Raw genomic sequence first — 66435 nt, 5'->3', positions numbered from 1 at the left:
AATCCATTAATTTCTCAAAGAGTAGGTTTAACATGTCCCACTTTTATTGTAGTTTGTCAGTTTCTCTCTTTAACTTAGTCTGATTTTGCTTTATGTTTGTTTTCAGTTTTTCGATTTTTGTTTAAGTGGCAGAGTCTCACCAAATTTCCCAGGCTGGAGTGCAGTAGTTATTCACAGGTGTGATCATAACTGTAGTCTCAAACTCCTGACCTCAAGCCGTCCTCCTGCCTTAGCCTCCTAGGTGGCTGGGATTACAGGCAAGCAGCACCTCACCTGGCCAGGCTTATAATTTTGAGAGCAAATTATTAGGCTCAAACAAGTTAATATTGTTTTATCCTTTTATCACTTACTCAGTTTTATTACTTTTTCTATTAGTATTGTTGTCCTGAGATAGCATTTGTCTAGTATATATTTTATTTCTCCTTTTTACTGTTTCTGTATTGTTATTTAGGTTAATCCCTTAGAAATGACATATTGTTCTTTACAACATTTTAAAAGTTCATCTGAGTTTCTATTTCTAATTGGTGGGTTTAACCAGTTCACATTGATAACAGAAATATTTGGGGTTATTTCTGCCATCTTTCGTGTTATACATAGATCCTTGAAATGGATATTCATCTAGAACACATCAGTAAAACCCTACAAATTATTACAAATTGGAATTCTTCCATGCTGCTTGGTAAATAGCTGCTCCCCTGAGACCCCACAGTGCCCCCACACCTAACCTTCTTCTGATCTGGCAAAAAAGGGACAATGCCTGTCACAGGGAGACCCTCTAGGACCTTTTCTGAGATTCTAATTAGTCTGCAAACAGGCCATATCAGTGGCTTAGTGTTTTGAACGCCATATACAATATGCTTTCTTGTTGTTTCTTTTTCTCTTTCCCTGCATTCCTTTGGGTTGTTTGAATTTTCTTTAATAGGTGGGTGGTACTAGAATTACAGATGTATCAATAAATACCTGCCTACTAGTACCTTCACCAGGATATCCCTCAAAAACTCAAATTTATCATGTCAAATAATGACCTTTTTTCTCCCTAAACCCGCTTTTTCTCCTGGGTTCTGTCTCCCCTTGGGGTACCACATTCTGCCAAGCCATTCCAGCTAGAGATCTGATAGCAACTGGATTTCCCTCTGCCGGAATCACTTTTCAAATTCTGCCAGTAGAGAAGGATTCACCAGGAAACCGCCCGGCCTCTTGTTTGCATGGGCTCCTGACAAGGTTGCGGTGGGAGAGGCTTTAGCAGTGTTCGACATGGTAATATGCTTTTACAGACTTTGCAAAAGCAAGCTATTTTAAGTGCAAATGCAGCTACGTTGCTTAATGACAGGGATGCTTTCTGAGAAATGCATCCTTAAGTGACTTGTTGTTGTGCCAACGTCATAAAGTGCAATTACACAAACCTAGATGGTAGAGCCTCCTATACGCCGAGGCTGCCTGGTTATAGCCTATTACTGTACAGAATATGCTAGGCAGTTGTAACACAATGGCAAGTACTTGTGTGTCTAAACATACCTCAACACAGAAAACGTACAGGGAAAACTTGATATAATAATCTGAAGGGACCACCGTGGTGTATATGGTCCGTCGTTGACTGAAATGTCCTCGTGCAGCCCTTGGCTGTAGCTAAGATGGCTGGCTCTTTCCGCTCTGATTCCCCTCCACCTCACTGCTTCTCATGCCCCTCATGTTGGAGGGCTCATAGGCATTTTTGGAATCTGGCTAGAGATGAGACAGCTATATGTAGTTTACGGTCACTTCTGTGTGTGGTTGCATTACTTCCGTGTAGGAATGACTTCCCGGAATATTGTTCTGATTCAGCCAGCAGGGTCAGAGAGGACATCTAAATAATAAACATTTCCCCAGCACCTGTTTTCAGAAATATGTCAGCAGTGGAGGAGAAACAAGTATACAGCCAGAAACTAGTCTATGGAAAACTCTCTCACCCATCATATGTATAGAATTGTAAGCATGTGAGGCTATTTACATCCATGCCTGTTTAAAATGGAAGCTCTCTCCTGCAGGGAATATACTCAATAGGGCAATATATACCCTTATAACACACAAATATAAATGCGTCTTTTTTGAGAGATTTCAGTAAATGTATTTTGTTAGAACTCCTGAGTAGTAAGGCCAGGCTTGCAAATTATTAAGCAAAGCCATGCAAATGGATGTTGCTTGCACAGGCTAGAACGGACGACTAGCTCATTCTGCTTTGCCAGGATACCTGAGGCTGGGGAATTTATGAAGAAAAGAGGTGAGGCCAGGAAAGTGCTTCTGGAGGAGGTGAGAGGAGATGGGGTTTTGGAGGCTGCCTTTGGCCTCCTGGGCAAGTTTGCTTACTCTTTGCCAGCTACTTGCACAAATCTCCGAAAGCCAGGGCCTGCCAGAGCCAAATATGACAGTCAGCACCACGGACAGCGCCCAGTATGCCTGCCAGCCCCATTCACTAGGTTTAGCCTGGGGAAGCTGGCAACAGCTTTTGCACTGGCATCCTCAGCTTGCTGGCCTCTCTTCGTTTCTAATCCTGCCATCAGAAGCATCTCAAGTGATTCCTTAATATCTCTGGGCTATTGGGAGCTCCTTGGTGACTGAAAAGCCTTTATTTTTAAAGACCCCAAAAACACTTCACATGTAAAGAGCACTTACTTGGTTTTCCATGCATTACTTCATTTATCCTTCATGCCAGCACTGTGGCTGCTGTTATTTGGGGTTGTGGATGAAGCAAGAAGGTCTCTCTCATCTGGAGTCAGCAGACGCGGGGGCCCGGCCCGGCCCGGCCCGGCCCGAGGGAGTCAGCCGAGGCGGCGGCCCAGCCCAGCTGGAGGAAGTCAGCAAACGTGGCGGCGGCCCGGCCCGGCGCGGCCGGAGGGAGTCAGCGGACGCGGTGACCCGGCCCGGCCCGGCCCAGCCCGGCCCGGCCCGAGGGAGTCAGCAGAGGCGGCGGCCTAGCCCGGCTGGAGGAAGTCAGCAAACGTGGCGGCCCGGCCCGGCGCGGCCGGAGGGAGTCAGTGGACGCGGTGGCTCGGCCCCGCCAGAGGGAGTTGTAAGCCTGCCTGTGTCGCGGAGAGTTCGGACACGCCCCCTCCCCTCGTGGGGCGTTCGGACACGCCTCCTTCCCTCACCAGGAGTTCGGACACACCCCCTTCCCTTGCCGGGAGTTCGGGCATGCCTCCTTCCCTTGCCGGGAGCTTGAACACACCTCCTCCCTCCCCCCGCCCCCGGGAGCCCAGGAAAAAAGCCCTATCAGGACCTACCTGAAACCATTTTGTCCCATCCAGGCCCCACTCCCTGCCAACTATTTTCTCCTATCTGCGCCACAATCCTCTCCATCCGGGTCCCACTCCCCTCCATTTTGTTTCATCCAGGCCCCAGTACCCACCATTTTGTCTCACTCACCTTGGGCACAGCCAATGAAACGCCTCCACTCCCTATAAAACCCCGTGCCTGAGAGGAGTCCGTGCAACTTCTCCGGCTCCTCCTGTTGGACGGTAGAACCTCACCCGGGAGCCGGAATGAATTCCCTTGCATTGGATTGTTTTCGTGCTGGCCTGTTTCTTCGTTTTATCCTCGGCGAGAACAGACTTTACAGGAGTCGTCAGAGGCGGCCGCCCGGCCCGACCGGAGGGAGTCAGCAGAGGCGGCTGCCCGGCCCAGCCCGGCCGGAGGGAGTAACTGGAGGCGGCAACCCAACCAGACCGGAAGGAGTCAGTGAAGGCGGCGGCCCGGCCCAGCCGGAGGGAGTCAGCAGAGCCGGCTGCCCGGCCCGGCCGGTAGGAGTCAGCGGAGGCGGCAGCCCGGCCCCGCCGGAGGAAGTGAGCGGAGGCGGCAGCCCGGCCCGGCCCTCCCTGAGTGAGTCAGCGCAGGCTGCGGGCCGACCCGGCCTGGCCGGAGGGGGTCAGCGGAGGCGGCGGCCCGGCCCAGCCCGGCCGGAGGGAGTAACTGGAGGCGGCAACCCGACCAGACCGGAAGGAGTCAGCAGAGCCGGCTGCCCGGCCCGGCCGGAGGGAGTCAGCAGAGCCGGCTGCCCGGCCCGGCCGGAAGGAGTCAGCGGAGGCGGCAGCCCGGCCCCGCCGGAGGAAGTGAGCGGAGGCGGCAGCCCGGCCCGGCCCTCCCTGAGTGAGTCAGCGCAGGCTGCGGGCCGACCCGGCCTGGCCGGAGGGGGTCAGCGGAGGCGGCGGCCCGGCCCAGCCCGGCCGGAGGGAGTAACTGGAGGCGGCAACCCGACCAGACCGGAAGGAGTCAGTGAAGGCGGCGGCCCGGCCCGGCCGGAGGGAGTCAGCAGAGCCGGCTGCCCGGCCCGGCCGGAAGGAGTCAGCGAAGGCGGCGGCCCGGCCCGGCCCGGCACGGATGGAAGGAGTCAGCGGAGGCGGCGGCCCGGCCTGGCCCGGCCCGGCCGGAGGGAGTCAGCGGAGGCGGCCGCCCGGCCTGACCGGAAGGAGTTAGCAGAGCCCGTGGCGGGGTGAGAGCGAAGAGTTGAAGGAGGAGTAGCTGCCCAGGCTGGAGGCTGGAGGCTGGAACCTGGAGTCTGCAGTATCCCCTTGCCTCGCTGTCGCAGTTGGTGGCGGTGACGGAGACTACAGCGCAGCTGGAAAGGTAAAAAGATGGTGGGATAGGTTCGCCATCCTGGCCCGCACAGCCTGAGGCATGGGGGATGGCTTGCGGGTGCCCTGCCATGGGCAGTGGGCACTATCCAGAGTGTCACTGCTGGTGTTGCGGGGGCTGGTTGGGGGGTTATTTGAGGCGTCACTGCCCACATAGGGGAGAGGGTTGGGGGCCCTTTCCTGGGATGTGCTGCCCATTGCCAGGGGATGGGGCCTGTCCCAAGCGGTACTGTCAGCAGCAATGGGGTATCTTGTGGGCACTGTCCAGGGATGTACTGCGCTAGGTGGGGGGTGAGTTGGAGGAGCTATCAGGTGCTGCAATGCCCTTGTCTGGGATGAGTTGGTGGCACTGTGGGGTGCAACACTGCCAGTGGTGAGGGATGGGTTGGGGGTTTGCCCCCAGTGGGTGGGGGGTATGGTATCCAGGACATCATTGCCTGTGTCTGGGAGCTGTTTGGGGGCACTATCCAAGGCTGCATTGCCCACATGGGGAGCAGGTTGGGGGCACTATCCGGGGCTGCAGTGCTGGCGGTGGAGGATGGGTTAGGGTTCTGGTGGGGTGGAGGAGTGGTGTTAAAGGCGCCAAGGGGACTACACTGAGACCGAGGTTGGGGGGCTTGTTGGGAGAGCTACACAGGGTTGGACTGCCTGTGGAGGGGGGTAGAGGGTTGGTGGGGGAACTGTGGGGGCCGGATACACAGCCTGAGTGGTGGAGAGGCGGCGGGTGGGTCAGGTGCTCCCAGGGATCTGCACTGCCTGGCAAAGAGTGGGTGAGTGTGCTATTTCAGGCTGCGTGGGTTGTGACAGGAGCAGGTTGGGTGCACTGTCGGGCTACCTGAGCTATCCATGGTGGTACTTCCCAAGGTGGAGAGGGAGTTTGGAGTGCTGTCTGTGGCTGCACTGCCCAAGGCAGGGGCTTGGTTGGGGGCTCTATCCAGGGCCGCACTGGTCCCGACGGGGAGTGAGTTAGGGCACCCACTATTGAGGGTTGCAGTGCCCGCAGTGGGGGGTGGTTTGGGTGCCATATGGGGGCATCACTGCCTGCGGTGGGGGTCTGCTTGGGGACCCTATCTGTGGCTACACTGCCCACCCCAGGGAGCCTGTTGGGGCGCTGTCCCGGGCTGTGCTGCCCGTGGCAGGGGGTTGGTTTGCGGGTGCCATCGAGTGCTGCAGTGTCTAAGGCAGGGGCAGGGGCAGGTTAGGGGCTGCCATCGTGTGCTACACTGCTGGTGGTGGGGGATGGGGTTTTGACACTATCCTGGGGCTACACTGCCGGTGGCAGCACCCCCACCACTTTCCGTGTCCCGTTGAGGTGGGTTGAGGTGGGTTTGTATCTCAGGTTCATACACTGTCCAGTAGTGTGATCTCGGAAAACTGAACTTCTTAAGCCTTTGTGTATCTGCCTACTCTCATTGGGGTAAGATGGCTTCCAGTAATGAACCACCCTGTGCTTTTCTTAGGACTAAAAAGCTCAGGAAACTGGTGATGAATGAAAACCTTAGTCCCACTGGCACGGCATGAGGAGCCAGGAGAGCAGCAGCATCATAAACCACAGGGTGGGGCAGCCCAGGCAGCGGGGGAGGGGCGGAATCCAGGGTGGGGCATTGTGAGGTATGGGGCGGGGCATTCTGAGGCCAGTGGGCCAGTGGGCTTCAGTCTGTAGGTGACTGCAGAAGGAGGAGGAGCTCCTTTTGTACTGTCTTCAGGCAGTTGTTGTGTCTCCCAGCACTCGTTGGGTTCACAACCTATTCTCCCAAGCAAGTCAACTCAAGGGAGGCAGCAGGGTGCGGGCCTTGGCCCGAGCCCCGGCTGGGGCTGGGGCTGGGGCTGAGCTGTGGGGTAGGCAGGCGAGCAGCGGCGATACCATCTCTGCCAAGTGCAGCATAACCTCGGCCTAGGGCAGCGGGAGTGCGTGGCCGACACTGTGAGCAGAGGCACAGGTGGCGGCAGACAGTCCAATGGGGTGCATACTGACCTGTTGCGTGTGCCCCAAGGCCAGCCCTGAGTTGGAACAGCATGAGGGGTCAGGGTGTCCCTCTCAATCTGAGGTCTGTGAGGCATCAGCTGAGGACACAATAGCAGCAGCGCCCATGGCTGCTGTTGAAGAGCCTGCTGAATTGATTGTTGAAGCTGATGAGGGCCTTCACGTCCACCACATCCGTGACCGAGAGATGCCTGAAGGTAAGGAGGTGACGGTGCCATCTGCCCTGGCCACACCGCTGGCTGCTGCTGTCCCCAAGGTTCCCTGGGGGACATCCCCAACCTCAGGCTCCTTTTTGCCTGTAACCAGCTTTTCCAGGGCTGGCCAGGAGCAAAGGCTGGCTCTGCCTTGCATTCCCATTCCCACCGCTCAGTCTTTCTCCACGGAGTCCAGTCAATTTCTTTTCTCCTCCCCTCCCAAACACCCAGTTCTTGCTCCCTCATCTCATTCTCTCAGGCTGGCATGGGACCTTTTATTTATGGCTCGTCTTGTCGGTAGCTCTATTTATTATTCTGTGGGACTTTGTTGAGGCTTCTTTGGAATATTCTCTTCCCTTTTTCAATACAAACTTAAATATTCCAACTTTCCAGTATCCATCCCATTCTTTCTTTGTACCTATCCAGATGGTACCTAAGTGAAGGAACCAGCTAAGTGCCTGATTGTTTCCCGTGTTAAAGTAGCTAAATCTCAAGACAATTCATACTGAAATATTTGGGGATTTCTTATTTAAAATCAGAACGAAGGTTGCCATGGGAGAGATGATAGGGTATTCTGAATGGGTTGCTTTAAGTCATCTTAATAGGCGCTGTTTCTTCTAACTGTAATTTGAACACAAAAGGAAAGAAAATGGAAGGTGCTTAAAATAATTGTGAAAGGTATGAAATGTCATGGCCAGGGTTACAAAAAAATGGATATTTTCCCCCCCAAAGCACTTTACCCATGAAGCTCTGATTACTTTAAAATTCTTACTTTAACACAAAATGTATCTCTAGATTTATTCTGGTGACCTAACAGACTTTATTTACCTTCTTGTTCTAAAAGAGAGGTAGGGGATGGTTCGTGGTCAAAACTTTCAAAAGACATGAAATGTAAAGGTAGACTTTTAATGTGTAAGATACTAAGATTGAAGGTTAAAATGCCAGACCTTGCCTGTGTAAGAGTGTCTGTTGCCATGGCTTCCCCTTTGTCCTTCCCTCTCCTGACAATAGCATGTTGTTCAAAGATAAGAAACTAAAGCTCAAGAAGCTGGAAGTCATCATCCTCAGCAAACTAACACAGGAACAAAAAGCAAACACCGCATGTTCTCTCTGATAAGTAGGAGTTGAACAGTGAGATCACATGGACACAGGGAGGGGAACATCACACACTGGGGCCCTTCAGGGGCCAGGGGGTAAGGGGACAGAGAGCATTAGGACAAATACCTAATGCATGTGGGATTTGAAATCTCGATGATGCGCTTATAGGTGCAGCAAGCCACCATGGCACATGTGTAGGTATGTAACAGACCTGCACGTTCTGCACATGTTTCTCAGAACTTAAAGTTCAAAAACAAAAAAACAAAGAAACTTTAGTTGGGCTCTTAGTTTTTTTCGGAGGGAGGATAATTAAGACTCATGATGAGTGTGTGACTTTGTAACTTGGAGTACTATACTCACGTTTCAAGATGTTTAAGAATTTAGAATAAACAGGCATGTGAGTTGATTATATTTTTATACACAAAATATGTCAGTACTTGTGTAAACTTATACTCTGGTTGCTGGTGTAAGGAAAGCCTGTGAGTGATTTTACACACCAGTTCATAGACTGGTAGTGTTGGATGAGAGCCCAAAAAAGGCTCTTTATTGTCATTCTTTAGGATTACAACACAGTTTATGTATGTCTCATTTGTCCCTTTCCAATCCAAAGGCCTGTGTATGTTCTCCCTATATATTGCTAATGAAGAAATGAAGACTTAGAGATCTTACACGACTTTGGAAGATAGCTACTCAATGGAACTAAGGTTCTGTGTCCTCAGAGTGACATGGAAGTGACAGATATGCTAAATTTACTTTTTTTTAAATGTTTGAGCTCCAGAATAAATAATATATTTTGCCTATAAAATAGACCTGTCTGTAAAATGTACGGCCATCTTGTTTTTTCTATGTAGTTGATTTTACACAACTCAAAGGAAACATTTACCTCTTTCTTTCTTTCTTTCTTTCGGAGGGTCTCACTATGTTACTCACGCTGGCCACAAATTCTTGACCTAGCCTTAAGGGATTTTCCCATCTCAGCCCTACAGACATGGGCCATCTTGCCTGGCTCCATCTTATGTCTACACATTCATTTCAGTGGATAAGAATAAAGGTAGAGGTAGTGAAATGGCCTACATACAGCAGTCGAAGAAATGAGTTGATAAACTGTTAAAAGTGATCACATCTTTTTTCTTTTCTCCCTCTATAGGTATGGATTTGGAGCCCAACCCTTCTGACGATCCAGAGACAAGCACAATATTCCTGAGAAAATCTCGAACAGATGGTGAGACACCATTGTTTTTTCCACCAAGAAAAAGAGTGAAAACTCTTCTTATTTGATCAAATGTATTGTAGAAAGTATTTAGAAAAACTCATATTGGTTTAAATTTTTCAATTTTTCACATATTCACTTGTCTTGTCTTATTTTACCATGTGATACACTTTAATTGTTATTGTGTTAGTGAAAACCTGTCAACTTTTTATTTGTACAGTTTACCATCTTTTTATCAACACAATTTGTCATGTGATGGAGGAGTTGTAGATTTATCTTTATTTAATAATTCTTTGTCCCTTTTCCCTTGCTCCAGAGAGTACATTTTAAAGTTGACTGATAGAACTTAGGCTTCACCTTGGTTTCCATTTAAACAAATTAAAAAAAAAGAAATAGTTGTTCATCAACAAGGATTGAATCTGTGATTTTGGCCTCCTCTTCCACAGTCCTCCGACCACATGCATTTATCACATCCAAGTTTATGCTAATCAAAACTTCTATTAACCTTTTAATTTGATGTAATGTAAATTTAAACATGCCCTACTCCTGCTTATTTTCCTCAGTGTTATGTTAAATCCTTGTTTGTTTGCTAAAAAGCCATACACAGCCAGGTTTTCCTGTTGATTTAAGCAGGAAGAATACAAGTGAGGATCTATAATCATATGTGAGGTGATGCAGCACAGTAAAATAATGGGAGTTTGTAACCTTTGTTTCTTGTAGTTTGAGTAGACTTTGCCTGTCTTGAGTCAGTTATTTCTGTCTAGAATTTGTGTTCATTTATGCATTGCTATAAAGAGATACCTAAGGCTGAGTCTTTTATAACAAAAAGAGGTTTAATTGGCTCATAGATCTTCAGGCTGTACAAGCATGGCTTCAGCATTTGCTTCTGGTAGGGTCCTCCGCAAGCTTACCATCATGATGGTAGGCAAAGGGGAAGCAGGTGGTTCCACACCGTGAGAGGGTGGGGCGGGGGTAGGGGGAAGGTGCCACGCTCTTTTAAACTACCAGAATGAGAATTCGCTTATTATCATGGAGATGGCACCAAGCCATTCATAAGGAATCCACCATGACCCAAATGCCTCGCACTAGGCCTTGTCTCCAACATTCAGGATCACGTTTTAACATGAGATTTGGAGGGGGAAATATCCAAACCATATCAGAATTGTTTTCCCAGTTCCTTCTAGAGCCATGGGCTTCTCACACGTAGAGAGCATGGAAGCAGTTAAAAAAAAAAAAAAAAAAAGCTACTGTGTGTCCCTCACTGTTCAGTGATAGCAATGTTTGCCTACAAGGCCCTTTTAGTTTTAAAGGCAGAAGCAGTGTAGGAAACAAAGCATGGCCTAGGTCACTCTTGGAGCTTTTGTTATTCTGGCCTATTTTTTTAGGAAAAAAAATGACTTTTTGTGCTGCAGACACCATGTTCAATGAGGTTTATATACTCATTTTAGAATCTAAACTTAAAAAGGTTACTTTCCTGTTATGTAAAGACTCTTTTTTGGTTTTGTTTTGTTTTTAGTGACATATTAGTAGGTGACCACTAAGTGTGGTTCAAAATGCTTACTGGGATTCTGGTGCATCTAGAGATAGGTGCCTGGCCAGGAAGTAGTTCTTAGAGCTGTTAGCTCTTAAATTCTGGTAAAAAAGTAAGCTATGTGTAAATACAGAATGAGAAAATGCTAATGGATCATGGCTCATATATGCAACAGTTAAACTTTTTTATTAGCTAATTTTTTCATCTGGCCTCATTTTTTTGCCCTTTCCTTTTGTATACAAGGTTTCTTTCATTTGTATATAATAGAAACAAAAAGTAAACTAGTCCAAAAAGTGAAACAAAGTTTTTATATTTTGCTTTATGAGATGTATCATGCCAGTTAATTTAAATATAAATTGTTGAAATAACTTTTTAAAATTGAATTTGTTCCCATGTTATTTAGGAGTAATCAATAAGACGTTAACAACTAGTTTTATTTTATGGTATTTGTATTAGAAGTGACCACTTTGTTTGTTCTTTTTTCTTTCTTAGTAGAAGAAATAACAAAAGGCAACTATACAAACCATGTAAGTAAACAGTCAAAAAGTTAAAAAATTGATAGTTTGACATAAAAGTATGTCTCTCTTAATTACTTTAAATTATAATGAGGACCCCATGCTGATAGCATGGACTTCTTTTTGTGGCTTTTCTAAATCTGTTACATTTTCCTAAGTATCAAATGTATTCAGAAAAGTCTTCAGCTTAGTGTGTCCACCTTTTAAGAATGTCTGACATTTAAGTTAAATTTCAATAGTCTGATTGTGGTATAAAGATCTGCCTTAAATATTGAGTCATATTTTTAATTTAGCTAAGTTAATTGTCAGCACTGTCTTTTAGTTAATTGTAAGCACTGTGTATTGACTTTCTGCCATAGCAGGTGCAAGCATAGCTTCCTCACTACACCATGACCTTATTTTTCTCCCTCTGTTTCTTCCAATTGTAGCACACTTTTCCATTAAATCTAATATTTACATGATTATGACTATGCAAATATTATTCAGTGCTAAGTCATACGGTGTTTTCATTGTGCCTCTGCATTACATATTCCTTCATTTTTTCTCTGAACCAGTTCTGAAATCTGAGCACTTCTGCACTTCCTCTGGATCATCTCTTTCTTCCTAGCCTGTGTTACTTTACCCAGCCAAATGCAGTAAGTAGCCCCTGGCTGGTCTGTTTGCTTTCAAAACCATTATTTTTAGCATGAAACTAATTTTCTGACTATTCGTTTGCCTGTTTTCTAACAGCCATTTTCCCCATCAAGTGTTGTAGCATCTATCATGTGCCTTTCCAACTATTTTCCATCTGCTAAAACGTATCTGTTCCATTTTTCTTTGTTGTGGGGGTGGGGTGACAACTTACTTTGGCCTTTTGTCATCGTAATTCAATATACAGTGACTTTCCCTAGATATGCTCGATGTTTGCTTTTCTGATTCTTTCTGTGCCATCTCCTTAAAGTCTTTTGGGATCCTCTCATAACTGCTGTCTTGTGTGGGATCACCTGTGTCCTAGATTCTGTGTTTCCTTCTGTCCTGTTATCCTGGGTGGAGATGTTGAGACATCTGCCCAGACTTAAAATCCCTCTTTTTTGATAGAGAGTAAACCTCTAGGTTGAATCTAAATTTTATGATTCTGAAGATATTCTACAATGTGCTCGCTTTACAATGTTGTTCTTACAATGTTGCCATCGTGTGATACATTGTTTGTAATTGGCTTTTATATATCTGTAGAAACTTTTTTAGGAGCTTCTGTCTCTCTGAGATTCTGAAACTTTGTAACAACAGCTTAGTGGGACTCTTTACATTTTATTGAGGCTACTAAGTCTACAGACTATCTGTGCTTGATAATTTGTTTTACTTTCTCTGTTACTTTATTTCTGATAGTCTTGTTATTCGTACACTAGGCTGCTTAGACCAGTATACCTGCATTGGTTTTTAATTTTTCCCCTTCTATTTTTCAGTTTACCTTATTATTATAGATGGAGTTTTTTTCATGAATGCCCAGAGTCTTAGAAATATTTAAGTTAGTTAAGATTTATTTATTTTTAGCCTGGTCAACATAGCGAGACCTCAGCTCTACAAAAAGGTGAAATAACAAATTAGCCAGGTATGGTGGCATGTGCCTTCAGTTTTGCCTACTCAGGAGGCTAAGGTAGAGGATTGCTTCAGCTCAGGAGATTGAGGCTGCAGTTAACGATCATTGCACCACTGCCCTCCAGCCTGGGCAACAAAGTGAGACCCTGACTCAGAAAAAGGAAAAATGTTATTCTTAAAAAACATACCTAAAATTTGTCCTGCCAAAAAGGAGAGAGAAAAACATAAACTTTAGTTTTCATTTTATTTTATGTTTGCTGGCAAAAATGCTGTCGTTGATTTATTTACATATTTTTATTCTATAGGTTTTGGGGGGAACAGGTGGTTATATGAGTAAATTCTTTAGTGGTGATTTGGGACATTTTGATGTACCCATCACTTGAGCAGCATCCACTGAAGCCAGTTTGTAGTCTTTTATCCCTCATTCCACTGCCATTCTTTCCACTGTGTCCCCAGAGTCCATTGTATCATTCTTATGCCTTTGCATCTTCATAGCTTAGCTCCCAGGTATGAATGAAAACATACAATGTTTAGTTTCCCATTCCTGAGTTGCTTCACTTAGAATAATGTCTCCAATTCCATCCAGGTTGCTGGGAATGCCCCTAATTTATTCCTTATCATGGCTGAGTGGTGTTCTATGATATATACATATGTATGTGTGTGTGTATATATATGTGTGTGTGTGTGTATATATATACACACACATTATACATAGACATATGACAGTTTCTTTATCCACTCATTGATTGATGGGCATTTGGGCTGCTTCCATATTTTTATAATTGCAAATTGTATTGCTGCAAACATACATGTGCAAGTATTGTTTTTGTATAATGCCTTGTTTTCCTCTGGGTAGATATCCAGTAGCAGGATTGCGGGATTGCATGGTGTTTCTACTTTTAATTGTTTAAGGAATCTCCACACTGCTTTCCATCGTGGTTGTACTAGTTTCCATTGTTACCAGCAGTGTAGAGAAGTGTTTTCTTTTCACTGCATCCACACCAACATCTATTATTTTTGTATTTTTTGATTATGGCCATTCTTGCAGGAGTAAGGTAGTATGACATTGTGGTTTTGATTTTCGTTTTCCTGATCATTCATGATATTGAGCATGTTTTCATATGTTGGTTGGCCATTGGTATATCTTCTTTTGAGAATTGTCTGTTTATGTCCTTCGCCTACTTTTTGATGGGATTTTTTTTTTCTCTTGTCCATTTGTTTTTTTTTTTTTTTTGTAGATTCTGTGTATTAGTCCTTCATCAGATGTAGAGATTGTGAAGGTTTTCTCCCATTCTTTGGTTGTCTGTTTGCTCTGCTGATTGTTCCTTTTCCTGTACAGAAGCTTTTTCGTTAAGTCTCACCTGCTTAATCTTTGTTTTTGTTGCATTTGCTTTTGAGTTCTTGGCTATGAAGTCTTTGCCTAAGCCAGTGTCTAGAAGGGTTTATCAAATGGTATCTTCTAGAATTTTTATGGTTTATGGTTGTAGATTTATATCCTTGATCCATCTTGAGTTGATCTTTGTATACGTGAGCGTTGAGGATCCAGTTTCATTTTCCTGCATGTAGCTTGCCAATGATTCCAGGCATTAAACCGTATATGGTTTAATTTCTTCACATTATGTTTTAGTTGGCTATAGGTATTTGGGTCTATTTCTGGGTTCTCTATTCTGTATCATTGGTGTATTTGCCTATTTTTATACCAGTACCATGCTGTTTTTGTGACTGTGGCCTTATAGTATAGTTTGAAGTCAGGTAAAGTGATGGCTCTAGATTTGTTGGCTTTGCTTAGTATTGTTTTGACTAAGTAGGGTCTTGGTTTGTTCCATATGAATTTTAGGATTATTATGACTATTTTTTTTAGTTCTGTGAAGAATGATAATGGCATTTTGTTAGGAATTACATTAAATTTGTAGATTGCTTTTGGCAGTGTGGTCATTTTTACAATATTTATTTAAGCCATTCATGAGTGTGGGATGTTTTTCTATTTGTTTGTGTTATCCATGATTTCATTCAGCCATGTTTTATAGTTCCCATTGGCATATCAAAAAGGCATTTCATACCAGGGATACAGGGATGGTTTAAAATATGGAAGTCAATAAATGTGATATATCACAGAAACAGAATTGAAAGCAAAAATCACATGATCATCTCAATAGATGCAGAAAAAGCATTTGACAAAATCCTTTTATGATTAAAAGGTTTAAAAAGCATTTAACAGCATCCTTTTATGATTAAAACCGTCAGCAAAACTGGCATACAAGGGACATACCTCAATGTAATAAAAGTCATTTATGACAGACCCAGAGCCAACATAATACTGAATGGCGAAAAGTTGAAATCATTACCCCTGAAAACTGGAACAAGGCAAGGATGCCCCAGTGTCACTACTTTTATTCAGCATAGTAGTGGAAGACCTAGCCAGAGTAATCACACAAGAGAAAGAAATAAAGGGCATCCAGATCAGTAAATAGGAAGTCAGACTGTCACTGTTTGCTGATAATATGAACATATACCTAGAAAACCCTAAAGACTCCTCCAGAAAACTCCTAGAACTGATAAATGAATTCAGCAAAGTTTCAAGATACAAAATTAATGTACACAGATCAGTAGGTCTGTTACACCCCAACAGCTACCAAGCTGAGAATCAAACTAAGAACTAAAGCTGAGAATGAAACTAAGATAACCTTACAATATTTTGAGTCACTGATTCTTTGCCACGGTAGGTTTGAACACTGTATCACCAGATCCGCGTGTGTTTTTTTGCCATTGCAGGGCCGTGTCAAGAGGAGAAGGAGGCCTAGACGACGGACTCGTGCGCCTAGGCGGCTGGCTGCCCAGGAGTCAAGCGAGGCTGAGGCCACGAGCGTCCCCGGGGGACCCGTTGCGCAGTGGGCTGATGGTACCATTTCCCCAGACGGCCGTCGGCCACAGCTCAGAGCAGCCAGTGGAGAAGACAGCACTGAGGAGGCCCTGGAAGCTGCAACTGCACCCTGGGAAGGTGGTCCTGTGCCTGGAGTGGACAGAAGCCCCTTTGCCAAGTCTCTGGGTCATTCCAGAGGGGAGGCTGACCTTTGCGTGTCCGGGGACATCTTTTCCGCGGGCACTGGATCTCAGTCCGTGGAGAGAACAAAACCCAAGGCAAAGACAGCAGAGAATCCTGCCAGCCCTCCAGGGGGAGGTAAAGAAAAGAGCCCCATGTTTCCTGCTCCGAGGGAGGCCGGCAGTGACGACCATCTCTTTCAGTCTGCTAAACCAAAACCGGCAAAGAAAACAAGTCCCTTTCCTCTCCCGGAAGAGGAGGAGGATCTCTTTACAGATCAGAAAGTCGGCAAGAATGAGTCAAAATCCGAGAGTCAGCCGGATGTCGTATCAACAACACAAGCTACTTTTGAGGTAACGGGACTTAACATGTTTTTGTGTTGAGGTTAAGGAAGGTATCTGATTGGCTCATTTGAGCCACAGATTATGTTTAGCTTTTTGCGTGCGTGTCCCATGGCTTAGTATTTATAATTAGGCTCTTTTACTGCTAAGTTTAACATTGACTCGGAAGTGTTTTTTTTGTTTTGCAAAGGGTATTTTGTAAAGGTTTTTTGTCCCGTGAAGGGTATTTCTCGGCTGACCGTAATCATTGATACAGCTCTGGTTTTTGTAGTTTTGGTTTTTTTTATAGAATTTTGTAATTTAGCTTCTCAGGCATGCCACACAGTGACATGCCTACAGCATACACAAGTTCGAGACCAGCCTGGTCAATGTGGTATAACCCCGTCTCTACTAAAAATACAAAAATTAGCTGGGTGTCGTGGTGCACGCCTGTAGTCCCAGCTACTTGGGAGGCTAAGGCAGGGCAATCGCTTGAATCTGGGAGGCGAACGCTAAAGGATTAAGAATGACTTAGTCTTAGAGTACTAGGAGCTGTTAAAAACGCATTCCTTGGGAATCGTTAAGAAATAACCTCTTGTGTATTCTTGGATAGTATCTTGATCGAAGTAGGCCAGATAACCTTACAATATTTTGAGTCACTGATTCTTTGCCACGGTAGGTTTGAACACTGTATCACCAGATCCGCGTGTGTTTTTTTGCCATTGCAGGGCCGTGTCAAGAGGAGAAGGAGGCCTAGACGACGGACTCGTGCGCCTAGGCGGCTGGCTGCCCAGGAGTCAAGCGAGGCTGAGGCCACGAGCGTCCCCGGGGGACCCGTTGCGCAGTGGGCTGATGGTACCATTTCCCCAGACGGCCGTCGGCCACAGCTCAGAGCAGCCAGTGGAGAAGACAGCACTGAGGAGGCCCTGGAAGCTGCAACTGCACCCTGGGAAGGTGGTCCTGTGCCTGGAGTGGACAGAAGCCCCTTTGCCAAGTCTCTGGGTCATTCCAGAGGGGAGGCTGACCTTTGCGTGTCCGGGGACATCTTTTCCGCGGGCACTGGATCTCAGTCCGTGGAGAGAACAAAACCCAAGGCAAAGACAGCAGAGAATCCTGCCAGCCCTCCAGGGGGAGGTAAAGAAAAGAGCCCCATGTTTCCTGCTCCGAGGGAGGCCGGCAGTGACGACCATCTCTTTCAGTCTGCTAAACCAAAACCGGCAAAGAAAACAAGTCCCTTTCCTCTCCCGGAAGAGGAGGAGGATCTCTTTACAGATCAGAAAGTCGGCAAGAATGAGTCAAAATCCGAGAGTCAGCCGGATGTCGTATCAACAACACAAGCTACTTTTGAGGTAACGGGACTTAACATGTTTTTGTGTTGAGGTTAAGGAAGGTATCTGATTGGCTCATTTGAGCCACAGATTATGTTTAGCTTTTTGCGTGCGTGTCCCATGGCTTAGTATTTATAATTAGGCTCTTTTACTGCTAAGTTTAACATTGACTCGGAAGTGTTTTTTTTGTTTTGCAAAGGGTATTTTGTAAAGGTTTTTTGTCCCGTGAAGGGTATTTCTCGGCTGACCGTAATCATTGATACAGCTCTGGTTTTTGTAGTTTTGGTTTTTTTTATAGAATTTTGTAATTTAGCTTCTCAGGCATGCCACACAGTGACATGCCTACAGCATACACAAGTTCGAGACCAGCCTGGTCAATGTGGTATAACCCCGTCTCTACTAAAAATACAAAAATTAGCTGGGTGTCGTGGTGCACGCCTGTAGTCCCAGCTACTTGGGAGGCTAAGGCAGGGCAATCGCTTGAATCTGGGAGGCGAACGCTAAAGGATTAAGAATGACTTAGTCTTAGAGTACTAGGAGCTGTTAAAAACGCATTCCTTGGGAATCGTTAAGAAATAACCTCTTGTGTATTCTTGGATAGTATCTTGATCGAAGTAGGCCAGATAACCTTACAATATTTTGAGTCACTGATTCTTTGCCACGGTAGGTTTGAACACTGTATCACCAGATCCGCGTGTGTTTTTTTGCCATTGCAGGGCCGTGTCAAGAGGAGAAGGAGGCCTAGACGACGGACTCGTGCGCCTAGGCGGCTGGCTGCCCAGGAGTCAAGCGAGGCTGAGGCCACGAGCGTCCCCGGGGGACCCGTTGCGCAGTGGGCTGATGGTACCATTTCCCCAGACGGCCGTCGGCCACAGCTCAGAGCAGCCAGTGGAGAAGACAGCACTGAGGAGGCCCTGGAAGCTGCAACTGCACCCTGGGAAGGTGGTCCTGTGCCTGGAGTGGACAGAAGCCCCTTTGCCAAGTCTCTGGGTCATTCCAGAGGGGAGGCTGACCTTTGCGTGTCCGGGGACATCTTTTCCGCGGGCACTGGATCTCAGTCCGTGGAGAGAACAAAACCCAAGGCAAAGACAGCAGAGAATCCTGCCAGCCCTCCAGGGGGAGGTAAAGAAAAGAGCCCCATGTTTCCTGCTCCGAGGGAGGCCGGCAGTGACGACCATCTCTTTCAGTCTGCTAAACCAAAACCGGCAAAGAAAACAAGTCCCTTTCCTCTCCCGGAAGAGGAGGAGGATCTCTTTACAGATCAGAAAGTCGGCAAGAATGAGTCAAAATCCGAGAGTCAGCCGGATGTCGTATCAACAACACAAGCTACTTTTGAGGTAACGGGACTTAACATGTTTTTGTGTTGAGGTTAAGGAAGGTATCTGATTGGCTCATTTGAGCCACAGATTATGTTTAGCTTTTTGCGTGCGTGTCCCATGGCTTAGTATTTATAATTAGGCTCTTTTACTGCTAAGTTTAACATTGACTCGGAAGTGTTTTTTTTGTTTTGCAAAGGGTATTTTGTAAAGGTTTTTTGTCCCGTGAAGGGTATTTCTCGGCTGACCGTAATCATTGATACAGCTCTGGTTTTTGTAGTTTTGGTTTTTTTTATAGAATTTTGTAATTTAGCTTCTCAGGCATGCCACACAGTGACATGCCTACAGCATACACAAGTTCGAGACCAGCCTGGTCAATGTGGTATAACCCCGTCTCTACTAAAAATACAAAAATTAGCTGGGTGTCGTGGTGCACGCCTGTAGTCCCAGCTACTTGGGAGGCTAAGGCAGGGCAATCGCTTGAATCTGGGAGGCGAACGCTAAAGGATTAAGAATGACTTAGTCTTAGAGTACTAGGAGCTGTTAAAAACGCATTCCTTGGGAATCGTTAAGAAATAACCTCTTGTGTATTCTTGGATAGTATCTTGATCGAAGTAGGCCAGATAACCTTACAATATTTTGAGTCACTGATTCTTTGCCACGGTAGGTTTGAACACTGTATCACCAGATCCGCGTGTGTTTTTTTGCCATTGCAGGGCCGTGTCAAGAGGAGAAGGAGGCCTAGACGACGGACTCGTGCGCCTAGGCGGCTGGCTGCCCAGGAGTCAAGCGAGGCTGAGGCCACGAGCGTCCCCGGGGGACCCGTTGCGCAGTGGGCTGATGGTACCATTTCCCCAGACGGCCGTCGGCCACAGCTCAGAGCAGCCAGTGGAGAAGACAGCACTGAGGAGGCCCTGGAAGCTGCAACTGCACCCTGGGAAGGTGGTCCTGTGCCTGGAGTGGACAGAAGCCCCTTTGCCAAGTCTCTGGGTCATTCCAGAGGGGAGGCTGACCTTTGCGTGTCCGGGGACATCTTTTCCGCGGGCACTGGATCTCAGTCCGTGGAGAGAACAAAACCCAAGGCAAAGACAGCAGAGAATCCTGCCAGCCCTCCAGGGGGAGGTAAAGAAAAGAGCCCCATGTTTCCTGCTCCGAGGGAGGCCGGCAGTGACGACCATCTCTTTCAGTCTGCTAAACCAAAACCGGCAAAGAAAACAAGTCCCTTTCCTCTCCCGGAAGAGGAGGAGGATCTCTTTACAGATCAGAAAGTCGGCAAGAATGAGTCAAAATCCGAGAGTCAGCCGGATGTCGTATCAACAACACAAGCTACTTTTGAGGTAACGGGACTTAACATGTTTTTGTGTTGAGGTTAAGGAAGGTATCTGATTGGCTCATTTGAGCCACAGATTATGTTTAGCTTTTTGCGTGCGTGTCCCATGGCTTAGTATTTATAATTAGGCTCTTTTACTGCTAAGTTTAACATTGACTCGGAAGTGTTTTTTTTGTTTTGCAAAGGGTATTTTGTAAAGGTTTTTTGTCCCGTGAAGGGTATTTCTCGGCTGACCGTAATCATTGATACAGCTCTGGTTTTTGTAGTTTTGGTTTTTTTTATAGAATTTTGTAATTTAGCTTCTCAGGCATGCCACACAGTGACATGCCTACAGCATACACAAGTTCGAGACCAGCCTGGTCAATGTGGTATAACCCCGTCTCTACTAAAAATACAAAAATTAGCTGGGTGTCGTGGTGCACGCCTGTAGTCCCAGCTACTTGGGAGGCTAAGGCAGGGCAATCGCTTGAATCTGGGAGGCGAACGCTAAAGGATTAAGAATGACTTAGTCTTAGAGTACTAGGAGCTGTTAAAAACGCATTCCTTGGGAATCGTTAAGAAATAACCTCTTGTGTATTCTTGGATAGTATCTTGATCGAAGTAGGCCAGATAACCTTACAATATTTTGAGTCACTGATTCTTTGCCACGGTAGGTTTGAACACTGTATCACCAGATCCGCGTGTGTTTTTTTGCCATTGCAGGGCCGTGTCAAGAGGAGAAGGAGGCCTAGACGACGGACTCGTGCGCCTAGGCGGCTGGCTGCCCAGGAGTCAAGCGAGGCTGAGGCCACGAGCGTCCCCGGGGGACCCGTTGCGCAGTGGGCTGATGGTACCATTTCCCCAGACGGCCGTCGGCCACAGCTCAGAGCAGCCAGTGGAGAAGACAGCACTGAGGAGGCCCTGGAAGCTGCAACTGCACCCTGGGAAGGTGGTCCTGTGCCTGGAGTGGACAGAAGCCCCTTTGCCAAGTCTCTGGGTCATTCCAGAGGGGAGGCTGACCTTTGCGTGTCCGGGGACATCTTTTCCGCGGGCACTGGATCTCAGTCCGTGGAGAGAACAAAACCCAAGGCAAAGACAGCAGAGAATCCTGCCAGCCCTCCAGGGGGAGGTAAAGAAAAGAGCCCCATGTTTCCTGCTCCGAGGGAGGCCGGCAGTGACGACCATCTCTTTCAGTCTGCTAAACCAAAACCGGCAAAGAAAACAAGTCCCTTTCCTCTCCCGGAAGAGGAGGAGGATCTCTTTACAGATCAGAAAGTCGGCAAGAATGAGTCAAAATCCGAGAGTCAGCCGGATGTCGTATCAACAACACAAGCTACTTTTGAGGTAACGGGACTTAACATGTTTTTGTGTTGAGGTTAAGGAAGGTATCTGATTGGCTCATTTGAGCCACAGATTATGTTTAGCTTTTTGCGTGCGTGTCCCATGGCTTAGTATTTATAATTAGGCTCTTTTACTGCTAAGTTTAACATTGACTCGGAAGTGTTTTTTTTGTTTTGCAAAGGGTATTTTGTAAAGGTTTTTTGTCCCGTGAAGGGTATTTCTCGGCTGACCGTAATCATTGATACAGCTCTGGTTTTTGTAGTTTTGGTTTTTTTTATAGAATTTTGTAATTTAGCTTCTCAGGCATGCCACACAGTGACATGCCTACAGCATACACAAGTTCGAGACCAGCCTGGTCAATGTGGTATAACCCCGTCTCTACTAAAAATACAAAAATTAGCTGGGTGTCGTGGTGCACGCCTGTAGTCCCAGCTACTTGGGAGGCTAAGGCAGGGCAATCGCTTGAATCTGGGAGGCGAACGCTAAAGGATTAAGAATGACTTAGTCTTAGAGTACTAGGAGCTGTTAAAAACGCATTCCTTGGGAATCGTTAAGAAATAACCTCTTGTGTATTCTTGGATAGTATCTTGATCGAAGTAGGCCAGATAACCTTACAATATTTTGAGTCACTGATTCTTTGCCACGGTAGGTTTGAACACTGTATCACCAGATCCGCGTGTGTTTTTTTGCCATTGCAGGGCCGTGTCAAGAGGAGAAGGAGGCCTAGACGACGGACTCGTGCGCCTAGGCGGCTGGCTGCCCAGGAGTCAAGCGAGGCTGAGGCCACGAGCGTCCCCGGGGGACCCGTTGCGCAGTGGGCTGATGGTACCATTTCCCCAGACGGCCGTCGGCCACAGCTCAGAGCAGCCAGTGGAGAAGACAGCACTGAGGAGGCCCTGGAAGCTGCAACTGCACCCTGGGAAGGTGGTCCTGTGCCTGGAGTGGACAGAAGCCCCTTTGCCAAGTCTCTGGGTCATTCCAGAGGGGAGGCTGACCTTTGCGTGTCCGGGGACATCTTTTCCGCGGGCACTGGATCTCAGTCCGTGGAGAGAACAAAACCCAAGGCAAAGACAGCAGAGAATCCTGCCAGCCCTCCAGGGGGAGGTAAAGAAAAGAGCCCCATGTTTCCTGCTCCGAGGGAGGCCGGCAGTGACGACCATCTCTTTCAGTCTGCTAAACCAAAACCGGCAAAGAAAACAAGTCCCTTTCCTCTCCCGGAAGAGGAGGAGGATCTCTTTACAGATCAGAAAGTCGGCAAGAATGAGTCAAAATCCGAGAGTCAGCCGGATGTCGTATCAACAACACAAGCTACTTTTGAGGTAACGGGACTTAACATGTTTTTGTGTTGAGGTTAAGGAAGGTATCTGATTGGCTCATTTGAGCCACAGATTATGTTTAGCTTTTTGCGTGCGTGTCCCATGGCTTAGTATTTATAATTAGGCTCTTTTACTGCTAAGTTTAACATTGACTCGGAAGTGTTTTTTTTGTTTTGCAAAGGGTATTTTGTAAAGGTTTTTTGTCCCGTGAAGGGTATTTCTCGGCTGACCGTAATCATTGATACAGCTCTGGTTTTTGTAGTTTTGGTTTTTTTTATAGAATTTTGTAATTTAGCTTCTCAGGCATGCCACACAGTGACATGCCTACAGCATACACAAGTTCGAGACCAGCCTGGTCAATGTGGTATAACCCCGTCTCTACTAAAAATACAAAAATTAGCTGGGTGTCGTGGTGCACGCCTGTAGTCCCAGCTACTTGGGAGGCTAAGGCAGGGCAATCGCTTGAATCTGGGAGGCGAACGCTAAAGGATTAAGAATGACTTAGTCTTAGAGTACTAGGAGCTGTTAAAAACGCATTCCTTGGGAATCGTTAAGAAATAACCTCTTGTGTATTCTTGGATAGTATCTTGATCGAAGTAGGCCAGATAACCTTACAATATTTTGAGTCACTGATTCTTTGCCACGGTAGGTTTGAACACTGTATCACCAGATCCGCGTGTGTTTTTTTGCCATTGCAGGGCCGTGTCAAGAGGAGAAGGAGGCCTAGACGACGGACTCGTGCGCCTAGGCGGCTGGCTGCCCAGGAGTCAAGCGAGGCTGAGGCCACGAGCGTCCCCGGGGGACCCGTTGCGCAGTGGGCTGATGGTACCATTTCCCCAGACGGCCGTCGGCCACAGCTCAGAGCAGCCAGTGGAGAAGACAGCACTGAGGAGGCCCTGGAAGCTGCAACTGCACCCTGGGAAGGTGGTCCTGTGCCTGGAGTGGACAGAAGCCCCTTTGCCAAGTCTCTGGGTCATTCCAGAGGGGAGGCTGACCTTTGCGTGTCCGGGGACATCTTTTCCGCGGGCACTGGATCTCAGTCCGTGGAGAGAACAAAACCCAAGGCAAAGACAGCAGAGAATCCTGCCAGCCCTCCAGGGGGAGGTAAAGAAAAGAGCCCCATGTTTCCTGCTCCGAGGGAGGCCGGCAGTGACGACCATCTCTTTCAGTCTGCTAAACCAAAACCGGCAAAGAAAACAAGTCCCTTTCCTCTCCCGGAAGAGGAGGAGGATCTCTTTACAGATCAGAAAGTCGGCAAGAATGAGTCAAAATCCGAGAGTCAGCCGGATGTCGTATCAACAACACAAGCTACTTTTGAGGTAACGGGACTTAACATGTTTTTGTGTTGAGGTTAAGGAAGGTATCTGATTGGCTCATTTGAGCCACAGATTATGTTTAGCTTTTTGCGTGCGTGTCCCATGGCTTAGTATTTATAATTAGGCTCTTTTACTGCTAAGTTTAACATTGACTCGGAAGTGTTTTTTTTGTTTTGCAAAGGGTATTTTGTAAAGGTTTTTTGTCCCGTGAAGGGTATTTCTCGGCTGACCGTAATCATTGATACAGCTCTGGTTTTTGTAGTTTTGGTTTTTTTTATAGAATTTTGTAATTTAGCTTCTCAGGCATGCCACACAGTGACATGCCTACAGCATACACAAGTTCGAGACCAGCCTGGTCAATGTGGTATAACCCCGTCTCTACTAAAAATACAAAAATTAGCTGGGTGTCGTGGTGCACGCCTGTAGTCCCAGCTACTTGGGAGGCTAAGGCAGGGCAATCGCTTGAATCTGGGAGGCGAACGCTAAAGGATTAAGAATGACTTAGTCTTAGAGTACTAGGAGCTGTTAAAAACGCATTCCTTGGGAATCGTTAAGAAATAACCTCTTGTGTATTCTTGGATAGTATCTTGATCGAAGTAGGCCAGATAACCTTACAATATTTTGAGTCACTGATTCTTTGCCACGGTAGGTTTGAACACTGTATCACCAGATCCGCGTGTGTTTTTTTGCCATTGCAGGGCCGTGTCAAGAGGAGAAGGAGGCCTAGACGACGGACTCGTGCGCCTAGGCGGCTGGCTGCCCAGGAGTCAAGCGAGGCTGAGGCCACGAGCGTCCCCGGGGGACCCGTTGCGCAGTGGGCTGATGGTACCATTTCCCCAGACGGCCGTCGGCCACAGCTCAGAGCAGCCAGTGGAGAAGACAGCACTGAGGAGGCCCTGGAAGCTGCAACTGCACCCTGGGAAGGTGGTCCTGTGCCTGGAGTGGACAGAAGCCCCTTTGCCAAGTCTCTGGGTCATTCCAGAGGGGAGGCTGACCTTTGCGTGTCCGGGGACATCTTTTCCGCGGGCACTGGATCTCAGTCCGTGGAGAGAACAAAACCCAAGGCAAAGACAGCAGAGAATCCTGCCAGCCCTCCAGGGGGAGGTAAAGAAAAGAGCCCCATGTTTCCTGCTCCGAGGGAGGCCGGCAGTGACGACCATCTCTTTCAGTCTGCTAAACCAAAACCGGCAAAGAAAACAAGTCCCTTTCCTCTCCCGGAAGAGGAGGAGGATCTCTTTACAGATCAGAAAGTCGGCAAGAATGAGTCAAAATCCGAGAGTCAGCCGGATGTCGTATCAACAACACAAGCTACTTTTGAGGTAACGGGACTTAACATGTTTTTGTGTTGAGGTTAAGGAAGGTATCTGATTGGCTCATTTGAGCCACAGATTATGTTTAGCTTTTTGCGTGCGTGTCCCATGGCTTAGTATTTATAATTAGGCTCTTTTACTGCTAAGTTTAACATTGACTCGGAAGTGTTTTTTTTGTTTTGCAAAGGGTATTTTGTAAAGGTTTTTTGTCCCGTGAAGGGTATTTCTCGGCTGACCGTAATCATTGATACAGCTCTGGTTTTTGTAGTTTTGGTTTTTTTTATAGAATTTTGTAATTTAGCTTCTCAGGCATGCCACACAGTGACATGCCTACAGCATACACAAGTTCGAGACCAGCCTGGTCAATGTGGTATAACCCCGTCTCTACTAAAAATACAAAAATTAGCTGGGTGTCGTGGTGCACGCCTGTAGTCCCAGCTACTTGGGAGGCTAAGGCAGGGCAATCGCTTGAATCTGGGAGGCGGAGTTTGCAGTAAACCAAGATTACGCTACTGAATTCCAGCCTGAGCAACAGAGTGAGACTCCTTCTGAAAAAAAAATATATGTTTTAATGAAGTTTAATTCATTCTCAATGGTTTGCTTTTGAACTTTTGCCCTTTCAGATAAGCATGCAGAAATAATTTCTTGCCATTGTATTCCTAATGATGTCTAGGAATAGACGTCATTATATAATGCATTTACCACTCTTGACTATTTTTTACTACTCAGTTTGGAAATTTATGTCATTTTCTACTGTGTATACTACAGTGCAGTCAGTCCCATGGGTGTGTTAGACAAACCATTTTTGCCTAAGCCGAGAGACCTGCACTTAGACTGTATTGGGTGTGCGTGTCTCAAGTATTGGATGCAGGAAGTACATGGGATTATACTGGAAATGATAACTTCTATAACTTTCATGGGACTAAGTAATATTTATGGTTTGTGACTTTTGATAATTACACCGTAAAATTACAGCTGACAAGGTTAAACATTTAAAATAGGCATGCTCTGTAGTACCCTGGAAGTATTTTAAAATAATACTTTTTTACCATAATTAATTTGCAAGTGAAGTAGAGCCTTTTGATGCTTTAGTCATTAGACTTCATTGACATTCCAATACAATCCAGCACATGCCTGCCTCATTAAAATTTGCTTTGAGTATATAATTACTACATATTGGGTAGAATTTGAATAGATTAATAAACTAACTTTTTGCAAAAGTGTGTGTTCATTACATTTAAGGAGTAAGTGCACAGGTAACAGATGATACTGCTGTTAGAAGCCTGTCACAATACTGTGACATCTTTGGGAACCTAATTTTTAAGTAACTTAATAAACAAGCCCCCCTTTGCTCCAGCAGTCTAATTCTAGCCCTCAGATTACCTTAGTGAGTTGACGGAAGTTGGCAGTGTAAACCTCAGCCTAAGTAGCTGTAACTGAACTACCTAAAGAAGTCTGCATGTGTGCCTTATTATCAGTGGTGACTGTTAAAAAGTTGGAACCCTTTTTAAAATTGTACCTCTTTTCTGTTTGACATTCTTAGGCTTTTTCAAGGATGGGAAAAGACGGAGACGTAGATAGTGCTGCCAAGAACAGGTGTTTGGGTGCTGATGATTTAACTAATCTTGAGTGCGCTAAAGCCGTCCCTCTCCTAAAGGAAGAAATGAGGGGTAATGTAACATCTGAACCCCTCATCAGAAAAGACAGGGAAAATACCACCTCTCCTGCTACAGAACTAGAAAACTTCATATTTTCAAAAGAAGAAACACCTCAATTCAAGTTAACTCAAGGACAACTAAGACCTTGTCAGGGCAACAACACACTCTTACACTCTTCTGTCTGTTTTAATGTAAACACAGTTACAGGTGCCACTCCAAAGTGATGGCTCCTTCTGCCTATGCACAGAGACTTCCTTAGTGTGTGGGCTGATAGCTGTGAATTATGTAAGGCTTTTAAAACAATAAAAGCTTTTTAAATGTTAAAGATAACTTTTCTGTTTCTTTCATATTTTTTTCTCCCAATATTGCTGCACTTGCATTTGGAATCAATGCAGTATTCCTATTAAAACATGGGACTCAGCTGGGCATCGTGGCTCAAGCCTGTAATCCCAGCACTTTGGGAGGCTGAGATGGGTAGATCACGAGGTCAAGAGATGAAGACTATCCTGGCCAGCATGGTAAAACCCTGTCTCTACTAAAAATACAAAAATTAGCTGGGTGTGGTGGCAGGTGCCTGTCGTCCTAACTACTCAGGAGGCTGAGGCAGGAGAATCGCTTAAATCAGGAAGGCAGAGGTTGCAGTGATTCAAGATCATGCCACTTCATTCCAGCCTGGACAGAGGGAGACTTTCTCTGAAAAAAAAAACAACATGGGACTCTAACAACTCCCAAAGCCAGTAGGAGCAAATGCAGCATTGTCAGGGATTGAAGGGCTCTTCCTTCCTACTCTCACTTGATATGTCTTAAAGCATTTTTGTAAGTTGCCTTAACCATTCACAAGTTGGTTTAATTCATGCCTGTGTTTAAGATATAATGCTTGTTTTTGTTTTTGCTTAAGCTCTTTTCAATTTTAAGATAATTTATTACACTTAAAATCACTCTCTGGCCACAATACTTAGTAACATAGTGCATTAGATGGCATCTTTGAATAGTTGATTATTGTGTCTGAGAGGAAAAACACATTAGAACATAAAATTATGCCAAAGAGAAAGATTTCCAGGAATACCGTAGAATTAGAATGAGGGTGTTGGAGGTTTTCAAACAGTTACACAGAAAAAAAAAGTAAGTACAGAAAGTAGAATTAAAGTTTCTATACAGAGGGTGACTTAAGCTTACATTTTAGTTAAAAATAAATCACTGGCTTTTTTTAGAACTAATCTAGCCACTCATTTTCAGTGATTCTCACGAAATCCTGGTAATATTGGTATACTTTTATCCATTTTAATTTTTCATTTTTAAAAATTTCCTTAGAATTTAAGGTAAAATCTTCAACTTAACATCTTATCTTGATAAACTGCAGACTAGAATCAATGATCTGATGTAACTTAGAAGAAAAAGTCAATGATGAATCCTTATTTATAAGATGGTTTGCACCTTATTAATATGACATTAACTAGAAGTTGTGACATATATGAGTGGTCAAATATTTAAAAACCAGTTTGGCAAAAGGACATTGGACATAAATGCTTGACTTCAAGAGTCAGAGTAAGACTTCAGAGGGCTGGGTGCAGTGGCTCATGCCTGTAATCCCAGCACTTTGTGAGGCTGAAGCGGACAGATCACTTGAACCCAGCGGTTCAAGACCAGCCTGGCCAACATGGCAAAACCTCTTCTCTACTAAAAACACAAAAATTAGCTGAGCATGGTGGCAGTTGCCTATGGTCCTAGCTCCTTGGGTGACTGAGGCACGAGAATCACTCCAGCCTGGGAAGCAGAGGTTGCAGTGAGGCATGATCATGCCTGCACTTCAGCCTAGGTGACAAAAATAGAGTAAATCAATAGACTAGGGACCAGTAACATCGTTCTTTCCTTTGGCTTGAATTCCAGAAGGCAATATAGTCATTTTGATAAATGAAAAATGAGGTCAAGTTAGAATAAGAATATAAATGTCACTGAAAGTGGGTAGGTTCTCTGACAACTGTTATGGGGCATGGAAACTAAGTTGGTAGTAGGTGGTAACTATGGCAGATTTCATAGAGTTTGATGCCTGGGAAAGATTAGTTCTCTGACATAAGACTATGAAAAAGATTGACTACCAAAACTCAAATTTACTTTCATTTTTAGGATTATTTTAACATTTGTAATACAGACACCAGTGAAATTTTAACTCTGGTATAGTGTGAACTAAAACGTTTACATCTTCATTACAAAGAAAAGACAAAGATCTGAAATAGGATTTGAAGCAAGTGAAATGGCCATTTTTGTAGCATAAAAGCGGTTGCCTGTTGGCGGTTCTATATAGTTTATTCTGAGGTGAACTATGTAATGTTAAAGTTCAACGTTTCTAGAGAAATTTTATCCTGGTATTTTATTCATATGTTCTCTTTATGTAACCTAGATGCCCATACATTACTGAAATCCAGCAACACTGTCTGATTTTATTGCAACTCAAAGTTTTCATTTTTTTGATATAGTTTTCCCACATTTCTAAATACACTATTCCTTGGTTTTAAAAAAACATGCCAAAGCCAATCTTAACCAAAAGCCAAATTATTCTTGATTCTGTATTTAGGTAATGCAGTGTTTCTGGAAACACTTTGCTGCGGTGTGCAGATTCACTAGAATCTTTCATCACCCAGCCCTTTTCCTAACACATTTAAGATTTCTGTGGCTTCATTTTTCCATCGCACAGCGTCCTTGAGTATGGAACTACTTGGAAAATCCTTTGACAGCTGGCAGAGAAATCTCCCAGGTAAGTGCTAGTTTCTATGCAGATTTGTAGAAAACACCCAGAATCTATCAAGTTAAGGATTAAATGACCTTAAGTTTAATGGCCAGACACTTATTTACCTGATTGGGCCCAACGTTGTGCCAGCGAGCAATGCAAAAGATCTAGGAGGCCTTGAGTAAAGGCCTTGAGTAAATTGCTAAGGCAATTTCCTTCTTTCTTTCTTGTTTTTCTTTCTTTCTTTCTTTTTCTTTCTTTCGTTTTCTTTTTTCTTTCCTTTCTTTTTCTTTCTTCTTTCTTTCTTGCTTTCTTTTTTCTTTCCTTCCTCTCTATTTTTTTTTTATTGTACTTTAAGTTCTGGGGTACATGTGCAGAACTTGCAGGATTGTTACATAGGTATACACATGCCACGGTGGTTTGCTGAATCCATCACCCCTGTCACCCACATTAGGTATTTCTCCTAATGTTATCCCTCCCCAAACTCCCCACCCCTTGCTATTCTTCCTCTAATTCCCGACCCCACAACAGACCCCAGTGTGTGATGTTCCCCTCCCTGTGTCCATGTGGTCTCATTGTTCAATACCCATTTACGAGTGGGAATATGTGGTGTTTGGTTTTCTGTTCTTGTGTCAGTTTGCTGAGAATGATGGTTTCCAGCTTCATCCATGTCCCTGCAAAGGACACAACTCCCCTTTTTTTGTGGCTCCATAGTATTCCATAGTGTATATGTGCCACATTTTCTTTATCCAGTCCATCACTGATGGGCATTTGGGTTGGTTCCAAGTCTTTGCTATTGTAAACAGTGCCACAATGAACATACATGTGCATGTGTGTTTATAACAGAATGATTTATAATCCTTTGGGTATATACCCAGTAATGGGATTGATGGATCAAATGGAATTTCTATTTCTAGATCCTTGAGAAATTGCCACACTGCCTTCCACAATGGTTGAACTAATTTACACTCCCACCAACAGTGTAACAGCATTCCTATTTCTCCACATCCTTTCCGGCAATTTCTGTTGAACTTTTTCAAATGCATTTGATAAGTGACAGAACATGTACTTAATGTGAAATTTAAAGACTATCAGCTTGTGGTTTAGGATTTCTAGGGTAAAGAACAACTTAGTGGGAAAGAAAAGTGGTATAGACATTAAAAGAATCTTGAGTCCAGTGAAAAATGGTTAACGTTCTTTGAGAAGGAACAGGTTAGGTGACTCTTACAACTGCTGTAAGGAAGCTGAGCAATTGGACTGTGATTAGGAAAACTCAGTGATAGGCCTAGAACCTAAGGTCTTTAGTAAAATACGGGTGGTATCTGCTTCAAAAAACCTCCATGGATTCCACAAAGAGGCTGCTGGCTTCTTAAAAATATATATTGCTTTATCCTCACCTTCTCAACTCTACGAACCTTTACCTGTCACCTGAGCTAGGGCCTCCTGTGTCTCCTCAGTGTGACAACTGATCACAGTCAGAGCTTCAAGTGCTTTATCCGCCTCCCCTTCCAGCCCCTGCTTCACCCAAGACCCTTAGAACTCTCCTTAAATAAAATCTTCCCAGCCTCACCCTTACCCGTTCTGCTACTTTCCACTGTGGCAGTGGTTGATGTTTTCCATTGTGACCCACTGCCGAAGCATTAGCACCAGGTTCCAGAACACGCAGGTTGCATGTATCTTGCAGGCTAATTGACCCCTTGTAATTCCCTTTATGTGAGTCCTCTGTGTGTGTTCTCTGAAACACCTGTTCCCAATTTGCTGCACTTGCTGATTCTGAGCTACTCACAGCCTTACTTATGTATTCTCAATCTAGCCTGAGGATGAGGTTGTACCCCTTCCTTCCAAAACCTCTTTTCCCCGGCATTAATGCCTTGTTCTGAAGGTAACTCCCTCTCATGTAGTGGAGAGGATCCCACCTTTAATTCTAAAATCAGTCTGCTATATTCATCTCCTCCACCAATTCTGCTCTTCAAAATTGCATTTCACCTCCCCAACTTGGGAATGCAGCAATTTTGGTTCGGGCCTCTAAATGTCCCAGTGTTTTTGAAGATGAGCTCCCGATCCACCTCCCTCTCAGCAGCTAGAAGAGCTTGTGAAAAATGCAGCTTCTCTAAATGCAGTGTGGTATCCTGGATTTGATCCTGGGACAGATAAAGAGCGTGAGTGGAAAATCTGATGAAGTCTGGAGTTAGGAGTAACGTGCCAACACTGACTTTTTAGTTTTTACAAATGTACGATGTCGATACAAGATGTTCACATCAGTGGGGAAATGGTAAGGGCATACAGAAACGCTGCATTATTTTTGTGACTTTTTGTAAGTTTCTTTTTATAAAACAGCATCTTGGGTCCCAGAACTAATGAATCTCCGTTCCTCGGGCCAAGGCGTAGGAATCTAAAGTTGTAGCAGACACCCTGAATGATTCAAATAGAAATTCTAGTCCTGTCAATTTCCTTTTATTCCTTGTCTGAACAGTTGCCTCTCCCTCGTTTCACTTACCTTAACGTGAGTTAATCCTTTAACACTTCTGAATCCTAAGATTTAAATCCTGGTATCTACTTTTCCCAGATGAGAAAACTGAATAGTAAGAGGTGGAGTGTCCAGGATCCCAGAGCTCATAAAAGGTGAAGTGGGGACTTAAATTCCCAATCAGGCTCGCTCCCAAGTCTATGCTTATAGCCACGAGCTCAAGAGCTCTGTAACTGAAGGAACAAAAAGCAGCATTCTCACCAATATTATCCTGGGCCCACCTATTTATCCACCTTTCTAAGTCCACCAGCCCCTCTGCATGTGGACTTTGCCCTTTCCCTCCTTTCCACTGGAGGAAAATGAGCAACGGGAAAGCATGGGGAAGATGTGCTGAGGAGAGCCCTGCACGTGGAAGGTAGAAGGTGCGGTTGCTCTTCTCTCAGGACTTAGCTTAACAGCTATATTTTCTAGTCTGCCTCTCCCAGCTGCCTTAACTTACATACTAATGTAACAAAGTTCATAGCGCCTGCTTTGACATGAAATGACATGCTCTCATATATTGCTAATTCACTTCTCACTAGATTTATATGGTCTCCCTGAAACACTTTAAGCTCCTAATTACAGAGTCATGTCTCCCACATACTCATGTCTCAGAGTACGATGGAGAATGCTGACATACCAGGCGTTTGGTAGACTGGTGGCTAACCTTTATTTTGCCCAAGCAGCAATCAGCAGAAGGTGGTGTGAAAATGCATCTGAGGCTCACTAAGCATCTGTTTAGGTTACTAGGGAGAAGCCAACTCTCGGTTTGTGCCTGAGCTTCCTGATGTGGATTTGGAGCTCAACAGCAAGTTGTGGGTCCAACGGGTGTATAGGAAAGTTTTGGGAGTTTCTGTCCTCCAACCAGACACATAAAAAAGCACTGTTTCTATTCAGATTGTTTCAGCATAAATCGAGCATTTATAAAATGGAAGGCTCTCTTGGGCAATGACTATTTTCCCATGTATCTTCATTTCTTCAAGTGGGTCATGAAACAATAACAGGTTTGCCAGGAGAAACCTAGGAAGCATATTCAATTAAAACATGCTTTAATTCATTCTGCTTCTGTGATTGGAATCTGCTTGAGTTTAATGATTAATAAAATTTTTGCTGCTTAAATTTTAGGTACATCCGAAAACTAAGATTTTAGAATTAAAATCCACATCTTTCCTTATAGATCCTTAGGAAGCAGTGTATCTCTACATGTAAACATGAAAAGAGACTTCTATGGCATTTCTTTATTTTCTTTGCTATTGCTTTAATGTATTTTAAAATTGATGTACATTAATTGGGAACAAAGAAACAAAAACACATTTCATTTTATCATTAATAATATGCATATTTAACAAAAATGTTATATCATTATCTTTCTATAAATAGAATACACACAAAACATTTTTGCAAATAATAAAATTAACAAAAATAGATAGGACTAACATAACCCAATACAACTGCCTTTCTACTGACTGTCAGGAACAAAATAGAAACAAGACTTAGCAAGATGACCTGGGTTTCTTTTTGTTAGTGTTAAAACTTCAGATTTATAATCTCATCAATATTACATAGATTTTAGTCAGGACATAGGCATGGGCAAAGTCTTCATGACTAATACACTGAAAGCAATGGCAACAAAAGCCAAAATTGACAAATGGAATCTAATTAAACTAAACTTCTGCACAGCAAAAGAAACATCATCAGAGTGAACAGGCAACCTACAGAATGGGAGAACACTTTTGCAATCTATCCATCTGACAAAGGGCTAATATCCAGAATCTACAAAGAACTTAAACAAGTTTACAAGAAAAAGACAAGCCCATCAAAATGTGGGCGAACGATATGAATGGACAATTCTCAAAAGAAAACATTTACGCAGCCAACTAACGTGAAAAGAAGCTCATCATCACTGGTCACTAGAGAAATGCAAATCAAAACCATAATGAGATACCACCTCACGCCAGTTAGCATGGCGATCATTAAAAAGTCATGAAACAACAGATCCTGGAGAGGATGTGGAGAAATAGGAATGCTTTTACACTGTTGGTGGGAGTGTAAATTAGTTCAACCTTTGTGGAAGACAGTGTGGTGATTCCTCAAGGATCTAGAACTGGAAATATCATTGGACCCAGGAATCCCATTGTTGGGTATATACCCAAAGGATTATAAATCATTCTACTATAAAGACACATGCACGTGTATGGTTATTGTGGTACTGTTCACAATAGTGAAGACTTGGAACCACCCCAAATGCCCATCAGTGACAGATTGGATAAAGAAAATGTGGCACATATACACCATATGCCATGGAATACTATGCAGCATAAAAAAGGATGAGTTCATGTCCTTTTCAGGGACGTGGATGAAGCTGGAAACCATCATTCTCAGCAAACTAACACAAGAACAGGAAACCAAACACCGTGTATTCTCACTCATAAGTGGGAGTTGAACAATGAGAATACATGGTCACAGGACACACTGGGACCTGTTGGGTGGTGGGGGACTAGGGGAGGGCTAGCATTAGGAGAAATACCTAATGTGGATGATAGGTTGATGGGTGCAGCAAACCACTATGGCATGTGCATACCCATGTACAAACCTGCATGTTCTGCACGTGTACCCCAGAACTTAAAGGGTAAAAAAAAAAAACAAAAAAACAAAACTACTCCAACTGCATATTAGGCATGAAGAACTAACCTTTAGGACCACCAAACCGTAAAAGTGCTGCCAATAGGAAGTTGTAAGATCCTATTGCTTGAATCATTGAAAACCAAATAAATTATAAGGAGTATGTGGGTGAGAAAGCAGGCCAAAGAATTATTAGCTCTGTTGTTCTGTATGTCATATGATGTCATGAACTTCAGTTACACAAACAAAACCGTTTACAAAGACTATGAAAAGTGTCCAAATTATTAGTCTCTTAAAATAGGAGCAGAGATGTCCTAGAAGTGTTAGGTAAGTCTTCCTCTTCAGTTGACACTCTCAGTAATTACCTATATAGTATACTACATTGAAGGAAAAGAGACTGATAATTTTTATTACTGATTTCATCATTTCTCTCTTGTTTTCTTCACTTGGAATTTGAAGCAAGGTCCATAAGTCACTTTGTGTCTGTGTTTATGGCTGGCACTACACAGGCCACGTGGGACAGGGCAGGGGGCCAGAGCTTCAGTGCGTAGTGCTCAACAATGATGCAGGAAGAAATGCTTCACTTTTGGTGTATAGAATGAGTTTGCTTTAGTCAATGCGGTGAGAGAAAAAGGATCCTCAGTTGTATGATGTACTTTTACTGCCGGTTGCATTGACACCATGATTGAGTCACGTCTCCCAAGAGACGTGAAAAGGTGGACCTACAAAAACTTGTATGCAAATATTTACAGCAACATTATTTGTAATAGCCAAAAGTGAAAACAACTCAAACGCCTATCAAATAAGAAACCAATGTTACTGTATGTATATTCATATTCAACGTAAAAATAAATTGCTTGCGTACTGATGCATGTTTCAACACTGATTCATCTAAGTGAAAGGAAAAATGCTAAGTGAATAATGCCCTAGCCCCTGGCAGACAGAGCTGCTTCAGTGCCCCCTTTCTCTCTGCTAGATGGATGGTGATGCACTGGAAGCCTTTGAGCTCGCGCTTGCGTGGCACCTGCTGGAGGAGGACACAGCTTTGCTGGCCTGAGCCACAGCTTCTTGACAGGAGGCCACCAACCCTCTTGGTTGGGACCTTGTTCTGACCGAGCTCTGACATGTGCTTGGGCACTGGTGGGCCTGGGCTTCTGAGGTGGCCTCCTGCCCTGATCAGGGACCCTCTCCCTTTCCTGGACCTCTCAGCTATACAAAGCAGCAAAACAAAGGCAGTTTTATCTGAAAGATTAGAAGCCCAGAATAATTAGGCTTTTTCAATAATGTAATTCCCACTGTAATAGCACAAGGATTCTGGAAGCAGCTGCTGGTGGCTCGGGACATCAGTGGGGCCAAGGGTTCTCTGTCCCTGGGTCAACCGTGATTTGGCTTTCCCGTGTCTTTCCTGGTGATGCCTTGCTCGGGGTTCTGTGAGTTTGGGTGGGAAGGGGGCCATCTGCCTGAATGTGACCTGCTAGCTCTCAGAAGGCCCCGTGGGCCTGGCTTGTGTGAGTGTGTGGACAGTGGTGGCTGCGTGTCCCTGGCTGCTGAGGGGCTGCTTCAGTCTGTACCCCACCTCCCGTCTCATAGATGCTCCTTTTGACCTTTCTTTTCAAATTAATGTGGGTGGCGAGCTCCTAGGCCTCTGGCTTCCTGGTGGAGGGCAGCATGCCAAGGGGTCTGCCGGGTGTGGGGTGGGTGCTGCCTTCAAGCCACTTGGGCACCCACGCTTCTGTCCACTTCTGGTTGCCAGGAGACAGCAAGCAAAACCAGTAGGACATGCAGTTGCTAGTAAACAGATTTTGTGATTTTTGTTTTGCACTAAAGTTTCTGTGATTTAATGATAAAATTCTGTTAACTAGATCTGGTCCTAAGTGTTTCTGTCACTCTTCAGCCAGAAGAGTTTGTTCAACTCTGATTAACTCTGAGCCCACGACACCTTTGGTGCCCAGTACTCCCGTGACCCCTCTTGACCAAAGAACAAAAGCAAAATGGATAAAGGAAAACCCCACCTGTTCCTCCCCAAGACTCAGGGCCAGCAGCAGGTCATGTGCACCTGAAGTTTGGCCCTGCCCTTCGCCTGCCCCTGTCCCCACTCCCCAGAGGCCAGAGTCAGGGAGCATTGCCAGTTCCTTGAGAGCTGCCTTGCTTTGTAAACAGACCATTCCAGAAACTCATAGTGAGTACCAGTTAAACAAAACCAAGGGGAAACTACTGAGGGAATAACTTAATTTTTAAAAAGGAATACACATGAACACTCCACATTCAAAACCCCAGGGAACATCAGTCATTTCTCTTGATAAGCTGGGCACATTTGGGAACCAGTGAAATGGAGAGAATGCTTGTTCACTGACATTGACCTTCTTGTCCTCGTCGGGATGCTGCCTCCACCTGGACCTCCAGCAGGGATATGGTGGAAATGCAGGAGGACTTGGACTGAAGTCGGGGGTGTCCAACCAGCAGGGGATGCCCATGCTGGGCCTCCCTTGTGCCTGGTCAGCTGGAGGGGATGATGCTTGCTGGGTGGAGCCGGGAGGGAGGAGGGCCTGCTCGGCCTCTTTCAGCACAGCCTCAGCCTAGCTGGTCCCCAGACTCCTGGGCCCCAGTGACCCTCCTTACCTTGTCCCTAAATACTTAGCATTTTTGTTTGTTTGTTTTTATAAAAGTAACAGATTGTATGAAGGTAGAGGTCAGATGCTGAGTGAGCGTCTGACAAAAGTGGGATCTGAGCAGCTGATGCAGGCCACCAGGGCCAAGCCAAGGTTGTCCCCCCTGACTGGCCTTGAGAGGCACCCCCTGACCGGCTCTGTCCCTGCCCTTGCCCCTACCCTGGGTGGGAGCAGTGGGCAGGCACCGCTCACACTTACGATGCTTCCCTGTCTAGTCACAGCTCCTTGATCTCCAGGGGGCTCTCCATGATCACCTCCCAAATGATCTGGCCCAGCTTGGCAACGTTGTCATACTCCTAGATGGCGGCCTACAGGTATCGGTCATCATCAGGCTTCACAGCTGCTGGCTCACGCCCAAAAGTTCCCAGGGGAGAGGGGACGTTAGCTGCAGCAGAGGCAGGCCCTACACACATGCACAAGGCAGGGGCTACCCCTGAAAGAACCCAGCTCCTGGGCCAGAGGTCACAAAGACCCAGCCCCTCCACCCCTGCCCCTTGTGATGACTGCCCACCCCTGGCCTGGGGGCTCACGTGGGTGTGCATGGGGCTGTTCCACAGGTCGGCGATCTCGCTGAGGTTCTCCGGCAGGTCATCTTCGTGCTCCGCCTGGTCGGGCAGCTCCAGGTTCTGACAGAAGGGATCCAGCCACACGGGATTGGCTCTGCAGTTGGGGAGGGAAAGGGGTAGGGAAAGAGGGAAGGCTCGAGTAGACAGGTGCCCTCCCAGCGTGACCCCACACCCTGCCAGTTTTCCTGGCCCAGGTAGTGCTTTTCACTGGCTAGGGTGTGAGGCCCTGGCACCTGTGGTGCGTGTTCCCACCCTAGCATCCCACTGGAACCAGGACCCCATGTCACTCTGGATCACCTTTGGTGCGGAGGCTTCACCCTGTACCCACTGCCCAAAGTCTGCACCCCTCTGCTGACTCCCTCTGGCCGGGCCGGGCCACCACCTCTGCTGACTCCCCCCGGCCAGGCCGGGCCGCCACCTCTGCTTTTATTTTTTTTAACTTTGGATGGAAACAAAATGGCTTACTTTTCTGTTGTCTTCTGATAAGGTGATCCTGAAGATGCTGGAAAAATGACAGCTGAAAAGAAAATTGTTGTAGACCAAAGTGACCTAATCCCAAAAGTGTTAACTTTGAATATAGGTGATGAGTTTTGTGGTGTGGTGGCCCACATGCAAACACCAGAAGACTTCTTTTGTCAACAACTGCAAAGTGGCCGTAAGTCAGTTTTGATTTGCTGTCAAGCTAAAATACTTCAAGAGACTCAACATGTAGAAATAATGTATATATACATATTTCTTTAAGATGTGATCTTTATCTGCAGGTAGGCTTGCTGAACTTCAGGCGTCCCTTAGTGAATACTGCGGTCAGTCATCTCCACGCTCTGATTTTTATCCAGCCGTTTGTGATACATGTTGTGCTCAGTTCTCAGGTAAGGAAAGAGTATTACTGATTTTTAAATTTTATTATTATTTTTTAACTTACAATTGAGTAAAAACTGTTGAAACATAGTCTTTGGTTTGCACTGATGGCTGGATTTGAAGCTTGAGTATGAGTGTCAACCAATCATGTTTTTTAATAGATCAAATTAAACTTGTTGGATGGAGTGTGGTCTGAACTGGGTAAGGGCAGAGGGCCTGTGTGTGTCAAGGAGATGGAGGTATAACGGAGGTATTCTGGGTTATTTTGTCAGCCTTTTGGTTTTTGGAGACTGGTAAAGATAATTCTGTTTAAGCTAATAGGTGGATATGCAAACTCCCAGGATCATATCTTCACTGGTTTTATTGAAACAGCAAGAGGACCTGGAAGTGTCGAGCTGTCATGGTGCAGCCTTTGTACGGCACAAGTCCTGCCTTATGATAACCAGGTTATGTTATTCTCTGCCAAAGAGAGGTCCAGGGGCCTCGTGGAAGGGGAGATTCAGTAATCCTTCAGTAAATTGATCAGTTGGGTGGTGTAGTCTAGTTGACTCATGCTTGCCAGGTGTTTTATAACTAGTCTTGCTAGTAAATGCTTCATGTACTGATTGAGACCTTGTGATTCACATGATCAGTATATGTTCTCTGTCCTCATGAGCAACTCTACTGGAGAGATAAGGCATGTAAACTAATAATGACAGCATATGGCATAATTAATGTAGTACACTACTAATAAAGGTTACATTTTAGGAGTTGAAGGCTTCTGATAAGCAAAATTAGTAAACATATTGTTGTATAAACTTGATATCTACTAAAGAAAAATATATAAATGACCATCTCTAATTTGAGGAGGAAAGGTTTTTGTTTATTTCTACGGTGGAAAAATCATTTGAGATTGAGTCTCTCCCCTTTTCAGAGGATGATCTGTGGTACCGTGCCTCCGTTTTGGCTTATGCTTCTGAAGAATCCGTACTGGTCGGATATGTAGATTATGGAAACTTTGAAATCCTTAGCTTGATGAGACTTTGCCCCATAATCCCAAAGTTGTTGGAATTGCCAATGCAAGCTATAAAGTGTGTGCTAGCAGGTATGGAATTTTCATAGCCTCCATATTCTTTAAAAATTCTAAAGATGAAGAAGGAAACATGAAAACATGAAAAGATACATGAAATAGGGAAAAGCTGTTCTCAAAACAACATGATCAGATGCTTAAAAGTTTCTATACATGTCATTTATCCCACTAGGATCAGAGATTTCTTTCCACATCCATCAGTTGTCTTCATTAAAGTGTACCATAATTTCTAAGGAGTTTCCTATCTCAGAGGGTATTTCGAAGTATTTGCTCGAAGCAGCATTCTTATAATTACATTTGCAGCTTATCCCAGATCTTTTCCTTAGGCAATGTTACAAAATGTAGTTATATCCCAAAATACCTCCTTAGGCTACATTCCCACGGGTGGAATGGGTCAGTAAGCCTCCTTCTTTTCATGTTTGTGATACATATTGTGCATTGTCTTCCAGAAAGCATTGACCTAGTTTACATGCCCACCAAAAAAGTATGAGAGAGTCCATTCTTGTACACATTGGTGCATCAGAAGGATGCTTCTATGTTATTTCATCCTGGCCAATTTTGGTAGGGTAAAAATGAAATCACTTTAATTTGCCTAATTACCAGTGAGGCTAAACAGTTTTTAATGTTAATTGGCCCTTGCATTTAATGAACTGACTGAAGCATAACTTGGGATTGCTGATTTTAAGTGCCCTGTCACTATTGAGTTGGAAGTGCCACCAATGTTTCATATGTTAATCTAAGGGACCACTATTTCTTCAGGGATTGTTTTATACCTTTTGTATATGGCTTTCTTAATTTTATTGGGCTATAATTTACTTGCCGTAATGTTCGCTTTAGGTGTTAGCTATACAATTCAGTAATTCTCAGTAAATTTACTAAGTTGTACAAACATCACCATAGTGTGATTTAGAACATTTCCATCACCCAGTATGGTCTCTTGTGCCTATTTATGGTTAGTCTTTACTGCCCAGGTAGTAACCAACCTACTTTCTGGCTCTGCAGATTTGTACTTCTGGATGTTTTATGTCAGTGAAATTATGCGGGTTTTGTTTTACATATTATAGAAGCTTTTTACAAGCTTTTTCTTTTGTTGTTGGTAGAGCTGTGAGTCTGGCCATGTTGCCCTGGCTGGTCTCAAACGTCCTGCCTCAGCCTCCCAGAGTGCTGGAACGAGCCATTGCGCCCAACAGGAGTGAGCCACTGCACCCAACCAGCAGGCTTTTTCTTTGTTAATGATGCATTCATCCTTATGTTCTTAAGTGACATGTTTTTGTTTCAGTGTTTGCCATATGTAGTGTACACTGCTCAGGTGGTGGGTGCACCGAAATCTCAAAAATCACCACTGAAGAACAAGAAAGCAGAAACCGTTTTCTACATACGCTCCAAATAATATTAAATGCTCAATCAATCTTTCTTCAAAAACAAGCCAGCACTAGTACCAAGTGTTAGAAATAAAAACATTAAAATTATTTCAATTATTCATTTTGAAATAAAATGTAAAGAACTATCTTTTTTTTTGTGGGGGTGATTTTGTTGTGGCGTAACCAAACACCTGTTACCCCAAAAACTATTAAAATTTTAAAAATATGAAAAAATTTAAAAGTCTACGATAGAGAAAGAAAAGAGGTCTCATGAATCTGTAAGTCATATTTCTGAGCATGCCAAATAGATTTATGTATTTATGTGTTGTGTACACAATATTTGTCTACCATAGAGCTCTAATTCATTGGCTTAAATAAAAATACAAGTACGTAAGTCAACCATTTTATCAATAAAAAGACTAGTCAAAGGCTTTTTCACATTTATGTGACTTAAGTAAAATCTTTTATAAATAAGCTGGCTTTCAAATTATTGAGAAAGTATTAGAAATGCTGTGAAAATTTCCAGCATTGTTGTCTGCATTTGTTGATCACGTGATTTCATGCTTATTCCTGCAGAACACTGTGAAGATTTGTTATAAGGGTTATAAAACTATACAACCCCACCCGAGACAGAATGATCTTTGCTTGTGTAATTTTTGATAAAAAAGACATGGAATAATTTGGTTTAATGAAAACACCTACATTCTGAGTTATTGGTAAAATACCCTTATATTTAACCTTAAGAAAATTACTGAAATAGGCTGGGCACGGTGGCTCATGCCTCTAATTTGGGAGTACTTCGGGAGGCCAAGGGGGTGCTGATTACCAGACGGCAGAAGTATGAGACCAGCCTGGCCAACATGGTGAAACCCTGTCTCTACTAAAAATACAAAAAAATTAGCCTGTGTGGTGGCCATCACCTCTAGTCCCAGCTACTTGGGAGGCTGAGGCAAGAGAATCACTTGAACCCAGTCGGCGGAGGTGGCAGTGAGCACAGATTGCACCACTGCACTGCACTCCAGCCTGGGCAATAAAAGCAAAACTGTCTCAACAAACAAACAAAAAAAAAGAAAGAAAAGGAAAGAAAATTACTTAAACACCTGAAATTCACAGCTATAAAAATGGTTAACAGGGAATTTACTTTAAATAATGACTAGCACAGTTTTCATCACCTAGATAAAATATTAAATAACCTTGTAAAAGTAATGGAATAAATGGTTGCAAACAGACTTGTCATATGATTTAGTATCTAAGGTTATTAACAGATATTAAGTAGCTGGGTAACTTCCAACTCAAAAAACGTGGGAAAACACTTTTAAAATGTTCTTATTAGGAGGTCAATATCTTTGTCTAATTCAAAACTTCTATAAAAGTTATGTATAAAATGAGGTAATAGGAACCAGGAAATAAGAGAAGAAAGTACAAGATACAAAGAGATATTTTTGATAAAGGTGAAAAAAAGCAATTTTATATAAGAAGGAATCTTGTGTGGTAAATTTTTGGTCCTAAAATAAAATGACCAGGTTGTTCAAGAAAGAGAATATTTAGGCAAAATAGAAAGTCTAAGCATGTTGTGAATCATCTATGTAAATTGATAATAAGATTAGTTAATAGAAACTTCTTTTTTTTTTTTTTTTTTTAGAAAACGGGGTGGTATAATTTAGTTGGATATGAGTAAGAAGAAAATCCTAATAGTCTTTCCAGAGGTGGGTCTTTTATATTAACAAAATTACACAAATACAAACTATAATTTGTTAAAACAAGACTTTATTTAAAATATTTATTTATTTACTGATGAGACAGAGTCTCGCTCTGTCACCCTGGTTCAAGCAATTCTCCTGCCTCTGCCTCCCAAGTAGTTGGGATTACAGGTGCTCGCCACCATGCTCGGCTAGTTTTTGTATTTTTAGTATTTTTGTATTTTTACCCGGCCTCAGGAAGCCAGGTAATTTGTGGAGTTGGAGGTGCCAGAACTAGGCTTTGGACTTCTCCCTCCAGTCCACTGGCTTAAGAGTCATTCGGAAGAGTTCAGCTCTATTCTCCCCGTCCCATGTCCCCATTTTGCCCATCTTCCCGCCTCCATGTTCACTCTTTTGCACAAGTACACATTCTTGGGGCCAAGGAAGTTGTTTGCGCTGCCCCTTCTCCTGGCAGAGATGGGTCAGGAAGAGGTCCCAAAGTCCAGCCTGCCAGGGAGACCTGGCCGGATGCTGGGACTCGCTAAGCAACCTCCCAGTGGTCCCTGTGCATGGCTCAGAGCTAGAATGGTGGTGAGAGCAGGAGCACAGCCCCTGACTTCTGCAGAAAAGATGGTGTTCATCAGAGCCCTCCAGACAAACCTGTACACCCCCGCTTTTCGGTCATTTAGGCCCACCCTCTGCCATCTCCACTGACCAGGTGCCCAGCTGTTCTCCAGACTGAGGCAGAGAAGAGAAAAAAAAAAAAAAGTTGGCGGAGAAGAAGGCTGAGACCTCATGGTCGAAGGCCTCGTCGGGGTGCCGCCTCCTGCGTGCGGCTGCCTTCTTCACCATGGAGGCCTCGTACGGGAGCTTGCTGTTGGCACCTGGCTCCCCGCCGGCACTGGCGTCTGGCCCGGCTCCCCCCTTCACCAGGGACTCCCTGGAGGCTGAGGGGCTGCCCAGGCTCCCCGAATCTCCGTCCTGCTGATTGTGGTTGGGCGTCTGGCCCCTTGGGCCCCCGCCAGCCCCCGGGGGCAGGGTCTTCAGCTTCCGGCGGCCTGCCGCCCTCCTCTCCGCTGATGTGCACCATGCAGCCGTCCTCTGGGCTGCTGCCGTCGTCAGGGTCCCCAGAGGCTGGGCCACTGGCAGCCTCGTCACTGGGGTGCCGCCCGCCGTCGCCCTTGTACTCCACAGAGGCTGTCCTCTTAATGCTCCCGGGGACGGCCCGGGCCACCCCATCGCCGCCCTGCGGTGACACCAGGCTGCTAAAGACGGCGGTGCTGATGGAGGTGTTGGTGGGGGAATCGATGTAGATTTTGATCTGGGGCCGGGCAGCCCCATTGCGGATTCTCTGCCCGATCTCTGGCCAGTTTTTGTATTTTTAGTAGAGATGGGGTTTTACCATGTTAGCCAGGCTGGTCTCCACCTCCTGATCTCAAGTGATCCACCTGCCCTGGCCTGCTGAAGTGCTGGGATTACAGGCACGAGCCACCATGCCCAGTCTGTATTATTTATTATAGTCACTATGCTGTATATTAGATCTCATGGCTCACGGCAACTCCAAGTAGGCTGTGATCTTCTATCCTTTAAAACCATGGTGTATGCGTGGCCTCTCCATTGACCCTTGGTATTTTCTTAAGAGATGTTTGAGCTGGGCATGGTGGCTCACGCCTGTAGTCCCAGCACTTTGGGAGGCCGAGGCAGGTGGATCATCTGAGGTCGGGAGTTCAAGACCAGCTGACCAACATGGAGAAACCCTGTCTCAACAAAAATACAAAAAATAAGCCAGGCGTGGTGGTGCATGCCTGTAATCCCAGCTACTCGGGAGGCTGAGGCAGGAGAATCGCTTGAACCTGGCAGGTGGGGTTTGTGGTGAGCTGAGATCACGCCATTATACTCCAGCCTGTGTAACAATAGCAAAACTTTGTCTCAAAAAAATAAAAATAAAGAAGCTGTTTGAAATGTGAAGACTTACTCAATACTTTGGTTCCTCTTCATGGATAAAGCACCCTCCAGTGGCTTCTAGTTGTCCATCTTGCCTCTTTTCTGCTTTTAACCAACAGTGTGACAGCCATAACCCAGGTTTGAGTATATATACATAGTTGTCGTTAGGATGTGGGCCTCTAGGTTTTTATTTCCTTATTTAAAATGAGAAAATATATCTGTAGGTCTTACCTTACAGTGATGTATTCTTTCTGTTCCATTTCCTTCACCCTCTTAAGCAACATATTTCTTTCTGAACTCATTTCTTTCTTCATGTACTCTGTACAATATGTCTGCTATGTACACTACCAGCTAAGAGCAGGTGAGTCATGCTAGTGATATTCTGTTTTCATTATTTTTCTCACTTCTACTTCCAGGTATTCACAACTGACATAGATTTACCAAAAATTTACGGTGGCATAAATGCCATCTTTCTTTTAATTGCCTGCCTTTTTTTCTCTGTCTCTCCCTCCCTCCCTCCCTTCCTTCCTTTTCTCTCTCTCTCTCTTTCTCTCTTTCTTGAGACAAAGTCTCCATTATCCAGGTTGGAGTGCACTGGCGCTATCTCAGCTCACTGCAACCTCTGCCTCCCAGGTTCAAGCGATTCTCCTGCCTCAGCCTCCCAAGTAGTCGGAACTACAGGCATATGCCACCATGCCTGGCTAATTTTTGTATTTTTTGGTAGAGATGGGGTTTTGTCATATTGGCCAGGTTAGTCTCAAACTCCTGACTTCAAATGATCCGCACACCTTGGCCTCCCAAAGTACTGGGATTACAGGAGTGAGCCACCATGCCCAGCCAGGCTGTCATCTTTCTAGGATTCAGAAAAGTTTTGTATCACCCATGGCCTGTCTGCAGAGACAAATCTACCCATATAAGTTTTCCTATTATGTCATTTTACCAAAATAAACAATGGGATGATTGTATCTATCAGAGTTCCAACCGAGAAAGAGAACCAGTATTATTTAGAGATTTATTGCCAAGAACTGGTTTATGTGATTGTGGAGGCTCACTTGGGAATGTCCAAAGTCTATAGGAAAGGTTGGAACTCTTGGGCAAGAGCTGATGCTGTTGTTCAAAGGCAGAATTTCTTCTTCATGGAAGACTCAGTTCTGTTTTGAAGGCCTTTTTTCCTACTAATTCAGTAATCAGGACCACTTATTTAAAGTCAATTGGGCCAGGCATGGTGGCTGACATCTGTAATCCTTGCACTTTGGGAGGTTGAGGCTGGTAGGTCACCTGAGGGTAGGGGTTCGAGACCAGCCTGGCCAACTTGGTGAAAACCCATCTTTACTAAAAATACAAAATTAGCTGGGCATGGTGGCGCATGCCTGTAATCCCAGCTAGTTGGGAGGCTGAGGGAGGAGAATCACTTGAACCTGGCAGGTAGAGGGTGCAGCAAGCTGAGATCACGCCACTGCACTCCAGCCTAGGCAATGGGTGAGACTCTGTCAAAAAAAAAAAAAGCCATCTACTTCAAGATGCTGAGGAATATGACAAAACCAGTGAATCCATGATCCATGAACGTGGGCCCATTGCTTTACCTCATTTGCTAGGAAGTGAGTTCCTTGGTTGGAAGCAATGTTATATGGAGTACCATGACAGGAGATAAGGTATTCTGTAAATTTACAGGTAGTTCTTTTGGCCAAAGGGTTGAGTGCAGGGAAGGCAAAATCATATCCAGCGTGTCTATTCCAGTAAGAACAAGCTTCATTTTTTTTCCACAGTGATAGTGGTCTAATGTAATTATTTTTCCTCTAGCTATATAGCTTATCATCCTGGGTGATGGTGCCATATTGGGGACTCAGTGTTAGCCTCTGATGCTTTCTGTAGGTATGATTAGGAGTGTCCGATGATGATGAATTGCCACGTTTAGTCATGAACCCAGTGCCCTCTCTATTACTGTAACTAGTCATTAGTGCACTTAAAGTTTATTTCATTAGAGAACCAATTTCAGAAACCCAGAATCAATTCAGAAAACTCATCTATAAGATTCTTTTTTTTTTTAGATGGAGTTTTGCTCTTGTCGCCGAGGCTGGAGTGCAATGGCACGTCTCAGCTCACTGCAACCTCCACCTCTCAGGTTCAAGTGATTCTCCTGCCTCAGCCTCCTGAGTAGCTGGGATTACAGGCATGTGCCACCACGCCTGGCTAATTTTTTGTATTTTTAGTAGAGATGGGGTTTCTCTACGTTGGTCAGGCTGGTCTCAAACTCCCAACCTCAGGTGATCTGCCTACCTCGGCCTCCCAGAGTGCTGGGATTACAGGCGTGAGCCACCGCGCCCAGACAAGATCCTTTGTCATACAGCCACTAAGCCACTAACAGTACCGAAGTCTGTGTCAGTCAAAATTTGACCAGAGAAACTGAATCAGTTTTCAAGGAATTAACTTACACAATTGTGGTGGCTGACTAGGCAAGAAGGACATTTGTAGGGAAGGATACCTGGAAAGGTAAGCCGACACTTTCAGCCAGGAGCTAAAGTTGCTCTCCACTGGTGGGATTTTCTGTCTCAAGAGAGCTTTGCCCTGATTGGATCAGTCCCACTCATATTATATTGAATAACTGGCTTTAGGTAAAGCCAGTTGATTTTATATATTAACCACACCTGCAAAATGCATTTGTAGCAACACCTGCATTAATGTTTGATTGATAAACTGCAGCGCTTAGACTAGCCAGCTTGACATAGCCAGACCACCACATTGATGATGGAATAAAATACATTTCAGGAAAGGCCGAGGAAAATGTGAAAAGTACAAAATAAGGTGAGACTCTCCATTCGTTAAATAATATGGCCAAGCCAAAATAATTAAGAAATAAAAGAACCTGAACACAGAGAACAAAATGCTTAAATATGTGTAAACTAGAGAGCACAGAACCGAAGTCATATTTGGAGAAGTATAATAGATGCAAAATTATCTACTGGAATCTGTACTTCTACTTAAAATTCAACTTACCCTTCTTCTAATTACTTCAAAATCCTTTTAAGTGGTGTTAAATATTTAAATAAGGAATTAAGTGGAAAGGTTTTTTGTTGTTGTTGTTGTTGTTGTTGTTTTTGAGACGGAGTTTTGCTCTTGTTACCCAGGCTGGAGTGCAATGGCGCGATCTCGACTCACCGCAACCTCCGCCTCCTGGGTTCAGGCAATTCTCCTGCCTCAGCCTCCTGAGTAGCTGGGATTACAGGCACACGCCACTGTGCCCAGCTAATTTATTAATTTTTTTGAGACTGAGTCTCTCTCGGTTGCCCAGGCTGGAGTGCAATGGCTCCATCTTGGCTCACTTCAGCCTCCACCTCCCAGGTTCAAATGATTCTGCTGCCTCAGCCTCCCAAGTGGCTGGGACTACAGTCATGCACCACCATGCCCAGCTAATTTTCATAGTTTTAGTAGAGAGGGGGCTTTACCGTGTTCGCCAGGCTGGTCTGGAACTCCTGACCTCAGGTGATCTGCCTGCCTCAGCCTCCCAAAGTGCTGGGATTACAGGTGTGAGTTACTGCTCCCAGCTGCAATCTTCCCACCTCAGCTTCCCAAAGTGCTAAGATTATAGATTGAGCCACCACATCTGGCCCTAGTTTTTTTTTAATCTAATGTCCTTAATATGATTCATGTACCAGAATGTTTAAAATCCTCTATTATTTGAATAAAATTATTGATGCAATAATTAAGATAATATTTTAAAGTTATTAAAAAGATAAAGTATATGTTGTCCCATGTGAGATGGTATTTAAACCAATGAAGATAAGTGAGTATGTCTTTTTAGGGGTAAAAATTAAGTTCAGGTTTTAGCATCTAATCTATAATCTCTGATTAGTTGGTTATAATCCCAATTTTTGAAAATACTCAAGAGAATAAAATTTCCTTATGTTTTTAATTGCCTGATGAGTTCATCCTGCCTACTGTGCAGATGAAACGAATTCACTGAAACCATGGCTTTGCAATAAAGAATTTAATTGACATGAGGTTGGCCACACCATGTGGAGATGTAGTTACTACTTAAATCAACCTCCCTGAAAATTCAGAGGCTAGGATTTTTCAAGGATAGTTTGGCAGGTAAGGGAATGGATGATATACCTGACTGGTTGGGGATGCAATCATAGGAGTGTGGAATATGGTCCTGTGCTGAGTGTGCGTCTGGGTGGAGCTGTCAGTTGTCAGGAGTGCAAAAACCTGGAAAGGCATCTCAAAAGGCCAATCTTAGGTTCTAAAATAGTGGTGTTATCTGGAGGAGTAATTGGGGAAGTTGTGGAACCATGGCTGGTAATCTTTTCAGTCCACACCTCAGCAGAATTCAGGCTTCTCTTATCCTCCTATCCTGGTGGTCTTTCACTAGCTTTACAAAGGCTGTTTTGGGGAAGGGCTATTATCATTTAAACTATAAACTAAATGTCTCTCAAAGTTAGCTTGGCCCAAGCCCAGGAATGCCTAAGGGCAGTTTGGATGTTAAAGGAAAGCTGGGGCTGGGTGTGATGGCATGCACCTGTAGTCTCAGATACTTGAGAGATTGAGGCAGGAGAATAGCCTGAACCCTGGGGGTGGAGGTTGCAGAGAGTCAATATTGCACCACTGCACTCTAGCCTGGGCAACAAAGCAAGACTCTGTCTCAAAAATAAATTAATTAATAAAGGTAAGATGGGGGCTGGTTAGGTCAGATCTCTTTCACTGTCATAATTTTCTCACTGTTATAATTTTTGCAAAGGCCGTTTCATGTTTAGATGATCTGTTCTGGGTATGGGAGATAGGGTTTACTCAAATTCCAGTAATGAAATTGCTGCATGTGAGAATACTTGATGATTTGCTGCCTGAGAGGCACTGAGCTCACTGGAACCTATGGTGAGAAGGAAAGACCAGGAAACAATGTAAGGTGCTGTTAGCTCTCATAGGGAATTTACAAATGTCTTCATTAGTTTAGATTCCAGCTGTGTGTAAGACATTTTAACTGAAAATATTTTGATTAATTTAGAGAACAAATCCAGCTTTTGAGCACGATGCTTGGGAATTAAGAGCTGCTCAATAGTGCCGACGAAAAGAGTCAAACTCTGTAAAATATTTAGTATTTGTTGTTTTTTAACATTTTGGTTCTTTTTTCTTATTTTTTCCTTTTTCTTCTTTTTTCTTTTTCTCTTTCTTTCTTTTTTTTCTTTTGAGACGGAGTTTTTGCTCTGTTGCCCAGGCTGGAGTGCAGTGGCACGATCTCGGTTCACTGAAATCTCTGTCTCCCGAGTTCAAGCGATTCTCCTGCCTCAGCTTCCTGAGTAGCTGGGATTACAGGTGCCCACCACCAGGCCTGGCTAATTTTTGTATTTTTAGTAGAGATGGGGCTTTCTTATGTTGGCCAGGCTGGTCTCGAACTCTTGACCTCAGGTGATCCAACCGCCTCAGTCTCCCAAAGACCAAGGATTACAGGCATAAGCCACCGCAGCCGGCCTTTCTTTTTTTACTTTTAGTTTTTTAACTTCTGTATAACGTCTGTAAACTAAATAAATTTGCTGAGCCAAATCTGAGTGATCCTGGCTCATGCAGCCCTTAGGAAGTCCGGAGAACATGTGCCCCAGATAATTGGGATGCAACTTGGTTTTATACATTCTAGGGAGATATGAGACTTCAATTAAGTACGTTTAAGAAATACAGGGCCAGCTATGGTGGCTCACGCCTGTAATCCCAGAAATTTTGGGAGGCCGAGGTGGGCAGATCATTTGAAGTTCAGGAGTTCAAGACCAGCCTGGTCAACGTGGTGAAACCTTGTCTCTACTAAAAATACAAAAATTAGCCGGGCATGGTGGCAGGCCCCTGTAATCCCAGCTACTTGGGAGGCTGAGGCAGGAAAATTGCTTGAACCTGGGAGGTGCAGGTTGCAGTGAGCTGAGATGGCGACATTGCACACCAGCCTGGGTGACAGGAGCGAAACTCCATTGCAAAAAACAAAAAAAAAAAAGGAAAAAAGAAAATGTCTGGGCTGCCAGAAGACTTTGTGGAGATCAATGTTTTATCATGCAGATGAAGCCTCTAGGTAGCAGGCTTCAGAGGAATAGATTATAAATGCTTCTTATCAGACTTAAGGTCTGTGTTGATGTTAATGCAGGCCTGAACCAGTCTCTCAGGTTAAACTTTTTTTTTTTTTTTTTGAGGATGGAGTCTCATTCTGTCCCCCAGGTTGGGGTTCAATGGTGCAATCTTGGCTCTCTGCAACCTCTGCCTCCCAGGTTCAAGCAATTCTCCTGTCTCAGCCTCCTGAGTAGCTGGGATTATAGGTGTATGCCACCACGCCTGCTAATTTTTCTATTTTTCATAGAGACAGGGTATCACCATGTTGGTTAGACTGGTCTTGAACTCCTGACCTTGTGATCCACCTGCCTCGGCCTTCCAAACTGCTGGGATTACAGGCATGAGCCACCTCGCCCAGCAGGGTTAAATTTTAAGAGAGCCCTGATGGAGAAGGAAGTCCATTCAGATGGCTGGGGGGCCTTAGGATTTTGTATTCGGTTTACAATAGACATTGGTCATCATGAAGTTACAAATCTTACAATGGAATGACTTGAGGCCAATTGATTAATAGTGTTACTGGAAAGAGGTCCTGATCCAGACCCCAAGAGAGTTCTTGGATCTCCGAAAGAAAGAGTTGGAGGTAAATCCATAAAATGAAAGCAAGTTTATTAAGAAAGTAAAGGAAAAAAGAACAGCTATTCCATAGGCAGAGCAGCAAAGTAGGCTACTCAACTAATTATAGTTATTACTTGATTATATGCTAAACAAGGGGTGCATTATTCATGAGTTTTCCAGGAAAGGAGTGGAGATTTTTCAAAACTGAGGATTCTTCCTTTTTTTCGACCATATAGGGTAACTTCCTGATGTTACCATGGAATTTGTAAACTGTCAGGGTGCTGGTGGGAGTGTCTTTCGGGATGCCAATATATTTTAATTAGACCACGGCAGTGGATCAAGCCTGTAATCTCAGCACTTCAGGAGGCTGAGGCCAGCAGATCGCCTGAGCTCAGGAGTTGGAGACTGGCCTGGGCAACATGACGAAGCCCGGTCTCTAGTAAAAACACAAAAAATTAGCCGAGTGTTGTGGTGCCTGCCTGTAATCCCAGCTACTCAGGAGGCTGAGGCATGAGAATCACTTGAACCCAGGAGGCGGAGGTTGCAGTGAGCTAAGACGGCACCATTGCACTCCAGCCTGGGCCAGAGAGACAGACTCCATGTCAAAAGAAAAAAAAAGTCACTTTCGTGACCATCTTGGTTTTGGCTGACTTCTTTACTGCAGGCTGTTCTATCAGCAAGGTCTTTGCAACCTGTATCTTGTGCTGACTTCCATCTCATCGTGTGACTAAGAATGCCTGGGAATGCAGCTCAGTAGGTCTCAGCCTCATTTTAACCAGCCCCTATTCCAGATGGAGTCACTCTGGTTCAAATGCCTCAGACAACAGGAGAAACGACATAGAAATTTAATGTGTATACAGGAGCCTTCAGAGTGAAGACCCAACTTCCCAAAGAGTTATAGAAACTATATATACCATTCTGAGGCCACTTAAGAATATAGACTTTGAGCATGGCCCAAAACAAGAAAATCAGGTTTAGTGGCAAGACAGGTTAAGAGAGAGAAGAAGCTGGGCTAGGAAAGGTGGCCTAGATATATGGATGATGCCTCCCTCAAAGAGAATGATGGTAAATGGTTATTTTTTGTTTTGTTTTGAGACAAGACCTCAGTTTGTCACCCAGGCTGGAGTGCGGTGGTGTGATTTTTGCTTACTGCGACCTTGACCTCCCAGGTTCAATCAATCTGCCCACCTCAGCCTTCTGAGTAACTGGTACTACAGGTGCATGCCACATGCATGTGGCTAATTTTTTCCAATTCTTTTTTTTTTTTTTTTTTGTAGAGATGAGGTTTTGCTATATTACCCAGGCTTGTCTCAAACTCTCAAACTCAAGTGATCAGCCTGCCTTGGCCTCTCAAACTGCTGGCATTACAGGCACGAGTCACTGCACTCAGAGGTAAATGTTTATTTTTAGACTTTCAAAGGTGTCAGACTCTCATTCTCCTAGATCTGGGAAAGGCATAGAAAGGGGAGGGGTAATGATTACATTAATGGACACTGTTTACAGATGAAAATTCTCACCACAGCTTTTCAAGGCCCCTTCTGCCTGCTGACCGAATGGCAGCCATTAAAAAATATGTCAAATAAATACATTTGGGGGTAAAATATTTTAATTTCCTTCATATCCAAATACAGTGTTCAGAAATAATTTAAAAATATGTGGCAATTTTTACTCCTATAATGAGGAAAAAAGCAAAAATCCAATTGGTTATGTTAGTGAAAATAATTTCAAAGCTAGGCATCTGGGTTTCCAGGAGCCTTTTTATTTATTGCTGGCTCTGGAATAAAATAAGTAATGTTAGTCCAGCCATTTTCTGTGGCCAATTCTGCCTCCCTATCTTCAGACTAATCCTCAGGCAATTCTTGTGCCTCAGCCTCCCTAGTAGCTATGATTATAGGCACCCACCAACATACGTGGTTAATTTTTGTATTTTTAGCAGAGACAGGGTTTTTTCACCATGTTGGCCAGGCTGGTGACACACACACACACACACACACACACACACACACACACACACAAAACAGATGTTGAATACCTACTTGACAAACGAGAGAGAGAGAGAGAGAGAGAGAAAACTGTCTTTTTTTTTTTTTTGAGACGGAGTCCTCTGCCAGGCTTCAAGAAGTTCTTGTGCCTCAGCCTCCCTAATAGCTGGGATTATAGGTGCCCACTAATATACCTGGCTAGTTTTTGTATTTTTAGTAGAAACAGAGTTTTTTTCACCATGTTGGCCAGGCTGGTCTTGAACTCCTCACCTCAGGTGATCCACCTGCCTCAGCTCCCAAAGTGCTGAGATTACAGGTGTGAGCCACTGTGCCTGGCTGAAAACAGTGTCTTAAATGGAGAAAATTGACTTTGGATACCACTGGAGAGACCATTAGAAGACATGCTAATTTGGGCTCATAGTGATGCTGTCCTGAATTTCATGCTAATAATTTAAGGCAATAGCATCATTCTTAAAATAATACATTGCTTTTCTCATGACTATTACCCCAAGGGCAGATGCCAGATCAGTTTTGTTTGATTGCATTGTTGTGTGGAGTGATCTGAGTTACATCTTCTTTCCCCACATCTTCTTGGGTCACTTAGGTTTGGTTTCAGAACCACAGATCAAGACAGAGACGACTGGGGTTAAAATGCTCCTCTGAGGAATATCAAACCCAGGGACAGACTAATCCTCAGTTTAGGACTCAAGGTAAGAACCCACCAGTCCAAATACAATTCCTCAATGGATCTCCTTGAGTGTATAAACAACTATGCATGCTGTGTCCACATTTTTCTGCAAAGAATGCTTAGACTGGGGACCAAATAGTAGTTCTAGGCATCCTAGTGTCAGAAATATAGATATCATCTCACTATTTGGAGTAGGGGTGCTGATACTGGTTGCCTGGGGGAGGTCCTCAAATGCAGGTGGGACCTTGACCCCAGCAGGTATTTAGGCTGTTGACACCATTGCATGAAGGAATTCAAGGATGAGTCAGAAAATAGTAAAAGCAGGGAGATTCATTGCAAAGTGGAAAGTCTTGTAACTGCCCAATGGGTTCACCTTGCCCACTGCCTCGACAGCCAATTCATCAATACAGGGGAATTACAATATAGAGTTATTTTCACAGAGCCAGCTGTGTGGGAGACTCGAGTTTTATTAACTCAAATCAGGTCTCCCTGAACATTCAGGGATCAGCGTTTTTAAGGATAATTTGGTGGGTGGGGAGACAGTGAATCAGGAGTGCTGATTGATCAGGTCAGAGATGAAATCTTAGGGAATCGAAGCTGCCACAAGATCAGATTAAGACAGTTTATTGATCTGGGTGGCACCAGCTGATCCATCAGGTACAGGGTCTGCAAAGTATCCCAAGCACTGATCTTAGGTTTTAGAATAGTGATGTTATCCCCAGGAGCAGTTTGGGGAGGGTCAGAACCTTGTAGCCTCTAGCTGCTTGTCTTCTAAACCATGATTTCTAATCTTGTGGCTAACTTGTTAGTTCTACAAATGCAGCCTAGTCCCCAGGCCAAGAAGGGGGTTTGTTTTGGGAAAGGGCTGTTATCATCTTTGTTTTAAACTATAAACTAAGTTCCTCCCAAAGTTAGTTTGATCTAACACCCATTAATGAACAAGGCCAGCTTGGATGTTAGAAGCAAGATGGAGTTGGTTAGGTCAGGTCTATCACTGTGTCAGTTATAATTCTCCAATGGTAGTTCTGTGCCTGGAAGGAAGGTCTTGAGTGTGAGTTATCCAGGTTTTTGGCATCTTGAACAAAGAATTAAACAAAATGCACAAACAAAGCAACAAAAGAATAAAACAGCAAAAGTAGAGATTTATTGTAATGAGAGTACACTCTACAGGGTGGGAGTGGGACTCACTGGTGCAAGAGTCCTGATTACAAAGTGCTGTGGGATTTAAGCACCCTTTGGAGGTTTTCTGTTGCTTATCCACTATATGAATGAAGGATTTGGCCCGCAGCTAATAGAGGCAGGAGTGAATTGACCAGAGGCGGTCAGAGTCGGCACACTATGCAAACAAAGGAGCAGCCCTCTGCCAATGAGAGGATTGAGTGAATTGGTGGCTTATGCAAATAAGAGTAGCCTGCAGCCAATCAGAGGCACTTTCCATTTGTGAGGCAGTGGAGTTGGGTGGGGAGTATGGAGGAGAAGTAGCTTCTGGTCCCCTGATACTTGGGCATAGAGGCGGGGTTTCCCTATGATCTAGTTCCAGGGAGTTGGCACAAACTGGCCTTGGGTTTTCTGTCTCCAGACCCTATTCTCCTGCTTCAGTTTCAGTATACACTCAAGAAAGGGGAGTGTGGGTGTACTCGAGTTGTGTGCAAGGGTTTTGGGCCGCTACCTTTGTGGGTTTCTTATCCAAGGGATGGAATATTCATGAAGATTCTTGGAAAAAGGTGGAGATTTCTTAGAACTATGGTGTCACCTCTTTTTACACTAACTATGGGTGTTCCCAGAACTATCATGACACTGGTGGGTGTGTAATTTGGGGAATTAATGAGCATATAAGGAGGTCCTAGGGGAAACCTAGCTCAAATTCAGCGCCATGTTGGGTCCAGTTGATCTCAGCCAGCTTTGTCCATGTCTGTTTTTTGTTTTTTGTTTTTTTAATTTATTTTTTGTTTCTTCACATTTTTTTGTAGAGATGGTATTTTCCCATGTTGTCCAGGCTAGACTTGAACTCCTGTACTTACATGTTCCACCCACCTTGGCCTCCCAAAGTGCTGGGATTATAGGTATGAGCCACTGTACCTGGCCACATATCCGGTTTTTATTTTTATTTTTTGAGCTATGGTCACACTTTGTCACCCAGGCTGGAGTACAGTGGCGTGATTATGGCTCACTGCATCCTTGACCTCCTGGGTTCAATTAATTCTCCCATCTCACCATCACAAGTAGCTGGGACTACAGGCACATGCCGTCACACCTGGTTAATTTTGTCATGTTGCCCAGGCTGGTCTTGAACTTATGTACATATTTTACAGTGTTTCACGATGGAAAATGGTCTTATTTGCCCCTTATTCTCTCTTCTCGTTGTAAATAAATGTATGTTTAATACAAATTAAAGCTATATATGAAAACTCAGAACTTGAGTCCTGTCAGCTTAAATCTTGTGTAGGATATTCTGATTTTTAAAATGTGAAGGTATTTGGATCTGTGTTGAAAGTCATATATTTTTATCTGTGCAATGCTCAGTGTAGGCTGCCAGCTCCTAAATAGAAGTTCCCTATATGTGCATTGTATGTGGTTGAAAAAACACAACTCTCTCCATTCAAAAAAAATAGGGATCCTCCTACCTCTGTCTCCCAAAGTGTTGGGATTACAGGTGTGAGCCACCATGCCTGGCCAACACCCAGTTTTTCAGGGTCTTGTCAGCCTATAGCCTCTACTCACATGTAACTGCTGCCTGGAATTTTTTATTCTCTTGTGACCACCCTGTATTCCTGTCTCAGGGGAAACATAGGTTCTTACCAAGAAGGATTTTGGGCTGGGTGTGGTAGCTCACACCTGTAATTCCAGCACTTTGGGAAGCCAAGGCGGGCAGATCACCTGAGGTCAGGAGTTCGAGACCAGCCTGGCCAACATGGTGAAACCCCATCTCTACTAAAAATACAAAAATTAGCTGGGTGTGGTGGCACTTGCCTGTAATTTCAGCTACTTGGGGCAGGAGAATCGTTGAACCTGGGAGGGGGAGGTTGCAGGGAGCCAAGATCCTTGCCAGTGTACTCCAGCCTGAGCAAAACTCTATCACAAAAAAAGAAGGGTTTTGAACCTCCCATTTCTGCAGCTGCTGAGCAGTGCAGTGTCCTGCTCTCTGGTCGTCTCTGGGGTTCTATCCCAGGGACAGGACTGGCTGCTGAGTTCTAGAGGGGGTGTTCAGAGAAAGTAAAGGTTGTCAGAATGGTATTCAAAAATTTGATTTTTCAGGTTTGAATGTGAAAACTGGCCTAAAAACCCTATTTTGTGCCCATGTTCTCTGTCGCTAAAGAAGCTGGACGAATTCGAACATCTATCACAAGATCTCAAGCCAGTATCCTAGTTCAAGCCTTTGAGAAGAATCAGTTCCCTGGAATTGCTACCAGGGAAGAACTGTCTAAACAAACCAGCCTTCCAGAATCCAGAATTCAGGTAAACTTTTATGTTTTTGGCACCAAATTTGGCCCACCTAGGAGTGGTATTGCCTCCTGAGATGCTGCTGGATATATCTGAGCTGTTTTGAGTTATCTCAGTGATCTAGGGCAAAGGCATGGGATAGTAAACATATGGCATTGCAAGTTAGAGTCTGGCAAAGGGATGCATTTTCTAATCACATTGCATACATTGAGAAATAATATCAGGACAGAAGTAGAAACGTGAAAATTGACATATTTTGAGTACAGAGTCAATGTTAGGTGTAAGGTTTATTGCCGAGTTAAATGAGGAAACGGAGACTGGAGTAAAGAAATTAAAAGCCAATTTATTCAGCTCCCGGACGAGGTTCTATGGTCCGGGAAAGGGGCCAAAGAAGTCGCGCTTCTCTTCTTGGGGCATGGGGTTTTATAGGGAGTGGAGGTAGTTGACCGGCTGTGGGGGAAACAAAGTGGAGGTAGTCTCATTGGTTATAAAGGGACTGGGCACGGACGAGGCGAACCGCCACTGGCAGCCAAGCTGGGCTACTGGCAAGGGGGCTGGTTGAGGACGGATGGGGCAAGCTGCCATAGAGCAGGTCTTTGGCGGGATTTTTCAAAATTTCGGCGGGGCTGAGTGCATAGTTTGCTGATGAGTGCAGGACTGAGATTGGAATGCGGAAATGGGTGTGGGGAGCCCGTGTGGAGAGGCCAGATGCTGAGTAATGCGCTCAGAATGTGACGTAGTTTTCAGGCACGGAGAGAGAAGGGTGTGTCCATTTGGCTCCCAGTGAGGCAACCGGCCTTACATTAGGGTTGCTAAGCCTTGGCAGTGTTGATTCAGCCTGACAGTTATGAGGGCTTTCTCCTGTGTGTGGTGGGATGTTCATCAGCATCCAGGGTCTACAGAATGCCAGTAGAGATGCTGACCTCATCCCACCCACTATTGTAATAACCTAAAATGTCTAGGAATATTTCCAATGACCCGCCATCAGGTTAAGGATAAGATTGACTCAGTTAAAGATCCCTGTTCTGTCGGGAACGGCACGTCTGCTGGGGCTTCTTGACCTGCGAGAGGGTCCCAACCTGGATGGGAGAGTGTGTAGAAGAAAAGAAAGATGGACAGATGGGGTCTGGAGGGCTGAATAGGCAATGCCTATGCAGCAACTTTATTTGTGCACAGGGTCCCAATATATATCTTCAGCTTGCAGTAGCTGACGTCAATGTGCTATTGTATAGGGTATACAATAAGAGGAACAGAAAGTTTCAGGGTTGCAATCTTGAGTAAGAGATAAAATACTAGTAAAAACAGTTACACAATCAGGTGCAATAAAAGGTGACAGAAGGGGCTTATTATATTTAGTACAAGAACATATGATTATAGAGTTAACAATATACAAAAATCACAAGCTAAGCCATAAAACCATTATCTTTGTTAACAGCAGTCACAAGAATAGGTACAAGGTTAAACAATACTTGGTAAACAGAGTCATAAAACAAGTCAGAGACAGGAACCGGAACATGGGCACGTTGTCTCCCATAACCACAAAGTTGTCATGCCCCATCTAGTAAATCTTGCTTTAGAATCACCCCTCTCTCAGCTCCTGCTTTCCCATAGCTCGACTGCCTCCAGCGGGAGACTGTGTCCAGGATCAAGCTCACCGTCTGGCGAGGCCCAGATTACGAGGGGCCTCACATGGGAACACTCCCCACATTGTTCTTTGCAAATTATGGGGATTGTGGTTAAGTGTACATTAAATGTTGGTAATTTCTGAAGCATATTTATAGGGTAATCTAGGCAGAAACTTTCAAAACCTTCAATTGTATTTCTTTTTTTTTTTTTTAATGAGATAGAGTCTCTCTCTGTTGCCCAGGCTGGAGTGCAGTGGCATGACCTCAGCTCACTGCAACCTCCACCTACTTATAGGCGCACATGGCCATGCCCAGCTAATTTTTGTATTTTTAGTAGAGATGGGGTTTCATGTGTTGGTCAGGCTGGTCTTGAACTCCTGACCTTGTGATCCACCCACCTCAACCTCCCAAAGTGCTAGGATTATAGGTGTGAGCCACTGCGACTAGCAAAAGTTGAAATTATTTTTAAAAATTTCCAACTAAAAGAAATCATAACTACTTGAAGTGATGGATATCCCAAATATCCTGACTTGACCATTATATATTGTATGCATGTGTCAAGATATCACATATACTCTATAAATGTGTACAACTATTATGTATCAGTAACATTTTTAAGAAATAAAATATAAAAAAGAAAATGGAATACATATGCACCATGAAATACCACACAGCAATAAAAAATAATGAAATTATGTCCTTTGTGGCAACATAGGTGCAACTGGAGGCCATTATCCTGGAGCAAATTAATGTGGGAACAGAAAAACAAATACAGCATGTTCTCACTTGTAAGTGGGAGTTAAACACAAGCTCACTGGATATAACAAGCTCCTAAAATGTGCAAGAAAGAGACAAATAAATAGAAACAGGGACAAAAGAGATAATGTAAATGTTGTTTTAGAGAAGGGGAATTCCAAATGGTTATAAATACATGACAGGATATTCAACCTCACTAATAATCATAGAAATGCAAACTAAAATAGCAATAAGATTTTAATATTCATTCATTATATTCACAAAATGAGAAAGCAATAATACTTTAGAATTAGCACTGATGCTAGGAATAAGTACTCAGACGTTCTTGGTTGAAATAGATACCATACTAGGTTTTTGAAAGCTTCTGGCAATATTTGTTAAAATGAAACTGCATATACCTTCCAATCCAGTAGTCACATTCCTAGATTTCTGTTTGTTTGCTTGTTTAAGAGACATGGTCTCACTGTCATGCAGGTTAGAGTGCAGTGGTGGTCACAGCTCACTGCAATCTTGAACTCTGGGTTCAACTAATCCTTCACCTTCCCAGGTTCAGTCTGCCAAGTAGCTAGGGCTGCAGGAATGTACTACAATGTCCAGCTAATGTTTTAATTTTTTTGCAGAGACAGGGTCTCTATGTTGCTGAGGCTTGTGTCAAACTCCTGGCCTTAAACGATCCTCTCACTTCATTCAGCCTCCCAAAATGCTAGGATTACAGATGTGAACCACTGTGCCCGGCTGGAAATATTTTTAATAAATACAAAGACACCAATAATAAGGAAAGGTAGGTAGATAGATGATAGATTGGTAGATAGATGATAGATGCTTACATGCAGATATATATATATATATATGTATGTGTGTGTGTATATATATATAAGAGACGAGAAGTTTTTTGTAATATTTTTCATGGTTATAAAACCTGAAAAAGTCAACTTTAATATAAACATTTAAAAGGTTTTGATAAGTTTACACCATGCAAAATTATACTGCTCTAAAAAAGAGTGGGTTAAATTTATATTCATGGAGTTGAATAAATTTTTACAATGTAGTGTTAAAAAGAAAAATTTAACAAATAGAAGCAAGTTCAATATGATCCTTAAAAAATGGAAACTCTCCCAACACACAAGCATAAATATATGCATATATGCTGATAAATGACCGCAGAAGCATAGACAAGTGAATGTAAATTCCACATGAAAAATGTTACTGAGTTGTGGAGTTAAAAAACAAGACAGGTGAATGGAGAAGAGGAAGACAGGAGAATAACTAAAAAATAACTTTAGAAAATAATAAAGCTATTAATAAGGTAAAAATGCATTACATGATTTTCATCTTATAATGTATATTTTTATATATAAGTATATATAAAAATATTCATTTGTGTGTGTATTTACATATACAGAGCACAGATTCACATATACATAGAGAAATAATAAAGATATGATCACCAAAATGTTAAAACTGATTATTGACAAAACTCAAAACCAAAAACCAAATCACAAAACCTCTAAGGAAGGTAGAATGTTGGTGATTTTAAACTTTTTTTCTCACAATGTTAAATTTTCACAATAAATATATAAATCATTGTTATATGAAATCAGATGGATTCCACAACAGTTTTTTAAGTTATGCTTTTAGATGAAAATTCTGTTTTTTCCTGAAATGAATATAGTTGTGTCTCTTTACTTCCTGCCAACATTTGCCTCATATTTCTTTTTCTGTCTCTTTGTCTTTGACTCAGTTATCAATAGTAAGATTAAAAGACACACTTTTTTCCGGCAGTTTCAAATGATGCAGGAGACAGAAATAATATGAGTCAGGATGCAGTAGAGGAGATGTTTCCCTTTAACCACTCCTTTCTCTAGTGCATGATAGAGCCACACAGTAAAGTGTTTTTCCTTTATTGAATGTGTTAATATTTAAAGAAACAAAGGGTAAAGTGTCTAGAATTCTCATTCAAAAAGGTAGTTTCAAGCACTCTCATTGTCATTTTTATTAGGTTAGGCATTCAGAGAACACGCATATGCATGTGAGTTGGATTCAGCCCCTTGACAATTGTTGCAGAATCTAGTGAACAGATTAGATTGCATCGATAGATAGCACTTGAGTGTAAGCAATCCTACCTTTTCTGTGTGGTTGTGGTGGAGGGAGAAGGTGGAGGATTACAGGTTTATACTATCAAGCTTCTAGATTTTGTAGAACATAAGGTATGGCACTTTTTTTTCTTCAGGATCCCTGTATTTGTCTTTCTTTGCAATTTAGTTGCAAAGCAAAATGGTAAATATTTTAAGATAAAACCTTACTATTCAAAACACTGTAGTCTCATGACACCAACAAGATAGCAGCATAGAAGATCCCCAGCCTTCCTTCCTGCTCAGAAATACCAATTTAACAACCATTCATGGACATAGTATCTTTATAAAGCCTTTGGGATCCAAGTAAAAGATTTCAGCTCCTTGGGGGAATCTAAGACTGCAAAAAGCCTCATTGAGAGGAAGCCCTATGCCCTTAGTAACAGGCCTGTCCATCCAAGGCTCCAGTAGAAGGCTAATCAACAGGACTCAAAGCAGCTCCACCTCCTGCAAACCAGCAGTGACCATGCACATGAACAGACTGGGTGGTGATCCTCTCCACCCACAGACCCCCAAGGCAACCTTCCCACTGCAGACCCCTACTGTAGCACCCCCCTAACCACAACCATTAGTCAAATATACCTGCAGATACTGATAGCAGGCACACCTCACCTGCAGACCATGGCAATAGGCCTGCTCAACTGTGGACTCCAGCGGCAGGTCCTCACATGTGTGGACACGTGCAGCAAGTACACACATGGATCACAGCAGCAAACCTACCCACCGATTTCATCAGTAGACCCACCTGTGGTCACCAACAGCTGGTTGTCTGCTGACCCCATCAGCCAACCCACCCGGAATCTCTGATCTGACTGCTTCTACAAATGCAAATTCAGCAATGCAAGGATACAAGGTTCATAAAGAATCAGACAAACATGACACCATGAAATAATTCTAATAAAGCTCCAGTAACCAAACCAAAAGAAATGAAGATTCACAAATTGCTCGACAGAAAATTTAAGGTAATCATCTTAAAGAAGCTTAACAAGATACAAGAGGACACAGAAAGACACTGAAAAAATAACAGGAAAACAATACATAAACAGAATTAGAAGTTTAACAAAGAAATAAAAACCATAAAAAAAAAAACCCACAAAAATCCTGGAACTGAAGGCTACAATGACTGAATTGAAAATTGAATAGAGCACTTCAACAGCAGATTCAATCAAGTGGAAGAAAGAATTAGCAATTCATAGATAGGTCATTTGAAATTATCCAATCAGAGGAACAAAAAGAAAAAAAGAATAAAAAAGAATAAACAAAGACAATGAGACTTATGGGACACCATGAAGGAAACTTATCTATGTATAATGGGTGTCACAGAAGTAGGAGAGAGAGAAAAGGGGGCAGAATACTAATTTAAAGAAGGCCCAAATTCCCCAAATAGGATGAACCCAAAGAGATCTATACTGAACACATTATAATTAGTTTGTCAGAAGTAAATACAAAGAAAAGAAATTGAAAGCAGCAGTAGAAAATTGACTCGTCACATAAAAGGGAACCTCCAAAAGACTATCACCAGATTTCTCAGTGGAAACCCTGCAGACCAGGAGAGAATGAAATGATATATTAAAGATATGAAATAAAAAAAAAACCCACTTGTCAATCAAGAATTCTATACCTAGTAAAGTGTCTTTTATTAGTGAAGGAAAGATAAAAACTAGACAAACACACGCTGAAGGAGTTTGTCACCACTAGATCCACCTTGCAAGAAGTGCTGAAGAAAGTTCTTGAAGTTAAAATAAAAAGAGGTTAAATAGAAACATAAACGCATACAAAAGTATAAGTCTCACTGGTAAAGGTAGTTATAAAGACAAGTAGAGTTTTCCTTTCCCCAAGATGGCTGTCTAGAGACTTTGGACACCAGTTCTCCTCCAAACAAAGAACCAAAATTGCAGTTGAATAATCATGGTCTGAGTGGAATACTGAGGAAGGAGTGACATGACCTATTGGAGAACCCATAGGGAAAAGCTGTAGTGCAGAAAAAGAAGAAAGCAAGAGTTTGGCAGAGATTGATCCCCACGGAACATAGAGTCCCATGGAGAGGGTAGGTGGGGGAGTTGCTCCCCTCACTCCTGTGGCAGACTACAGACTGCTGAACTTGTTGGAGAGCCCCTCTGTACTTGTGAGACCAGGCACTGCCGTCAGTGATGATTTGGGAACTTCTTGAGGGAAGAGCAATGGGTGGTCAGCTCATGCAGGCTCACTTGCTCTCCCCAAAACCTGAGCTGAAGTGGCAGGTGCCATACTGGTTATGTACCCATTGTGGGTCTCTATTCTTCCCAGGGAATCTCAGCCCTGTGTTTCTGCTTCACTAGATCCTCCACAAACATTCCCAAGAACTCACTTAGACTGCAAAAACCACAGGGGACAGGTGGGACTCTGGGAGTTATGGGATTCCTGGAGGTCTAGCCCTCAGGTGAAGGGAGAGTGTGTGTGCCAATGTACCCCTTCAGATAAAATAAACCAATAATTTGTTTGCTTTCCTTGCCTAAGAGCTCCCCACTTGTGATAAGAGGTTGACTGTCCCCCTCCCAGCAGAGATACAGGCATGGTGCTGGGATCTAAAGGGGAGGAGTGTGGTTCTGCACCAGCAGGCAGGTAGGTGACACTGGTGCCTGGGAATAAACATGGAAAGGGAGTCTTCTCCTACCCCCTCACTCACTACTCTAGATAGACCTTGGCTGTCTCTACTGGGAGTTGGTAGAAGTGCACCTGGGGATGGCTTTTCAGGGATACTGGGGGAGAGCTGCACTACCATTGATTGTGTGCCTGCTGGCCAAGGCTTGCACAAAGGTCAGAGTTTATCCTCCTCCCCGTGTGGGGCAGCAGCATTCCCATAGCAGAATGCAGAAGAGTATCAGAGCTGCTGAGGGAAGAGATTCTATCCCAAGGCCATTTTGGTGATAGCCACAGGATGGGTGTTTTCTGCAGACCTCCATTGCACTGCAGCCTAGAGATGAAGGACAATGTCTATCTTAACTGAAGGTCACAAGCTCTGTGACAAGGGTGTGATAGGAAAGTGGATTGCCTTCCTGCCTGCCCAGGATGTGGAGCTAGTGCACTCCTTCCCACTCTGGTGGAGACATCAGTGCATTTCACCATGAGCTCCCCTTTCCACCCTCATCAGGGCAGGTGCTTCTGCTCATGATTGGGGTTTCCCAGGGAGAGCTTGGTCATTTAGCTCCACTCAGTTTTGTGTCCCCATCCGAAGCTTCTGTCCCCTTCAGGGAATCAGGCCATCCACAGACCAGCCAACTGCCTGTGACAACAGAAATCCCCTCCCAGAAAACAAAGACCAAAAACCCATCAGCTTCTGTCACAGCCAGCTCTTATTGGGATGCAGATTGAACTGCACAACCAAATAAAAAACAGACTGACAGAGGGTATAGAGCTAAGGAATGAGATAAACTTCCTGAGACTCTACATTCCCAGCCCCTCAGAAAGTAGTATTCCTGCTCGTATGCCCAATACATTGCTACTACAATCAGCATAATAAAGCCACCACACAAAAGCTATCTATAACCAAGAAACTCACACAGAGCTTTGACCCACAGAAGGCACATAAAGTTGAAGCCAAATGATAATACACAACATACAGTCACACCTTAAAAGGGGGGAAAATCCCATTCAAATGAGAGTAAGTTCAAAAGTAAAAAGTCACAGCTTCTCCAGATGAGAAGAAATCAGCATAAGAACTTTAGAAGTATGAAAAATCAGTATTTTGACACTCCCAAAGCATCACACTAGCTCCCTAGCAATGGATTCTACCCAACATAAAAATTTTGAAATGATAAAGAATTTAAAATATGAATTGTAAAGAAGCTCAATGAGATACAAGAGAAAGCTGAAAACTTACATAAGGAAATCAGAAAAATAAGTCAGGATATGGATGAAAAATTTACTAATGAGATAGATATTAAAAAAATAAAACACAAACAAATTCTAGAAATAAAAATATATTGAAAGAACTATGAAATATAGTTGAAACCTTTAACAAAAGACTGGATCAAGCAGAATAAGTAATTTCAGAGTGTGAAGGCCAGTTGTTTGAATTTACCTAGTCAGACAGAAATAAAGAAAAAATAAATTTTTAAAAATGAGCAAAGACTTTGAAAAATATAGAATTATGTAAAGTTACCATACACACAATATAATAGACATTCCTGAGGGAGAAGAAAAAAAAATGAAAAGCCTGGAAAACATATTTG

The 66435-nt window shown here is 43.9% G+C and overlaps 8 protein-coding genes and 1 pseudogene across 8 annotated transcripts; 8 read left to right on the top strand and 1 right to left on the bottom strand.

The window, feature by feature from the left end:
• Positions 1–6694: 6694 nt before the first annotated feature.
• LOC135273915 (WASH complex subunit 2D-like) lies at positions 6695–16134 on the top strand. The gene is made up of 3 exons (XM_064373645.1): positions 6695–6785; positions 9028–9102; positions 15488–16134. The coding sequence occupies exons 1-3, from the start codon at positions 6695–6697 to the stop codon at positions 16132–16134; spliced, it is 813 nt and encodes a 270-aa protein (XP_064229715.1).
• Positions 16135–16176: 42 nt separating this feature from the next.
• LOC135273914 (WASH complex subunit 2D-like) lies at positions 16177–17450 on the top strand. The gene is made up of 2 exons (XM_064373644.1): positions 16177–16192; positions 16804–17450. The coding sequence occupies exons 1-2, from the start codon at positions 16177–16179 to the stop codon at positions 17448–17450; spliced, it is 663 nt and encodes a 220-aa protein (XP_064229714.1).
• Positions 17451–17492: 42 nt separating this feature from the next.
• Positions 17493–18766, top strand: LOC135273913 (WASH complex subunit 2D-like). The gene is made up of 2 exons (XM_064373643.1): positions 17493–17508; positions 18120–18766. Exons 1-2 carry the CDS (start codon positions 17493–17495, stop codon positions 18764–18766), a joined length of 663 nt encoding a protein of 220 aa, XP_064229713.1.
• A 42-nt stretch (positions 18767–18808) lies between these two features.
• On the top strand, positions 18809–20082 carry LOC135273912 (WASH complex subunit 2D-like). Its single transcript, XM_064373642.1, has 2 exons — positions 18809–18824; positions 19436–20082. Exons 1-2 carry the CDS (start codon positions 18809–18811, stop codon positions 20080–20082), a joined length of 663 nt encoding a protein of 220 aa, XP_064229712.1.
• A 42-nt stretch (positions 20083–20124) lies between these two features.
• Positions 20125–21398, top strand: LOC135273911 (WASH complex subunit 2D-like). The gene is made up of 2 exons (XM_064373641.1): positions 20125–20140; positions 20752–21398. Exons 1-2 carry the CDS (start codon positions 20125–20127, stop codon positions 21396–21398), a joined length of 663 nt encoding a protein of 220 aa, XP_064229711.1.
• Positions 21399–21440: 42 nt separating this feature from the next.
• On the top strand, positions 21441–22714 carry LOC135273910 (WASH complex subunit 2D-like). Its single transcript, XM_064373640.1, has 2 exons — positions 21441–21456; positions 22068–22714. The coding sequence occupies exons 1-2, from the start codon at positions 21441–21443 to the stop codon at positions 22712–22714; spliced, it is 663 nt and encodes a 220-aa protein (XP_064229710.1).
• Positions 22715–22756: 42 nt separating this feature from the next.
• Positions 22757–24030, top strand: LOC135273909 (WASH complex subunit 2D-like). Its single transcript, XM_064373639.1, has 2 exons — positions 22757–22772; positions 23384–24030. The coding sequence occupies exons 1-2, from the start codon at positions 22757–22759 to the stop codon at positions 24028–24030; spliced, it is 663 nt and encodes a 220-aa protein (XP_064229709.1).
• Positions 24031–24072: 42 nt separating this feature from the next.
• On the top strand, positions 24073–35875 carry LOC135273908 (WASH complex subunit 2D-like). The gene is made up of 3 exons (XM_064373637.1): positions 24073–24088; positions 24700–25316; positions 35795–35875. The coding sequence occupies exons 1-3, from the start codon at positions 24073–24075 to the stop codon at positions 35873–35875; spliced, it is 714 nt and encodes a 237-aa protein (XP_064229707.1).
• A 1827-nt stretch (positions 35876–37702) lies between these two features.
• On the bottom strand, positions 37703–63006 carry LOC135273907 (sphingomyelin phosphodiesterase 3-like; annotated as a pseudogene).
• Positions 63007–66435: the final 3429 nt, after the last annotated feature.

The sequence above is a fragment of the Aotus nancymaae genome, unplaced genomic scaffold, assembly GCF_030222135.1.
Source record: "Aotus nancymaae isolate 86718 unplaced genomic scaffold, 86718_ANA_hifiasm-v0.15.2.pri h1tg000010l, whole genome shotgun sequence".
Classification (NCBI taxonomy): domain Eukaryota; kingdom Metazoa; phylum Chordata; class Mammalia; order Primates; family Aotidae; genus Aotus; species Aotus nancymaae.
The sequence above is the reverse complement of the archived record's forward strand: the minus strand, read 5'-3'. Positions and strand labels throughout refer to the sequence as shown.

What these genes read in the sequence shown, in the direction of transcription:
- LOC135273915 (XM_064373645.1), top strand. Translation starts at nt 6,695, where the DNA reads ATGGCTGCTGTTGAAGAGCCTGCTGAATTGATTGTTGAAGCTGATGAG. An exon ending in TGACCGAGAGATGCCTGAAG is followed by an intron (nt 6,786 to 9,027) that starts GTAAGGAGGTGA and finishes CTCCCTCTATAG; the next exon opens with GTATGGATTTGGAGCCCAAC. An exon ending in GAGAAAATCTCGAACAGATG is followed by an intron (nt 9,103 to 15,487) that starts GTGAGACACCAT and finishes CATTGCAGGGCC; the next exon opens with GTGTCAAGAGGAGAAGGAGG.
- LOC135273908 (XM_064373637.1), top strand. An exon ending in CAACACAAGCTACTTTTGAG is followed by an intron (nt 25,317 to 35,794) that starts GTAACGGGACTT and finishes TCTCTCTGCTAG; the next exon opens with ATGGATGGTGATGCACTGGA.